The sequence below is a fragment of the Lolium perenne genome, chromosome 2 (assembly GCF_019359855.2).
Source record: "Lolium perenne isolate Kyuss_39 chromosome 2, Kyuss_2.0, whole genome shotgun sequence".
Taxonomy (NCBI): domain Eukaryota; kingdom Viridiplantae; phylum Streptophyta; class Magnoliopsida; order Poales; family Poaceae; genus Lolium; species Lolium perenne.
This window is the reverse complement of record NC_067245.2, coordinates 273,004,397-273,076,485: the sequence shown is the minus strand read 5'-3', so window position 1 is coordinate 273,076,485 and position 72,089 is coordinate 273,004,397. Positions and strand designations below refer to the sequence as shown.

Here is a 72,089-nt window from a genome sequence, read left to right as displayed (position 1 = left end):
GGATCGCGCCATCCATACCATGGCCATCGAAGGCGGAAGGCACGTGCAAATTTCTCGAGGTGGAGAAGTCCCCAAATCACCAGGTCATTTAGGCCTACAAACCATCTCCCAATTGATTTTGCGTTTTCCTCCTAGAAGAAAGCGCGCTCAATTTTATTCATACTTTCAAAGCACCTCGGTGGTATGGTTAGGGGAGTGCGGTGGAAGATCGCTTGCGAGGTGAGTACGGACTTGATAAGGGCTCCCCGGCCAGCCACGTTGATATTCTTTCCATCCAAGGTGACAAGCTTTTGGACATTTTATCCTTGAGTCGTTGAAAGTCCACCCTCTTGAGTTACCAAACCGAGAGCGCTCTGCCAAGACACCTCGTCAAGATTTGTATCATTACATCTAATGGGCACCACCAAGCTATGCACCCGGTGTGGCCGACAGACAGGGCGAATAAATCCCCGCCAAATCGAAGATGGTTGGCCCGGCGAAGGCATGCATTTTGTCGGCGACCACCCTCGATGAATCGGCGGTCGTCGCCGAGTAGAATCCGCTGTGCAGATCCATCGTTCCTTAGCCCGCCGCCGAGCTCGCCGCCCTCGTGGCGCGTAGTTTCGAACACACCGGGGACGGCTGCTTGAGAGCCGCCACGAGGTCGGCCTCGCCGCTAGGGCCCATCGTCAGCTGGATAGGGAGATGGCAACAGGGCGGAGGGGGAAGACGTGGCGCGGCAGCCATGGAGAAACAGTGGTGAGAGAGTTGTGGGAGAGTATCATTTGGGCGGTCAGGGGAATTAAGACGTCCTATCTCCCGCACTTCACAACGCGTGCACACCTACAGGCATGTGGCGCTCATCAGGGCATTTCCCGAAAAGAGCCACCGACTCTAGCGTGCCTATCGGGCCATCTTTAAGTTAGTTTTTTTCGAAATAAAGTACAATCAAAGACGCTCATACATACGCGCACACACTCGCCCCTATGAACGCACACACGCACACCCTACCCCTATGAGCACCTCCAAGAGACTGCGTTGAAGAACTGATCCGGCGGGCTTTGAGATTGACGAAGTCACCACAGGCGCCTCGCTGTCGACGGGAAGGTCGTCTCCCACTGAAGAATATTCCGCCTTTATGAGACACCAAAGTGTAAAATCTAGGATTTGAAATCTGGTGGTCTGGGGGTGCCACTGCCCTCCTAACCATCCAATCACAGGTTGGTTCTCATCTTTAAGTTACTTAAACTTCGTACGGTGCAGTATTTTGGTACAACGTGGACTATCAAACAACTATTTTTCGGGCCAACACGAGCATGAAATAGGCTCGGGAGCCACCAATCACATTCAGAGCATCTCTAGCCGCGTCCCCCAAAGCGGCCCCCAAAGGTATTTGGGGTGCACCGGACAAAATTTTGTTTCCAGCCCCGCGCCCTAAAGTATCCTTCCGTCCGGCGCGGCCCAATATGGCACGCCGGACACAACGAAATGCGAGGCGGGGAGTGGCAGGAGCGACGCGTCAGCGGCACATTCAAGTTTAACCTAGTCTACCTCGCGATGGAAGTTATTAGCGCGCAGCGACGATGCAGTTTCCGCAGAGGCGCAACGAAGCTTATCGTCGCGCCTAGCTCTCCATGCCGGCGTTAATAAGCGCCACCGCTCCCCCGCCTCCCTCCGGCCTATTAAAAGGGATGCTCTCGCATCGTCCCTCACACACAAACCCAAGCGCCTCTCTCCCCAACCCTAGACGCCACCATCTCAAGAGTCGACGCCATGGTTGGTAGAGGCAGAGGCCGAGGCCGAGGTCGCGGCCGTGGTCGTGGTCGCGGTAGAGCTGCACTGTCGTCGTTGCCTGCGACGTTGTAGTCTTCATCGCTGTACCTGCAGAAAGAGCACCAAGTGTTGTTCGAGTTCGTCGTCGTCCTCAACGGCGACCCACTCGGCATCCTGAGGCTACCGGATAAGTACTCCGAGTTCGTCGCCGGCAACGAGCCGACAACGCTGCATCTGCGGGAGGCTGGTGATAACGCGTGAAGCACACGTCCGTTGGGAACCCCAAGAGGAAGGTGTGATGCGTACAGCAGCAAGTTTTCCCTCAGTAAGAAACCAAGGTTATCGAACCAGTAGGAGATGAATGCCACGTGAAGGTTGTTGGTGGAGGAGTGTAGTGCGGCGCAACACCAGAGATTCTGGCGCCAACGTGGAACCTGCACAACACAATCACAATACTTTGCCCCAACTTAACAGTGAGGTTGTCAATCTCACCGGCTTGCTGAAAACAAAGGATTAAACGTATGGTGTGGAGAATGATGTTTGCTTGTAGAAAACAACAGAGAACAGAGATTGCAGTTGATTGTATTTCGGATGTAAAAGAATGGACCGGGGTTCACAGTTCACTAGTGGTGTCTCTCCAATAAGAAATAGCATGTTGGGTGAACAAATTACAGTTGGGCAATTGACAAATAGAGAGGGCATAAAAATGCACATACATATTATGATGACTACTATGAGATTTAATCAGGGCATTACGACAAAGTACATAGACCGCTATTCAGCATGCATCTATGCCTAAAAAGTCCACCTTCGGGTTAGCATCCGCACCCCTTCCAGTATTAAGTTGCAAACAACAGACAATTGCATTAAGTATGGTGTGTAATGTAATCAACACAAATATCTTTAGACAAAGCATTGATGTTTTATCCCTAGTGGCAACAGCACATCCATAACCTTAGAACTTTCTGTCACTGTCCCAGATTCAATGGAGGCATGAGCCCACTATCGAGCATAAATACTCCCTCTTGGAGTCACAAATATCAACTTGGCCAGAGCCTCTACTAGCAACGGAGAGCATGCAAGAACATAAACAACACATATATGATAGATTGATAATCAACTTGACATAGTATTCAATATTCATCGGATCCCAACAAACACAACATGTAGCATTACAAATAGATGATCTTGATCATGATAGGCAGCTCACAAGATCTAACATGATAGCACAATGAGGAGAAGACAACCATCTAGCTACTGCTATGGACCCATAGTCCAAGGATGAACTACTCACGCATCAGTCCGGAGGCGGGCATGGTGATGTAGAGCCCTCCGGTGATGATCCCCTCTCCGGCAGGGTGCCGGAGGCGATCTCCTGAATCCCCCGAGATGGGATTGGCGGCGGCGGCGTCTCTGGAACTTTTTCCGTATCGTGGCTCTCGGTAATAGGGTTTTCGCGACGGAGAGTTTAAGTAGGCGGAAGGGCAGAGTCGGAGGAGGCACGGGGGCCCCACACCATAGGCCGGCGCGGGCCCCATGCTGGCCGCGCCGCCCTATGGTTAGGGCGCCTCGTGGCCCCACTTCGTATCCTCTTCGGTCTTCTGGAAGCTCCGTGGAAAAATAAGACCCTGGGCGTTCGTTTCGTCCAATTCCGAGAATATTTCCTGTGTAGGATTTCTGAAAGCAAAAACAGCACAACACAGGAACTGGCGCTTCGGCATCTCGTTAATAGGTTAGTGCCGGAAAATGCATATAAATGATGTAAAGTGTGTATAAAACATGTGAGTATTGTCATAAAACTAGAATGGAACATAAGAAATTATAGATACGTTGAGACGTATTAGCTGGCTGCGACTGTTGCCGGTGGCTGGTGGACGTGCTCTTCGACAGGCGCGACAAGATGTACCTCCACACCGGCTGGGAGAAAATCGCGCGCTACCACGACCTTCAAGCCGGCTGCGTGCTCACATTCTCCTACCTAGGCGACGCGGATATGAGCGTCAAGGTGTTTCACGACCCATCCTGCCGCTGGCACTATCACGACGACGACAATGAGGATGATTGAACACGCTGAGTATTCTTTCTTCGCAGCGAAAATAGGCACGAGGTTTCTGGATGTTTTTCCTCGAAAGAACCAACAGGGCTATCATTACCAGCTGGATTTTCCAGTTTGGGTGACTAAGAGTGCGTGAGAGTGTTCTTTCTTGGCAGCGAACACACGAAATCTGCAATACCAACACTAGTTAGGTTTCCTAATTTTGCAATAGTTTAACTATGTATTAGTTTGTGAAAATTCTAAACTATGTTTTAGTTTGTGTAAAACCATGTTCCCAATTATGTATTAGTTTGTGCAATGTTCCTCTCTCTATTGAAATGAAAATGCAAAAAAAAAGTATTTCAATGTTAAAATAAGGTTGGAGGCGGCGTTAAGGAGACACGGCTGGTAAGCGACGTCCTCCAAACGCGGCACGAATAAAAAAAACGTCCTCTAAATACGATCAAGCGTCGTTTGGAGGACGCTTTAAGGAACGCGGCTGAAAATGCTCTCAGGGAGCTGCTCGTCTGCCCGGTCCCGGAGCACAGATGATGGGCAGAAACTCGAAACTGCCTGCCCAGGTCAGATCCGAGAGAGGGGCGCGCGTGACTGGACCACAAGACTCCGGCAGATCCAAAGTTTCGGGCCTTCGCCCCGCCGTACCGCGGTTGTCTCCCGCTGCCGCTACAGCGCCGGACCATTTCCACGCCGGACCAAACTCGCCGTGCCTTTCCCTGCACACCATATCCACCACGGAATCTAGAACAAGTGTATTTTTCGCCATCTTTTCCTTTCGGCAAAAACAGCGGGAATCTAGACGGATAAAGAAATAGCGGCTTGCCAAATCCGGGAGCATCGCGGTGAATCTAGAGTGTCGCGGTCTCCTCATCTGATGCCGCAGTCGACAGCAAAGAACTTGGTGAAGGAAGCAATGGCCAATGTACGTGTACCTGGCTAATGCATCGCTGCTTAAAGATCATGGCGATATAACAATCCATCTAACCCTAGTTAGCTGCACATGGGGAGCTAGCTAGCTTCTGCATTATACCATCCCTGCCATTGCCAACTTGCATTAGGCGGCCAGCAATACAATAACGCAGATCGCGATCGTGTGAGGGACTTGTTAAAGACAGGGCTACACAATTATGCATGAGGGCTAATTAACACAATGATTAGGCCGTGGTCAGAAGGGACACGCTAAAAAAAGGAGCAGGCTTGCACAAAGGCACCAGCAGAGATGAGATGAGTGCTTCTAGGCGTCTTCAAGCCAGTTGTTGCTGCTAGCAGTCATTTCTGAATCTCTTTGGCCGATAGATAGGTTGAGGAATCTTACTGCAGTAGGCGCAAAGATGACATGAGCAGGATGCGACATACACTTGGGAACAAGCAAGCAACACTCACTAACTGGTCAATCTGCTAACTAGTTCACAGAATCTGAGCAGTAGCCGGTTATTGGTTAGTCAAGGATGTCGAGTTTAAGCTAGCAGGTAGCAACTCCCAAACCTTCCAACAATGGGAGGAAGTTGTGTGCAACAGCAGAAATGATAAGCTTAAACCAGAGGCTAATTTGACTTCTAAATTCTAATGCCTCTAGAAGCACTGCCTTATATAATAGCAGGTGAATCATGGTCGAAATGAATCATTTTAGAGCAACTGGTTGATATGAATCTCTCCTGGTCAAGGTGCTTATCCTAACCACTCTTGGTAGTTGACAAGCCTGATGCAGTGATGCATCGCACAATCGCCACCATTTCTGGAAATTATTCGCCAAACCTACTCCCTAATCACGTGAAACCACAACAGACCTGTCTCTTAACAATGCGCTTACTCGTGGTGGTAGATAGGGACACCAGAACGCGAACGGAGACATCATCTGAATCAATTTTTCATTTGTATGGAAATGAGCTGTCTGCGGCTGATGGTTCCAACAGGTCTGCTGCAAACTGGCAAGATCCCATCGGCGTCACAAACACCATCGGATTTCTGCTGCTGGGCTTACCGCCCTCTAGGCAGGATTCTGTGCGCATCTCTGATCTGACGAAGCACCACGCACAGCTTCAGTTCATATCAGCATTTCTTGGTTCAATGGCCGCCGTACGCCACGAGCCTGTCATGCATACGGGGGTGCCGACGTGACTACTGGTTATTCAGTTAGCAGTTGTCACCGGAGACGGTGGCGAAATGTGAGGTCACGGCGTACGTAGACACGCCCTGAACGTCAAACAGCAGTAGCATTTGCACATCGCCGACCTGTGTAACGAGCTGGTTGAGTGCAACGCATATCTGACCCGAACCAGAGCGCAATGGTTCGCCAGAATGTTCAGAGTCAGGCAGAGTAGTGAAGTACTGCGCAACCGCGAGCCTGCGCTGCACGGGCACAATAATTCAACCTCGGGTGGTGGTTACTAAAATTCCTTTTTACTGTTCCGCGCGCGGCGCTACATCATCCGAATCTGAATCTTCAGCTAGCGTGGCCTTTTCACCACTGCCTCCTCGAGACTACCTCTGCGGCCAACTGAAATTCAGTGAGCGGCAGGTAGTCAAGAGAAGAGTTAAAAATGGTCAGAGCACGAGTGTCCCAGACGGGAGCTGACTAATTTGACTGTTTCAATGGTGCGAGTAAGGCTCAAGCAACCTTCATTTGACTCTCGTAGTTCCATAACCATGCCCCGTTCCAACGATGGATAGAAACAGTGCACAGTAACACAAGTGCGCGTTTAAAAATACAGACCTATCTGACAGAAGTTGCAATTGTAAGCAGTGTTGTCATCATGTCATGGTGGTCTGGCTGTTCATGCTTAGTTAAACCATTTCTTAATGTAATCCAAGTAGGAAACTGTATGCAGGCACCTCGCTGAAGAGCAGAGGTGAAGTTTCTCCAGAGCGAAATGCATGCACTTGTCAGCAGCGTTGTCAAGCTGTTTGTGCTTTACTTAGATCGTTTGTTAATGTAATCCTAGTGGCAGATACCTTGCTGAATAGCACAGGTGAAGTTTTTCCCCCACGGCCAAATGCATGCAATTGACCACTTAGAGCATCTCCAGTTGTGTCCCCCAAACCGTCCCCCAAAACGCGTCGGATCGAGCGTTTGGGAGACGTGTTTTGTTCATGCCATGTTTGGCGGACGTCGCTTCCCAATCGCGTCCTCCAAAAAAAATTCGGAAATTTTAAACTTGTGCGAGATTTGATTAAATACATCCAAACTTGGCATATATTACATAGATTCGAACTAGATTCGACTAAATTTAAACTAAACCTAATCTAGTAGTACTTGCGACGGCCGGAGGTGTTGTAGTACTGATGGAAGTTGTACATGTCGTCGGTGATGACCTCCTGCTTGACGCGCTCGTCCTTCACCAGGCAGCTTGGCCCTGCCTCGCCGTCGTTGGTGAGGTCCACGAGCGGCTTGCCGGAGTCGCGGATGTACATGGCTATCGCCATCTCGACGTCGCCCCTCCAGGCGTCCTTGTCGTTGAGCGACGCCAAGAACGCCGCTCGCAGCCCTAGGCATTCCTCGGGGTCGTCGCTGCTGGCGATGAGGCGGTGCTGCCGCTCGTACTCCGCGAGCAGCGCCTCCTGCGACGCTTCCTCCGGCTCCTCCTGCACCTCCGGCTTCGGGATGAGGAGAGCGCTGCAGCGCCTCTCTTGCTGCCGCTACCGCTGCCGCCGCGCCTCGGATTGACGGGCGTCGCCGGCTCCTCCTTCACGCGATTGGGGATGGTGTAGGGCGCCGAGCGGTACGACAAGGACGGCGTCGATCGGGCCGGTCCTGAGGAAGAATAGTTCGAGGAGGAGGAGTATGTGGTCCTCCTCGAATGCCAACTCGCAGCGGGAGATGGTGGCGGTGAGGGAGGTGCATCCAACCTTGGAGCACCGTTGCGGATGCCGCGGATGACGTTGTTGAGGGTGTGCCCCGGAAAGCCCCAGAACAGGGCGCGCCCGTCCCTGTTCCAGCTGTTCGGCCCGCCGATGAGGCCGGTGGTGCTGCGCATCTCCACGTCGTACTTGGCCTTGAAGTATGTGGCCCACCAGTCGTCGTTGTTCTTCGCCGCCCAGGTTGGATCCGCCCGCTCCTGGGCGGTGAGTTCAGCCCGCCGGGCCCTGATGGCGTCCTTCCAGCGCTCCGTGCCCGGCGTCGGCTGCGGGATACAAATGTCGTTCATTGCCATTTTCCAATTGCCGCTGCTTGGCAGGCGCATGTCCGGTGATACGCGTACAGCACGCGTCCGTTGGGAACCCCAAGAGGAAGGTGTGATGCGTACAGCGGCAAGTTTTCCCTCAGTAAGAAACCAAGGTTTATCGAACCAGTAGGAGCCAAGAAGCACGTTGAAGGTTGATGGCGGCGAGATGTAGTGCGGCGCAACACCAGGGATTCCGGCGCCAACGTGGAACCTGCACAACACAACCAAAGTACTTTGCCCCCAACGAAATAGTGAGGTTGTCAATCTCACCGGCTTGCTGTAACAAAGGATTAGATGTATAGTGTGGATGATGATTGTTTGCAGAAAACAGTAGAACAAGTATTGCAGTGGATTGTATTCAATGTAAAGGAATGGACCGGGGTCCACAGTTCACTAGTGGTGTCTCTCCCATAAGATAAATAGCATGTTGGGTGAACAAATTACAGTTGGGCAATTGACAAATAGAGAGGGCATGACCATGCACATACATGATATGATGAGTATTGTGAGATTTAATTGGGCATTACGACAAAGTACATAGACCGCTATCCAGCATGCATCTATGCCTAAAAAGTCCACCTTCAGGTTATCATCCGAACCCCTTCCAGTATTAAGTTGCAAACAACAGACAATTGCATTAAGTATGGTGCGTAATGTAATCAATAACTACATCCTCGAACATAGCATCAATGTTTTATCCCTAGTGGCAATAGCACATCCATAACCTTAGAGGTTTCTCTCACTCCCCCAGATTCACGGAGACATGAACCCATTATCGAGCATAAATACTCCCTCTTGGAGTTACAAGCATCAACTTGGCCAAAGCATCTACTAGTAACGGAGAGCATGCAAGATCATAAACAACACATAGATTGATAATCAACATAACATAGTATTCTCTATCCATCGGATCCCAACAAACACAACATATAGCATTACAGATAGATGATCTTGATCATGTTAGGCAGCTCACAAGATCCGACAATGAAGCATAATGAGGAGAAGACAACCATCTAGCTACTGCTATGGACCCATAGTCCAGGGGTAAACTACTCACTCATCACTCCGGAGGCGACCATGGCGGTGTAGAGTCCTCCGGGAGATGAATCCCCTCTCCGGCAGGGTGCCGGAGGCGATCTCCTGAATCCCCCGAGATGGGATTGGCGGCGGCGGCGTCTCTGGAAGGTTTTCCGTATCGTGGCTCTCGGTACTGGGGGTTTCGCGACGAAGACTATATGTAGGCGGAATGGCAGGTCAGGGGGCCACACGAGGGGCCCAGACGACAGGCCGGCGCGGCCAGGGCTTGGGCCACGCCGCCCTGGTGTCTGGCCACCTCGTGGCCCCACTTTGTCTCCTCTTCGGTCTTCTGGAAGCTTCGTGGTAAAATAGGCCCCTAGGCGTTGATTTCGTCCAATTCCGAGAATATTTCCTTACTAGGATTTCTAAAACAAAAAACAGCAGAAAACAACAACTGGCTCTTCGGCATCTCGTTAATAGGTTAGTGCCGGAAAATGCATAAATATGACATAAAGTATGCATAAAACATGTAGATATCATCAATAATGTGGCATGGAACATAAGAAATTATCGATACGTCGGAGACGTATCATCCGGCGGGGCTGGATATCCCGCGCGGTACAGCGCCCACGCCTCCTTCACGGTTAGACTGCCGCGGCCGAAGTCGTTCGCCGCGGCGATCTTGCGGGACGACGAGGACGACATTGCTTCGAGCGACGAGGAGAAGATCTGGGGGCGGCGAGGAGAAGTTTTGGGAGCGGTGAGAGATTGGGACGAACCGCGTGGCCTCTTAATGTACAGCAGCGGCAGCAGGTGGTTGCACGCAATAACGCCGGCGCGGACGGCCACGCGGCCATGCATGACGAGACGCGTCCCTGCGTCGCCTGGGAAAATTGCCACGCCATTAACGTCGCTTGACCAAAGGTGGGCGACGGGGTTTTAGGCTTCCGAGCCGCTGACGGGTCGGGCCAGCATCACTTCGCCTCGCTTTTCGGTGCGTCCGGCGTCCCCGGTGCGTCCCTGATACGCTCCGACGTATCTATAATTTCTTATGTTCCATGCTAGTTTTATGACAATACCTACATGTTTTATTCACACTTTATAATGTTTTATGCATTTTCTGGGACTAACCTATTAACAAGATGTCACAGTGCCAGTTCCTGTTTTCTGCTGTTTTTTATTTCAGAAAAGTTAGTTTACAAATATTCTCGGAATTGGACGAAACAAAAGCCCATGGCCCTATTTTCCACGGAGTGTTCCAGAAGTCCCGAGAAGAGTCGAGGAAGGTCAGAAGGGGGCCCACACCATAAGGCGGCACGGCAGTGGGGCCCCCCGCGCCGACCTATGGGGAGGGAGCCCCCTGGCTCCCCCGACGCTGCCTCTCCGCCTATTTAATCCTTCGTCCGTGAAAACCCTAGCACCGAGAGCCAAAATACCGAAACAGTTCCAGAGACGCCGCCACCGTCAACCCCAACTCGGGGGGTTCAGAAGATCTCCTCCGGCTCCCTGCCGGAGAGGGGGAATCATCACCGAAGGGCTCTACATCACCATGCCCGCCTCCGGACTGATGTGTGAGTAGTTCATCCTTGGACTATGGATCCATAGCAGTAGCTAGATGGTTGTCTTCTCCTATTATGCCATGATGTTTAGATCTTGTGAGCTGCCTATCATGATCAAGATCATCTATTTGTAATGCTACATGTTGTGTTTGTTGGGATCCGATGAATATGGAATACTATGTCAAGTTGATTATTGATCTATCATATATGTTATTTATGATCTTGCATGCTCTCCGTTGCTAGTAGAGGCTCTGGCCAAGTTGATACTTGTAACTCCAAGAGGGAGTATTTATGCTAGATAGTGGGTTCATGCCTCCATTGAATCTGGGACAGAGACCGAAAGTTCTAAGGTTGTGGATGTGTTGTTGCCACTAGGGATAAAACATCAATGCTTTGTCTAAGGATATTCGTATTGTTTACATTACACACAGTACTTAATGCAATTGTCTGTTGTTTGCAACTTAATACTGGAAGGGGTTCGGATGCTAACCCGAAGGTGGACTTTTTAGGCATAGATGCATGCTGGATGGCGGTCTATGTTCTTTGTCGTAATGCCCTAAGTAAATCTCATAGTAGTCATCATGATATGTATGTGCATTGTTATGCCCTCTCTATTTATCAATTGCCCAACTGTAATTTGTTTACCCAACATGTTATTTATCTTATTGGAGAGACACCACTAGTGAACTGTGGACCCCGGTCTATTCTTTTACATCTGAAATACAACCTACTGCAATCATTGTTCTCTTTTGTTTTCTGCAAGCAAACATTATTTTCCACATCATACGTTTAATCCTTTGTTTTCAGCAAGCCGGTGAGATTGACAACCTCACTGTTAAGTAGGGTTGAAAACGGAAGGGAAACTTTCCGTCCGTTTCCGAAGAAAAAGGAAATGGAGGGCCAAATACGGAAAAGGAATCGACATTTTGAGAAAACAAAACGGAAACGGTAAAATCATAAACGGAAACGGAAAAGAAAACGAGGGAGCCCTTTCCGACGGAAACGGAAACGGCAAAGGAAATTCCGGAAAAAATAAATACGGAAAGTTTCCGGATATATAACCTAAAAAGGCCAGTGCATTTAGCAGGCCTACATTTACACATGAAACCGAGCTTGGCCACGTATCAAGTCCACTAAGTACTCTAACACTAATCACTATGTATAATTGCGACTAAGTACTCTAACCATAATCACTCTGTATAATTGCGTGTGCATGCAGCTGTTAAACTATGTGAGTAACTTTATGTGAATTGCCTCTTGTCGAAGTTAAGTGTTACATCTTGTTTTATTGTCTTTTTCTTTTAAAAAGTGTGTCTTTTGGTCTACAAACCAAGGTATCATGCCGTATTGTGTTTTGGCAAATATTCGTTTTCGTAATGTATCCTCTACGTATCCGTTCCGTATTCATATTCGATGATTTCCGTTTTCATATTCGTTTCCGGGGATTCCGGTTCCATTTTCGATTCCGACAAGATAGAGGGAAACAAAAACGATAAAGCATGTTTCCGTCCGTTTCCGTTTCATTTTCAACCGTACTGTTAAGTTGGGGCAAAGTAGTTTGATTGTGTTATGCAGGTTACACGTTGACACCGGAATCCCTGGTGTTGCGCCGCACTACACTCCTTCACCAACAACCTTGACGTGATCTTCATCTCCTACTGGTTCGATAACCTTGGTTTCTTACTAAGGGAAAACTCGATGCTGTACTCATCATACCTTCCTCTTGGGGTTCCCAACGGACGTGTGCTTTACCGTCACAAGCAGTCCCCTGTGGGGCGGGGACGAGCTCGGGGCGCCGGACATCGTATCGGGCTACGCCGGACAAAAATCGGCTTTGGGGACGCGGCTGGGAACGTTTTTTTGTCCGGCGCGCCCCAAATCTCTTTGGGGGACGCGACTGGAGATGCTCTGAGGGCGCCTTTGGTAGCATCACATCAGTGGAGCAGAAGTTGAGCCGTTTGGTTGGCCGGGAGGTCTTCACGTTGTGGCCGAACTGGTTGTCAAAGCACCTCCGGGCCTGGTTTGGGAGGAACGGCCGATTCAACCGTTTCTAGCGAGCCACCCTCGTCTCACACTCCGTTGATGCAAAAGGGAATCTTTCCCTGCATGAGCGCTGACAAGGACGGAGATGGCGCGAGCTCGGACGTGCACCGGCGAAAAGCGAAAAGGAGGATAGGAAGGATTCCATCACTTCCCGCCGAGCACCCTCCTCTATTTCTACTCCCCACTCTCACCGTCCGATTCGAATCCTCCATTCCCCCATCATTTCGAGGTCCACCTCCGCTCAGCGAGTAGGTAAGCAATGCATAGATCTCCGGCCAGCAACGACTCAGCGTGATCCTCTTCTTCGACGAGTTCTCCTTCACCTCCGGCGATGACTATAAGCAACCACATCTCCAAATTCGTTGGTTAGGTTTAGATCTTCGTAAGGTTTGATCTTTCTAAAGGGGTTGACATGATATGTGCTTGTCCATCGCTGCTCTAGGGTTTGTACTATCCACAGATGTAGTAATTCATCATGATTTCTGGCCTGCCATTTTCCATGTCTTGTTTGATCTAAGTAGATTCACTTTTTGTGCACTACAATTGTTAGTCTTCGAACTCTGTAGTACATATTCGGTTCGGTGGTGCTGTAGGTTATGTTTTGTGTGCTTGTTCTCTGTGATATGCGGTCATTGTGTAGGACTCCTTTTGCGAAGACTTTAGCCAGACATTGGTCTGCGTGGGGGAGTCACAGCCCCTTTATAAGTCCTAGGTGTCGGCGACCGATGTGACAGTCGATGAGGGATCAGTGGCTTCCCTTGTCACCCAGGTGGCGGCAGAGTTGGCAGCAAGGATGGCCACCACAAGGAAGATGAAGGGGAAGAACCATAGTGACACAAAGAAGGCCACGAGGGCTACACAGACTGGGACCATGAAATGGATCCCTTCATGTCCAGCTTCGTCCCGGTGAAGATGTGCGCGTTGATCAAAAGCGGCTTCCGAACTGACAAAGGCCTCAAGGAAGTCCACCTGAATGTCGTGGCCAAGGACCTTGATGACTGCAAGATCACAGATCAATTGTAGCTAGTTTCAAAATAAGAGCATCGAACCACGAGTAGTTATTGGTTAGGGTCTTAATGCCCCTTGCTACTTTCTACTAAAGATTACTTAATAATTGTTTATTAATCTCAAAATGATTAAAGGGGTGTTGTAAATGGTTACAGGAAAAGTAAATAAAGCAGTAAAAAGGATGTAGAAAAAGGTTGAAACTATATAAGACAATGTGTTCTCAGTGATTATTGGATTCTCCTCTAGCATTAGAACTCATGTTAATTAAGATAAAATATGCTTTTAGACATGTTGTGTGTGGGAGAGCTCCATAATAAGATGCACCCAGAAAGCCATCGGTCATCGCATCTCTAGATAATTTCATTTTCCAGTCATATTATATATTATTTATTATTATCACAGCTAATGCCCAGTTGTCGCCTTATCGTCGACATGTCAACATGTCGAATCAACTCTTCGATCTCGACTCAACGAATTTTGAACAAAGGATCCAGACCATCTTTGTGTTCTATCTCTCCACTGGCACATACGCCATGGGCTCAAGTGAGCCACTAGGCACGCCTCCAGTTGCGCTGTCAGCAGGGGATGCTGACACGCAAGAGTCTAACACGGTGATCATGGATGGCCCCTCCAAAGAAGGCCACGAGTTGGCGCCCTTCACCAATATGACTCTCGCTTTGAAGGCTGCCGCCCAGTCCATCCGGGACAATAAGCCCACATACATGCACGTGCACTGCAGTCGTGGATATTGTTGGCCTCACTGAGGAGTCTCTCATGCGGTGCTGATCCACCTCATAAACAACAATTCCTAGGGTACGAGCTTCGTTGGCATTAATCTTCCACACCGTATCCTGTGGCTCGGGACCTATGTTGGCAAGTACTACGACAACATGTAGTAATGCCCTTGGGGTCGTGAGGGTGGGGAGGCCTGCGTTGACGTTGTGATCATGATTTGTTCTTGACTTGATGATGATGATAATGTACATTTTGCTTTAGCTCGGGCTTTAGAACATATATGAGGGTTATCAATGATAAGGTGGTATATACTAACCGCTCATGTGATGTTGAACTTGTGGTGTTAGGATGGCACCCAATTTTGTTGGGGTGGTAGGATTACACCATAGTACTGTAGGATGAAGTTGTGATCCACTTTTGCAATAATCATGCATGCTTATGTTAGTTCATGATGTGTTGTCAACATTGTGTTGCCATGTTATGATTTGTTCAATTCTTCTGATCGGTCAACAACATTATTTCTTCATGTCCTGCCATGCTAGTGGTATGTGGTGTTCGGGGAAGGAATCCATGTATCTACGGCTCATGGAGGATCTGCCAAGAGAAATTCATTGGCTACTCCAACAATATCTACAGAGGGTATGAAACATTGGAGGGGCACAAGCAGAGTGCCAGAGCTTGTTGGATGATCAGGACATGGCTATTCGGGTCATGGAACAACCACTATCATTAGCGACAATGAGCACCGGAAGCAATGGGTCTTCTTGCAATATCTACGGAGGGTATGAAACATTGGAGGGGCACAAGCAGAGTGCCAGAGCTTGTTGGATGATCAGTACATGGCTATTCGGGTCATGGAACAACCACTATCATTAGCGACAATGAGCACCGGAACCAATGGGTCTTCTTGCAATGCCTTTAGCCCAAGCTGCTCTTGAGATACGTGAGAGTAGGGAGAAAGAATCTTGTGCTTCTAAAACCAATATAATCAAATGTAACATGTAATGCATGATAATTTCACCCTATTTGAATGATGGTAAAAGTACGAAAACATGATGTGTGCAACCAAATAGATATACGGTGTATGAGTAGAGCCAAGAAAGATTTGCGCGCAGCCAACCAAACAAACTAGGCTTTGTTGCCCAACTGATGCACACAATCATTTCGCGGGCAACCAAACGGATCGCCAATTCTAACCCATTGCTCGTTCCTAAGAGCATATCTAGCCGCGTCTCCCAAAGCGTCCCCCCAACGACGCTCGGTCAAGTGTTTCGGGGACGCGTTTTCTTCGTGCCGCGTTTATGGGACGCTCCCCAGCCACATCCCCCAAACAGAAATTTAGATTTTGTAAATTTAATTGAAAACAGATGAATTCATTTGAACTTATATATTACATGAATTTGAACAAAATTCAATGAAATTTAAACCTAAACCCTAGTCTAGTAGTACTTGCGGCGCCCAGAAGAGTCGTAGTATTGGTGGAAGTTGTACATGCCGTCGTGGACGACGTCCTGCTTCCCGCTTTCGTCGGGCTCATCCTTCACCGCACCACTGGGCCGAACTTCGTCATCGTTGGTGAGGTCGACGAGCGCCCCCCCCCCCCCCCCCCCCGCGTCATGGATGTACATGGCGATGGCCGCGTCGATGTTGCCCCTCCAGGCGTCCTTGTCGTTCATGGACGCTAGGAACGTGGTGTGCAATCCTGGGTCGTCCTCGGGGTCGTCGCTGCTGGTGATGAGGCGCTGCCGCTGCTCTTACTCCACCAGCTGCGCAGCCTTCACGGCTTCCTCGCCGTCCTGCTCCTCCTTCACCTCCGGTTTCGGAACGAGGAGGGCGCCGCCGGAACGCCTCTACTGCTGCCGCCCTGGCTCGCGGATGGTGATGTTGCTACTGCCGCACCTCCGAAGCACGGGCGGCGTCGTGTACTCGGGCTCCTCCTTCACCTTGCCATTCGGCATGGTGTACGACATGGTGCGGTGCGAGCAAGGTGTCGACCGCGACGGCCCCGAGGAAGAAGAGTTTGATGAGGACGAGTACGACCTCCTCGGCTGCCAACGCGCCGTAGCCTAAGGAGATGGCGGTGGGGAAGGTGGCATCTTCATCCATGCGGCGCCATTATGGATGTCGTCGACGACATTCAGGAGGGTGCGCCCGGGAATGCCCCAGAATTGGACGCGCCCCTCCTTGTTCCACGTGTTCCTCCGGCCAACGAGGCCGTCCGTGGTGTTCCTGTCGACGTCGTGCTGCGCCTGGAAGATATCCGCCCACCAGACGTCGTTGCCGGTGGCGGATCGGGTGGGATCGGCCCGCTCCTCGGCGTTGAGGCGCGTGTGCTGGGTTCTGATTGCGTCCCTCCATCGATCGCTGCTGGGTGTCGGTGGCAGCGGGACACCAATCCCGTTGACGGCCAGGCGTCGCTGCTTGGTAGCCGCATGTCCGATAGGACGGGGTACCACACGTGGTACAACGCCCACGCCTCTGACACCATGACGTTGTGATACGCCGTAAATGTATCTATAATTTTTGATGCTCCATGCTTGTTTTACACCAATTTCACTATGTTTTATTTACACTTCGTTGCACTTTTATACATTTTCCGGCACTAACCTATTGAAAAGATGCCACAGTACCAGTTCCCTGTCTTCTGCTGTTTTTGGTTTCAGAGAAGTTGTACAGGAAATATTATCGGAATTGGATGAAACAAAAGCCAAGTTCAATATTTTACCGTAATGAAACCAGAGACCGAAGGGGGGTCGAAGAGGGGCAGCAGGGCGCCCAGGCCACCCCTAGGCGCGGCCCAGGCCCTCGTTGCGCCTAGGGCAGGTGAGGTGGCCCCTGGCTTCCACCGACCTTGCCCTTCCACCTATTTATTCACGATCTCGGGAAAACCCTAGATACCCGAGACTCCATCCACAAAAAGTTCCACCGTGACCGCCATTGCAGAACCCATATCGGGAGGGTTCTGAAGCTCTTCCCGGCACCCTGCCGGAGGGGGAGATCATCACCGTAAGCTGTTGGAGATATGCCCAAGAGGCAATAATAAAATGGTTATTATAATATATCTTTGTGTTTATGATAATGTTTGCATACCATGCTATAATTGTATTAACCGAAACATTGATACGTGTGTGTTATGTAAACAACAAGGAGTCCCTAGTAAGCCTCTTGTATAACTAGCTTGTTGATTAATGGATGATCATGGTTTCGTGATCATGAACATTGGATGTTATTAATAACAAGGTTATGTCATTAGGTGAATGATATAATGGACACACACCCAAATGAGCGTAGCATAAGATCAAGTCATTATGTTCAATTTGCTATAAGCTTTCGATACATAGTTGCCTAGTCCTTCAACCATGAGATCATGTAAATCACTTACACCGGAAGGGTACTTTGATTACATCAAACGCCATTGCGTAAATGGGTGGTTATAAAGATGGGATTAAGTATTTGGAAAGTGTGAGTTGAGGCATATGGATCAATAGTGGGATTTGTCCATCCTGATGACGGATAGATATACTCTGGGCCCTCTCGGTGGAATGTCATATGATTAGCTTGCAAGCATATGATTGGATCATAAGAGATGACATACCACGGTACGAGTAAAGAGTACTTGTCAGTAACGAGGTTGAACAAGGTATGGAGATACCGATGATCGAACCTCGGACAAGTAAAATATCGCGTGACAAAGGGAATTGGCATCATATGTAAATGGTTCAATCGATCACTAAGTCATCGTTGAATATGTGGGAGCCATTATGGATCTCCAGATCCCGCTATTGGTTATTGCTCGGAGAGGAGTCTCGACCATGTCTGCATAGTTCGCGAACCGTAGGGTGACGCGCTTAAGGTTCGATGTCGCATGAGTAGATTCGGAATATGGTATGGAGACGAAGTTTGTTCGGAGTCTCGGATGGGATCCAGGACATCACGAGGAGGTCCGAAATGGTCTGGAGAATAAGATTCATATAAGGAAAGTTGATTTCTAGGTTTCGGAAAAGTTCGGGATATTTCCGGTGAAAGACCGGGAAGGTTCTAGAAGGTTCCGGGGGTCCCACCAGTGGGCCCACGACCCTAGGAGGCCTAGCACGGGCCGAGGGGATGCTCCCTAGCCTAATGGGCCAGGGGCACATGTCCCTCAAGGCCCAGGCCGGCCAACCCTGGGGTTTTCCCCAAAACCCTAGGGGGGATCAACTTGGGGGGGAAGATTTCCCCCTCCCCCCTTTGGCCGCCGGCCCTAGATGGGTTTGGGGCATTGGGGGGCCACCCAAACCGACCTCCCCCCTATATAAAGAGGGGAGGGGGCAGGGGGGCGTTCACCCCTTCAGACCTAGCTCTGGCCGCCCCCCTCTCTCCTCCATAGTGCTGTACCGGCTTGGCGAAGCCATGCAGTTTTTCTCCTCCACCACCACCACCACGCCGTCGTGCTGCTGGGATTCCGTGGAGATCTACCACATCTCCGCTGCCCGCTGGAACGGGGATAGGACGGGCTTCATCGACACCGTACGCACGACCGAGTACGGAAGTGCTGCCGGATTGCAGCACTGGGGATGATCGTCTACACCAACAACGAGATCTAATCTCGTAGGCTTTGGAAATCTTCGAGGGTTAGTCTCATATCAATCTCGTTGCTTCGATCTTGTAGATTAGATCTTGGGTGTTCCATAGATTAGATCTTGGATTTATTCGTCTTGCGGTAAGAAATTTTTTGTTTTCTATGCTACGAACCCCATCAGTGGTATCAGAGCCATGTCTATGCATAGATCTGTTGCACGAGTAGAACACAATGGTTTTGTGGGTGTTGATGCTTTTGTTGCTTTAGTTTGTGTACTTTGCATCTTGCGGGATGGTGGGATGAAGCGGCCCGGGCTAACTTTACATGACCGCGTCTCATGAGACTTGCTCCACGCTTGACATGCAACTTGTATTGCATAAGTGGCTTTGCGGGTGTCTGTCTCTCCCACCATAGTGAAGATCCAATTTACTCTTTCTATTGACAACACTAGTATCACCGTTGTGGTTCATGTTCGTAGGTAGATTGGATCTTACTCGAAAACCCTAAACCACGTAAAATATGCAAACCAATTAGAGGCGTCTAACTTGTTTTTGCAGGGTTTGGTGATGTGATATGGCCATGATGTGATGATGATTATATTTGATGTATGAGATGTTCATTATTGTATTATGGCAACCGGCAGGAGCCTAATGGTTGTCTTTAAATTTGTTAAGACCTGCGTGTCTATTCATCATGTAATAGCTTTATTTCAAGTAGTTGTTATAGTAGCTATAAGTGATGGACAACCATGAAGCGGCGCCATGGACCTTGGTGCAATGCTGGTGATGATGGAGATCATGTTCGTGTGCTTTGGAGATGGAGATCAAAAGCACAAGAAGAAAGACCATATCATATCACATATTATGAATTGCATGTGATGTTAATCCTTTATGCATCTTATCTTGCTTAGATCGCGACGGTAGCATTATAAGATGATCCCTCACATTAATATCAAGATAATAAAGTGTTCTCCCCTCGTATGCACCGTTGCTACAGTTCGTCGTTTTGAAGCATCTCGTGATGATCGGATGTGATAGACTCTACGTTCACATACAACGGGTGTAAGCCATGTTTGCACACGCGGAATACTTGGGTTTGCTTGGCGAGCCTAGCATGTACAGACATGGCCTCGGGACACAGGAAACCGAAAGGTTGAACACGAGTCATATGGATGATATGATCAACATGTTGATGTTCACCATCGAAGCTACATCATCTCACGTGATGATCGGTTTTGGTGTAGTGGATTTGGATCGTGTACCACTTAACAACCATGAGGGATGTTGTATTAAGTGGGAGTTCATTAGTAATTAGATTAAAACATGAACTAATTATCATGAACATATTCTGAATAGTATTTTGAATTAAATTTGTAGAATTGGCATCCGTTATCTACCATGCGCTAGTCTTGTAATTGAGATAGAAATACTGTTAAGTCTGACAAGTAACTTTACGGACTGGTACCGTATTGTTAAAGAATCAAGATATGATTAAGTCCTAATGCAAACTTTTAGTAAACCTCACATTGATGATTCAAAGAGCAATGGTTTCAATTAGTACCAAATCATCTTGTCTCCGTGAAACTTGAAGTTCATATCCGTTTGAAAAGTAAGGAGCTGGAAATTTTGTTTTCAGAAATAAGCAAGGTATGAGATATATGTGATATCTAAGACCTTATTGCAAGATGATAGAATATAATCTAGTGAGACTACATAAACTCATAAGTTTTATGGGAATGTACGAAGGTTGACGACGCTAGGCGTCCCGATCCTCCAACTAGTTGGGCACTAACGATATTCGTATATCCATGAAATGATCGTCCTTAGTATGCACCGTTGCTAAGACTCATCATTTCGAAGCATCACGTGATGATCGGGTGTTATGGATTCTACGTGTGCATACAACGGGTGCAAGCCAGATTTGCACATGCGAATACTGAGGTTAAACTTCACGAGCCTAGCATGTACAGACATGGTCTCGGAAAGTCGTCATGATTTGATGGTTAAAATTGTGAGTGAAATTGTTCATCACATTAAAAGTTACTAATAGTGAAATCTGGAACACTTGTCATGTGATGATCAACTTCAAGGTAAGATCCTCAAGGTTATTGGTGTTTGACCAACTAACCTAGAAGTTATTGAAGGTGAGGTGTTTTCTGAGAATGAGGAAAGCTAAAAGAGAAACTACAAAAGATATTTTGGCAGAAAGAAAGAAAAGACTAGAAAGTCTAGCTCAGGTGTATATAGATGATATACATGTTATGGATGTACTCCTTGTTTGGTCACATAATGAAATTCTTGGGTATTTTTACCAGATTGGTTGGTATGAGATGTCATACAATACAACGCAATACAAGAATATGATGGCCTAAGTGACTGATAAGGAATATGGTAATAATGCACGCCTGGAACATAATAAAGTGTTATTATGTTTGTCGTTGGCATTCTACCTAGCCCTTAGAATTTATAATAAAGAACTTAATAAATTGTTATTTTGCTCTGGTCGAATGAAAACAATGAGTTGTTCAAATTATGACATTGCTCCATGTACGATGGATAAGTTATTATAAATCTTAATGGTGAAACACACATACATAACACTGACGCTAAAATGCCATGAGGCAAATGATTTGAATTCCACTTATTTGTGGAACCGCCGTTTAGGTCATGTTAGAGAGGAACACATGAAGGAACTCCATGCAAATGGATTTTTGGAGTCATATGATTTTTGAATCATTTGGCGCTTGCAAATCTCTTCTAAAAGGAAATGACTTAAATATCGTTCATAGGCCAAGAGTTGAACGGGCAACTAACTTAGTGGAAACATACATGGTGATGTATATGGTTCACTGGGCATAGTTGTGTGCGGGAGATTCTTCTACTTCATGAAAACTTCCAACAATGAATTGAGTATATATATGTGGATATATTCGATAAGGAAGAAGTTTGAAACATTTGAATGGATTCAAATAAATTTCAGCATGAAGTGGAAATCATCGTAATAGAAAAGTCAAATATCTATGATTGGATCATGGCGGAAATATTTGAATTACGGGTTTTGGCGAACATCTAAGAGAGTTATGAAATCGTTCTACAACCTCACGTTTCTTGGAGTATCATAGTGATGATGGAGTATCCGAGAGACGTATCCAAACCTGTTGGGTTAATGATGAGATAATATAAAATGACGCCATTATATTTTTTATGGATTATGCTTTAGAGACTACCGCTTTTACACTGAATAGAGCATCATCATGATCCGTTGAAATGACACCATACGAGTTATGGCATGGGTATGAACCATAATAGTCCTTTCTTAAATTTTGGTATGCATAGCATAAATAAATAAGTTTACAACCAAAATTGGATGAATGTCTTTGTTGGTTATCCCAAGAGAATGGATTGGGAATTCTTCTCACTATGAAGTAAAAGACAAATGTGATTGTTAATATTACTTGCTTATTTCCAAGAAATTGTTTTCTAGCGAAGTATTTGAGTGGGAGGACAATAGAACTTGATAAGGTTTACGAACCTGAGCATAATGATCAGAGTAGCGCAGCATCGGAAATGGATTCCGGGAAGCGGCTACGACGATCATGGCTCCCATGTCTACAAAGTGTTATAGTCATGGAGATCAAGTACTTATTGAACCTTGTAGGTATGGTTTACTTTGTGATCAAATAAATGATTTGTGGACAAAGGATTGATTTTTGAACAATAATAAACTAACTACATACAAAGAAGTTATGATGGGCCCTGACTCCGTTAAAATGGCCATGCGCCATGAAATCCAAGATAGATGAATGCTTTTTGAAAGTAAATGGATCTATAAAATAGATGGACTTGGATGGAATATCCTTAAAGAAGCTTGACTTATCGAAAAGTTGTTTACGACAAAGTTCAAAGAGTTGACTACGATAAGATTAGATCTTCCGTGGCAATGCTTAAAGTCTATGTGGATTATTCTAGTAATCGCTACATATTTCTTTTATGAGATATGATAGTAGGATGGCAGAAATACATTCCTTGCCAGAAGTGTGTATGAAGGATGTATACTAGATATAACCAAGAGTTTTTTGCTAGTCCGTGGAATACTAGATAGATATACGAACTTCAATTGGATGAAGTGAGTATCGCGGAGTTGGAATCTTCACCGGATGAAATAGTCAAAGAGTTTTTGATTTCATCAGAAACGATGAAGATGCTTGCATTTGCAAGAAATTAAGTGGGAGAGCTGAGACATATTTGTAATACTTTATGTGGATGACATATCATTGATTATAAATAATGTAATTATATAATTGATTAAAAAGGTTTCATTGAGAATTAACTTCAATGAAAGGATATGGACTGAAACATATTTAGTGTCAAGATCTATGAAGATAGATTGAAACACATAATAAGTTTAAGTCAAAGTACATAGAATGAATATTGAAGTAGTTCAATATAGAAATATTAAGAAGGTGTTCTTTTCATGTGAAGGTTTAACAAGACTTGAGTGTATTTGACACTTAATGAGTAAAAACACATGAGTGACTTTCGATCACGAACAATATGTACAAAGTCAGATGTCATGTGCTCTAAAGTGTTACGAGCATATACCAGAATGATTCATGTGATGATTATTGGACAACAGTAAGAATATCCTTGAGTACTTTAGAAGAACCAAGGATATATATAGTTTTGTATGGGGTAATGACAAACAAATCGCTGTAAGGTGTTACACCGATATTAGTTTGGTCACATATGAAAATAAAATTTCAATCTCAATTAGGATAAGTGTTGAGGTAGCACAATGAGCTAGAAGTTGTCTATGCTAGATTTAGATGAGTTCTAAATATTGTGACGGATTCTACAAACGAAGGCAGAGTATGTCATTGTTTTGACAATGACTAAGGATGTTAAGTCGAGGAGTTCTTTTGAGAACTTGGTGTAGTTCCGATAGTGTCAGAACTTTGAAGCTATATTGTGTATGACAATATTAGTGACTTATTTCAGACCGCAGAATTAAGGTTCCACCAGAGGACTAAGCATATACAATTAATGCCGACTCATTTGGAAAATGAGTGATGCGTTGAGACGTAAATGAATTGCAAAATACATACGTTTCTGAGTGTGTCAGAACCGTTGACTAAAACCTCTCCCGTGAGCAAAACATGATAAAGCACCAGAAGGCCAAGGTGTTATATCTTTACAAATGTAAACTAGATTATTGACTCTTGTGCAAGTGGGAGACTGTTGGAGATATGCCCAAGAGGCAATAATAAAATGGTTATTATAATATATCTTTGTGTTTATGATAATGTTTGCATACCATGCTATAATTGTATTAACCGAAACATTGATACATGTGTGTTATGTAAACAACAAGGAGTCCCTAGTAAGCCTCTTGTATAACTAGCTTGTTGATTAATGGATGATCATGGTTTCGTGATCATGAACATTGGATGTTATTAATAACAAGGTTATGTCATTAGGTGAATGATATAATGGACACACACCCAAATGAGCGTAGCATAAGATCAAGTCATTATGTTCAATTTGCTATAAGCTTTCGATACATAGTTGCCTAGTCCTTCAACCATGAGATCATGTAAATCACTTACACCGGAAGGGTACTTTGATTACATCAAACGCCATTGCGTAAATGGGTGGTTATAAAGATGGGATTAAGTATTTGGAAAGTGTGAGTTGAGGCATATGGATCAATAGTGGGATTTGTCCATCCGGATGACGGATAGATATACTCTGGGCCCTCTCGGTGGAATGTCATATGATTAGCTTGCAAGCATATGATTGGATCATAAGAGATGACATACCACGGTACGAGTAAAGAGTACTTGTCAGTAACGAGGTTGAACAAGGTATGGAGATACCGATGATCGAACCTCGGACAAGTAAAATATCGCGTGACAAAGGGAATTGGCATCATATGTAAATGGTTCAATCGATCACTAATTCATCGTTGAATATGTGGGAGCCATTATGGATCTCCAGATCCCGCTATTGGTTATTGCTCGGAGAGGAGTCTCGACCATGTCTGCATAGTTCGCGAACCGTAGGGTGACGCGCTTAAGGTTCGATGTCGCATGAGTAGATTCGGAATATGGTATGGAGACGAAGTTTGTTCGGAGTCTCGGATGGGATCCAGGACATCACGAGGAGGTCCGGAATGGTCTGGAGAATAAGATTCATATAAGGAAAGTTGATTTCTAGGTTTCAGAAAAGTTCGGGATATTTCCGGTGAAAGACCGGGAAGGTTCTAGAAGGTTCCGGGGGTCCCACCAGTGGGCCCACGACCCTAGGAGGCCTAGCACGGGCCGAGGGGATGCTCCCTAGCCTAATGGGCCAGGGGCACATGTCCCTCAAGGCCCAGGCCGGCCAACCCTGGGGTTTTCCCCAAAACCCTAGGGGGGATCAACTTGGGGGGGAAGATTTCCCCCTCCCCCCTTTGGCCGCCGGCCCTAGATGGGTTTGGGGCATTGGGGGGCCACCCAAACCGACCTCCCCCCCTATATAAAGAGGGGAGGGGGCAGGGGGGGCGTTCACCCCTTCAGACCTAGCTCTGGCCGCCCCCCTCTCTCCTCCATAGTGCTGTACCGGCTTGGCGAAGCCCTGCAGTTTTTCTCCTCCACCACCACCACCACGCCGTCGTGCTGCTGGGATTCCGTGGACATCTACCACACCTCCGCTGCCCGCTGGAACGGGGAGAGGACGGGCTTCATCGACACCGTACGCACGACCGAGTACGGAAGTGCTGCCGGATTGCAGCACTGGGGATGATCGTCTACACCAACAACGAGATCTAATCTCGTAGGCTTTGGAAATCTTCGAGGGTTAGTCTCATATCAATCTCGTTGCTTCGATCTTGTAGATTAGATCTTGGGTGTTCCATAGATTAGATCTTGGATTTATTCGTCTTGCGGTAAGAAAATTTTTGTTTTCTATGCTACGAACCCCATCATAAGCTTCTACATCGCCATGCCCGCCTTCGAAGTGATGCGTGAGTAGTTCATACCTGGACTATGGGTCCATAACGGTAGCTAGATGGTTGTCTTCTCCAATTTGTGCATCATGTTTAGATCTTGTGAGCTGTCTATCATGATCAAGATCATCCTTATGTAATGCTACATGTTGTGTTTGCTGGGATCCGATGAATATTGAATACTATGGTTGAGATTGATGTCATATGTTATTTGTAATCTTGCATGCTCTCCGTTGCTAGTAGATGCTTTGGCCAAGTAGATGCTTGTGACTCCAAGAGGGAGTATTTATGCTCACTACTGGGTTCATGCCTCTAGTTTTCCGGAAGAGTGACAATAACTTCGAAGATTGTAGATGTGTCGTTGCTGCTAGGGAGAAAACAATAATGTTTTACCCAAGGGTAATTCTATTGTTTACTTTACACACATTGCTTAATGCGATTATCTATTGCTTGCAACTTAATACTGAAAGGGGTGCCGATGCTAACCGGAAGGTGGATTATTAGTCATAGACGCAGTTGGATTTCGGTTTATGTATTATGTTGTAATGCCAAACGAATCCCATAGAAGTCGTCTTGCTATGTATGAACTTTATTCTGTCAATTGCCCAGCTGTAATTTGTTCACCCAACATGCTATTATCTTTATGGAGACACCACTAGTGAACTGTGGACCCCGGTCCTATTTCCTTTACACTGATACAATCACCCTGTTATGTTTACTTACTGCAAGCTATTTCCTTTACACTGATACAATCATCATGTTTTGTTTACTTACCGCAAGAACTGTTCTCTTTTCATTCACTGCAAACATCTCTTTCCACACCATACGGTTAATCCTTTATCATCAGCAAAACCAGTGAGATTGACAACCTCACTATGAGTTGGGGCAATGTATTGCGATTGTGTTGTGTGCAGGTTCCACGTTGTTGCTGACGCTGGTAGTGCGCCCTGCCAATAGTCAGCCAGCAACACCTTCAGAAGTCACGCATTTCTCCTACTGGTCGATTAAACCTTGGTTTTTTACTGAGGAAAAACTTCTTGTTGTGCTTATCACACCTTCCTCTTGGGGTTTCTCAACCGCTTCCACAACCGCCACCAAGATTATCTGACGCCATCCCTGGAGCACCATCAGGTTGCCACGTCCGAAGCCATTCGCGGCGAGGATGGCTTGTGGGAGGACGACATTGGACGCAGCGGGAGGACGGAAGGACGCGCGGCGAGAGGATGGAAGGAGGTGCGACGAGATTGGATTGTGGAACGCGGCGAGAGGAAGGAGGGGGCGCTCTTTATTGCACATCGGCAGCAGGCGAGGCGGCAGTTGGGCGTTGGCCGCAATAAACGCCGGTGTCGATTGCCACTCGGCCATGCACGACGAGACGCTTCACTGCCTCGCCTGGGAAAGCTGGCGCCATTAACGTCGCTTGACCAGAGGTAGGCGACGAAGTTTTAGACTTCTGTGTCGCTGACTGATACGTCCAAAACGTATCTACTTTCCCGAACACTTTTGCTATTGTTTTGCCTCTAATTTGTGTATTTTGGATACAACTAACACGGACTAACGCTGTTTTCAGCAGAACTGTTCTGGTGTCTCGTTTTTGTGCAGAAATCCAACTTTCGGGAAAATCCTCGGAATTTATGCAGAAGGCCCTATTTTCCCTGAATGCGACGGAGCCAGAAGGACAATTAAGGTGGAGGCCCGAGGGCCCCACACCATAAGGCGGCGCGGCCTAGGGGGGGCCCGCGCGGCCCTATGGTGTGGCCCCCTCGGCCGGCCTCCGACGCCCTCCTTCGGACTACTTATCGGCCTCGACCTAAAAACGCACGGAGAGAAGTCGAAGTCGCCAGAAACCCTCCAGAACGCCGCCACATCGCGAAACTCCGTCTCGGGAGCCAGAAGTCTCCGTTCTGGCACTCCGCCGGGACGGGGAATTGGAGGAGATCATCGCCATCATCACCGCCAACGGCTCTACATCAACCAGCCATGTTTCCCCCATCCATGTGTGAGTAATTCCCCCGCTGTAGGCCGAAGGGGATGGTAGGGATTGGATGAGATTGGTCATGTAATAGCATAAGATTGTTAGGGCATAGTGCCTAGTGTCCGTAATTGGTACTTTGATGATATTGTTGCAACTTGCTATGCTTAATGCTTGTCACTAGGGCCCGAGTGCCATGATCTCAGATCTGAACATGTTATTGTTTCATCATGATATTCATTGTTTTATGATCTTACCTGCAAGTTGTATACACATGTCGCTGTCCGGAACCAATGGCCCCGAAGTGACAGAAATCGGGACAACCGGAGGGGATGGCAGTGATGTGAGGATCACATGTGTTCACGGAGTGTTAATGCTTTGCTCCGGTACTCTATTAAAAGGAGTACCTTAATATCCAGTAGTTTCCCTTGAGGCCATTTGCCACCGGCTGGTAGGACAAAAGATGTTGTGCAAGTTTCTCATTGCGAGCACGTACGACTATAATTGGAACACATGCCTATTGATTGCTTTGTACTTGGACACCGTATTATTATTATCTGCAAATGCCCTGCTATGATTGTTACATGAGTTTCTCTCATCCATGCAACGCCCGTCATCCGTCCCCGTGCCTACAGTATTTTAATCCTGCTGTTTACTATAATCACTACTGCTGTCTTTGTTACTCTGCTGCTGTTATTTCACTACTACTACTGCTATAAAACTGTTACTACTGATAAACTCTTGCGAGCAAGTCTGTTTCCAGGTGCAGCTGAATTGACAACTCCGCTGTTAAGGCTTCCAAGTGTTCTTTGTCTCCCCTTGTGTCGAATCAATAAATTGGGTTATACTACCCGCGAAGACTGCTGCGATCCCCTATACTTGTGGGTCATCACTGACGCGTTGGGCCCGCCACTTCCCGTCTCACTTTTCGTTGATCCGGCGTGTTCAAAGCGTCCCATGTAGACCGGGGATATGCTTGGAGCGTCGGACACCGTATTGGTCCGCACCGAACGGAAATAACCTTTATAACGCGCGGCTGAAAACGAAAAAATATCTGGGGACTACTTTAGGGGACATGGCTAGAGATGGTGTAAGAGCATCTCCAGTCGCGTCCCCCAAAGCGTCCCCCAAAGGGATTTGGGGCGCGCCGGACAGAAAATGCGTTCCAGCCGCGTCCCCCAAAGCCCATTTTTGTCCGGCGCGCCCCGAGCCCGTCCCCGTCCCACAGGGGACGCACCGGGGACGCCGGACACAACGAAAAGCGAGACGGGGAGTGGCGGGGCCGACCCGTCAGCGGCACAGGGAAAATTCGTCTCACACTCCCGCCAAATCCCGCCGCTCCCGCCAAATCGCGCCTATACCGCCGCGCATTTCAGGCCTCCCAAAACATATCCCGCCGCCGATTCATTTCTCCTATCCCGCCGATTTGTTTCTCCCTCCCGCCGTCCACCCGCCGGCGCTACCCTCTCCACATGGCGCCGCCGACAGCCCCCAAAAAGATGGCGAAGAAAGCGGCCAAGAAGCCGCCGGGCAATGGGACGAAAGGGGCGACAGCGCCGTTCGCGAGGCCGCGGAAGGCGCCGACTTTGAAGAAGAAGCCTGAAGGATTGACCGACGATCAATGGCAGCAAGATTGCCTGCGCCGGAAGCTATCGACGGCGGAGCGGAAAGGACGGAGGGCGGCGGAGCTGGAGAAGAAGGCTCTGGCGGCGCGCCAGCACCAGCACATACTGGCCGGGTGTATCGCCGCCACCAACGCGAGCCCATATAGTACGAACGTGCCGGTGTACGTTTCGGGAGTCTTCTCTCCGTCGTCATCCGCCTTCTACAACGACGGCCCCTCCGGCACTCCCGGGTGCGTGACGCCTAACTTGTCGCCGCACTACCAGGATGCGCTGCCGCACGGCGGCTTCAACCCCAACAACCTCTACTCCCCGGCGTACGTGCAGCGCGAGCCAGGACCCGGTCCGGACGGCGGCCCTTTCACCGGCCGCAGGGGTCCGCTCGAATACGACGGCGTCGGTGCTGAGGAGGATGACGGGGTTGAGGAGGAGGACGACGAGGAAGAGGACGGGGTGGAGGACGACGAGGAGGACGACGATGAGGACGAAGAGGGCGGCGAGGAAGAGGACGACGAGGGTGCCGGTGACGATGATCTCGTGGAGGTAGACGCGGACGGCGTGAGGACGAAGAAGAAGAAGAAGAAGACGGCGTCGGGCACACGAGGCCCGAAGTGGACGCCTCTGGAAGATCTTTGTCTGTGCGAGTCGTGGGCGACGGTGAGCCATGACTCCATCATCGGTGCCAACCTCTGCGTCGGCGACGGAGCAGACGCACCATGCACAGCAACAGGCAGATCGCGACGAGGTCATCGTGCTCGACGGGCCTGCGTCGACTCAGGATACGACGCCGTCGCCCAACCCCTTCCCCTTCTTCTAATTTGCATGCACCACCGGTCTGTAATATGATCGCGCGCCCAGTACATTGATCGATCGCCGCTACTCTGATCGCGACGAATCGGTGGGAACGATCTCTTTTGAGTGCATCTATTTGAATTTCTGATTGGGGGCGGCGTTTGGGGAACGCGGCTGGGGAGCGACATCCCCCAAAGGCGGCACGAACAAAACACGTCCCCCAAACGCTCGATCCGGCGCGGTTTGGGGGACGGTTTTGGGGAGGCGACTGGAGATGCTCTAATGCCGCTCACAGTCCGCCGTGCCGAGGAGAGAAGGGTTACGGTAGGAGTGACCTAGATTCCTCAGCATCTTGTTACCGGGACCAGTGAGGCAGTGACACATAAGTAATAGTAGTATAATTGACATACCTACAACTTGTATTGGCTCGCCATATGTCAATCATCCAGATGAGTAACCTAATGTTTGACAACCAGGCTCAACTAATCACGTTGAGGTTCTGAAGCTGTTTAGATGCGCTAATCAGGCGCCCTGTCTCGAACTAAGTGCAGCATATGAGTATTCAGTTGCATGCTAAATGGTTTAGTGAGTTGAATCTGAAGAAATCCAGACGAATAGCAACAGCCAACAGAGACACATGCGCCAGAAGAGCCCTTCCAAGATCTCTAGTAGTAGTAGAAAACAAAACAACGATGTGAGCGGCAGGAGCATAATGCCTACTACTTCACTGCAACATATTCACAAACATAGCAGGGAGCATAGCAGAGGAAATCAAGCATTTTGGGAGCAGGCAGACACGAGAAAAGATCAGATGCGCATTCGCCCGCAGGTCCGACCTCAACAGATTCAGGACCAGTATATTTATGGGACGTACAGGTAACATGGCAAATCAATCAAGAAGATGAACCACCTAAGGTCCCATTAGATGGACAATCATAACCTTTTGAGCAGCTACACAAGGTCCACACTCCACACCGAACAGCTTAACCAGGATCACAAGCAAACTGCATCAAAATCTTGACAAAAGCATATAGATGTGAAGAACTGGACACTGCATTTTGAATGAATGAACGAATTTCTCATATATACTCCCATCAAGCTCCCACACATTCAGTGGGATGAAAATTTACACTCAGCTTAGGCTAACGAATTCCCGTGGCATACCAATAGGGCAATTGAAAGAAGGGACAAGGAATAAATCTGATCTAGACTGAAAGATTTCTACAAAAAAAAAAGGTTGTACAAGCTACAGGACCTGCCACGAACAACAACCGCTGATGAAGAGATCTCAGAGGACCACCGGGTTGATTATGTACAACACTGGTCCATGCACAATTCAGCAGGAGCACCAAGCATGTGATGTCTTGTACCAAGAAACCACACACACTGGACCAGCATAGCTGGGTGCACGGGTGCTTTTCTTGATGCCCATGTGAAGCGCTAATGCTGCTGCCGTTTACTTTCACCAATTGTTCTCCAAGAACCAAGTCACTGATGCACCGGCAGGCCATAATTCTGGAACGACCTAATTCTGCCGTCCCATCCTGCGGTTACGATCACTCGACCCCAGGAGTTTGATGTGCTCTGTGAACAGTTCCTCAGGAGCTTGTACTGCGACTCGTCCAAATTTGCACCGATCGAGCAAGATGGCAGCATTTCCTCTGGCCAAGTTGCTGCCGGCCCTTTGCAAGAGGGCTCGGTGAACAGCTCCTGGTTCAGACTGAAAATACCAGGAGCAGAGGATCTTGGCGTACTGCTGTTAGTGGAAGAACAGTCTCCACTGCAACTTGAAGTATACTTGAATTGCATTTGAGAGGCCAATGAAACATGGCTTCTTGGTTTTATGCCAATCCAGGGTATCGCGACGGCTGCATCGTTGGATTGGAAGCGCTCTGATGAATATGTGGTTTTTGCTTGTCGCCATACAGATTCATCTTGGTTCTCACGGTTCCAAACATAAACATTGGAGTCTTCACTAGCAGACACTATATGCTGCCCATCAGGAGTGAATGATGCAGACATCTGGCACGAACCACTTCGAAGTCCTGATGGTTTAGAAATACTATGAGTTTGGAGTCCATTGGAAGTAGTAATGAATTTTAAGGAGACAAAACTACAAGGGTAATTGTTGGATAGAGCAAAAGGAATAAAGCAAGTATCTGAGACATACCACTGTAATTTTGAATCACATTGGTTCCATCCAGTATCCTGATCTTTGAGTCGGCAGATGTTACCATAAGTTTACTTGGGTTGATTGGACAGAACTGCAATGAAATTAAAATGGAAGAGCAATAGTAAGAAGCATTCCTGAGAAAAAAGAACTAACAAAGCTATACATTGTAACAACAGTCATCCTTTTCTTGTAGATGTTTACCTGAAAACTTGTGATTCTCTTGAGAGATGATTTCTTGCCGTTGAGTGCAATCTGAGTTTCCAACCTCAGGAGGTTATTATCTGATGCATCATAAAACCGGCAATTTCCAGTAATGGTTCCAACAACTGCACCCTGAAAGAAACAAAAGAAAGAGAAGGAGATCAATCTCGCGAACTATTGATGTAACAAATTAGTAAAAATAACTACAGCGGTGAACCAAAATCATACCTTTCCATCAGGTCGGTAACAGACCGCCGTAACTATGTCCCTAACATCCACCCAGTCCGCGACGCTGCCTCTAGTGATGTCCCATACACGGACTTTGCCGTCAATGGATCCAGTGATGAAGCAATTGTCGTTGGTCGGATCAAATTGGACACAAGTCACTGCAGAACAAGGGAAGCAAACTGTCAGCTTCAGCCCATAAGTAAAGACATAAGCTTTGAAGCAGAGAATATATGAAACTATGAGCTTACCAAAGTTGCTATGCGGAAAAACGCTGATGCAGTTTGCAGATCCAATTTCCCACAGGCGGACGGTCTTGTCTGTTGATGCAGACAGTAGATGCTGCAAGGTATCAAATTTTAATGATCATGAACAAAAAAGGTACAAGAGAAACAAAGAACAGTCACATTGGGTTGAGAAAAAGAATGCATTTGTTCAACTGACCTTGTTGTTTGACCAGGAAAGATCCAACACATCACCAGAGTGGCCAAAGAACTCGTGCAGCGGCTCCTCCGATATGTGGAAAACCGATGCCGGAATCACAATGCAAGCAGAGTCTCCAGTTTTCTTCATGCTCTTGACCTTGCATAACTTCTCGGTGTCAGCACTCACCGGCGCCAGCCCATGCTTGCGCCGCGATTTGAGGTAGACGCAAGAGGGATCATCCGTAGGAATCTTACAGTCATCAGACTGCGAAACACCCCAAACCCTGACAACTCCATCTTCGCCGCCGGTCGCGAGGAACTGCCCGTCGGGGCTGAACTTCATCGTCAGGATGGCACCGTCGTGTGCCTTGATCACTTGGCCTTGGTACACGGCAGACAATTCCTTGGACCGCTTCCGGTAGGAGCGGACCTTAATCCTCTCATACCTCCCACCCCGACTCTGCTCGCTGTCGGAGGAGCTGGTGCTGGGCTCATCCCCTGTAAGATCCACCACACAGGCTGCCACGCCGAGCCTCTCAAGCCACCCGCTCCTCCTCCTCTCGACCGTCCTCGGAGCACCAGAAGCCTTACCGTTCCGGCTCATGAGCCTCCTGATGAAGGAGAAGGAGCTGGAGCTCCGGCTGACCTTGCTGCCGTCGTCCTTGCTGGACCCGCTGACGGAATTGTCGTCCGACGCGCCGTCGCCGTAGCTGGTGGTCTCCTCCGTGGACCAGCTGGACATGGAGCAGTCGTTCTCCTCGGACTGCGACGAGAACCTCCCGGTGTCCGGCACAGCCTCCTCGTCGTCGTCGACTTCGCTGGCGGGGCAGACAGGATCTGCGTGCTTGGGGCTTGGGCTGGGGCTGCACTCGAGGCCCATGCTTCTGAGGAACCGCTCCTTCCGCTCTTGCACGCTGTCGAGGGCGTTGGATGACGACCACGGCAATGCCGGCGCTGGCGCTGGGTTGGATGCCGGCGACGCCAGCAACTCTTGGTGTGTGTCGAAGAAGGCTTCGTCTTCCAACTCCATCCTGCTACTGCTGGAGCTTCGCACTAATTGGCAGGACGCCATGGATGGTTCTTGTTGTTGGGACGCTGCTGCAGGAGGAGGCATATACAGTTGCAGATGAGAAACAGTGGGCAAGCAAACATATTCCGGACAGGCGCTTATATAACAGTAGATAAAGGGAGAGCGAGGGGGGAAGCAGAGCACGGGGGGTGGCGCTGCCTCGGCGTCAACCGGCCGGGGACGAGAACACAAAGCGCGGGTGGAGGGGAGGGGAAGATGAAAATTATTAAGTGGCGCGAGTAATCAGAGTAGGAAAGCAATAAACAAGAGCCCAATTAGAGCACCCCAAATCCCAAGTATTGAATTGCGCCCCGTATCTGGGATATTTTATAATATACCACACTTTACTTTGATTCTCTATTATTTACCATGTGACCACCACATGTAAGTGACAATGACAGGTGGTGGTCATGTGGTAAATAATAAAGAATCAAAGTAAAGTGTGGTATATCAACTTGTGACGCCCCAAAACCGGTACCATGAGGATCCCAGCGAATCCGCCGAAATCCGCACGATATCGATTTTAGGAGACGCACCACCAAGCGCCTCGTACACGCCGAAGCATGCACGCGATGCGGGTGGAATCAATCACGAGAGGTAACATTACAACATGATTACAATAGAGCCCACAAGATACAGATATATTACAGCAACGACTCCAACGAGTCAAGATACAAATAGATACATACAAAGATCCAAATCATACAGAAGACCAAATACATCCGAGTACGGACAAGATACAAATTTGGACTAAGAGTCCTGAAGATAAACGATGGCGTCCACAACCCCGCCTGTGCCAAGCCGGAAGGGTAACCTTGCTAGCGTCGTCTTCATCGAACATATCTTCATACCTGCCCGGTTATATCCCGTAGAAGCAGCAATAAGTACGGGTTCGTACTTAACAAGACTTCAAGACGTATAAGCATTCGTCAACCAGTCGTCCTTTGTACTTGAGGCACGCAGGGGACTTAGAGGACGCAAGAGGAACGTCATAGGCAATATGGTAGGGTTAAGCGGCAGCGCGCAAGCACTAAAAACCTATAGAGACATTCTACAACTGTCGTCTATCAGAGAAGGTGAGAGAGCGTAACTAACAGTTCTATACTCTGCAAACATAACACAGCCGATGCGTTCCCCCTTCGCCAAGAAGTACTTACAAAGGCACTCACACGGTTGTCAAGTTTTAACCATTTATTATTAGAGTTGTGCTAGCTTACTACACAAGTTATTATGATTGAAACAGCAGGTGTAAGTTGTCTATGGTCGAGTCATACAGCTCCAAGTCGTCCATAACCGCGGACACGGCTTATCGATAAGATGTACACCCTGCAGGGGTTGCCCAAATGTACCCACACGCACGATCAACCCACTTGCGACAGGTGGATATCACGACTCGCACTCTCCTTCACGACAACAATGTCCAGGAAGCCACCTAACTAAGTTGAACCCATATCGAAGTCCGGCCGTATCTCCGAAGCGGACCTAGCTGTTTGCGACAGCGTACTAGGTGGTTTAAACACACACTGGGGCGATAAACCACTTCGCAGCGGCTCTGCGACCTATACGTGCATACCAGAAACAAGGGATACAAGGCACCCAGGGGCTTCCCAAAATAAATAAGTAACAGGCTGACATGCACGCAACAACAAATGGTAAAACATTGCAAACTAGTTGTAGCCCTTTGGACAAAGCTGTAGATTCCGGCAGTGGTCGAGGGGAGACCCAGAAACATACCCACGTGTGGTTAGAGCGCTCAGTCTCGGAACAGATAACAAGAACTCGGGGTCCTAAGATATTTAGGAAACACAAGTGAGCCGTCATAAAACGAGCAACTGACCCACCGATGCCTCCGCTTAACAACTATTAAGTAACCATGATACCCTCAACAGATATATCCATAAACCATGTGTCATGATCTCCCAACAGATAACCCGATAAGATAGCAATAACGGTAACGAGATAAAACAGCAGTAGCATGCACTACGACTCGCAAGGCAGACCCGAAACCAAACAATAGCTGTAGGAGGTGGTGGTGGCAATATAGGCTGCTTGAGGTAACAAGTGGAAGGGACACGTGACAAGAACGCAACTCAAGGATAGCACGAGGGAGAAGGTAAAATAAAATAGGTGAGCGACTTCTGCAGGGGCAGGAGTATAAGGGAAATGCTTGCCTGTTAAAGCTTGCCGAGGGACATCCGGAGAACTTGTCGTATCTCACCACACCACTTCGCGGTCCTATCCGGGAAGAAGCAAAGCGCTACAACAAACATCGGATGCAAGTCTTACTGCTACGGATAAAGAAGATCCAGCATGATCAAGATGACATGGCAAATATGATGCGATGCAACTTATCCATATTAATCGGAGTCGGATCCCCGGGCAGACAATTAAGGTTGGAGTTGCATTTCTACCGTCAATGTTAAGTGTTAATTAGCATGGCATGGCAATGGTGAGCTACTTCAATATTAAACGGAGCGGGGAAAACCATAGTCGGTGTCCGAAATACTCCGCATGTTATATTAAGTCGATATGCAAAACTATCACGACGCAACATGATGCAAGATGCAAACAAATATATGGATGGCATATTCATGTTCCTCTCATATTTCTGGTGGTAAAACATATAAAACACTTTCTGTTTTGATTTGCGGTTTAAAAGATATGATTTATATAAGATTCACACAATTCCTGTATTTCAGAAAATAGTAATCGTGCAGAAATTTTGTAACACAAGAGAAGCGGCAGCCACTGACCTGCGAGGCCAGGGGCGACTAGGCGCTGAGCTGACAGGAAGCAAAATGCTGCTGTGTTGGAGCTGCAGAGACAGACAAAGAATAGATTATAAAAAAGAGAACTTGCATGACTTGGGATTTGAACTCGTTGTGTGAGGCGTCTAATGCAGGTGCATACCACTCCGGTAGTACTAATGACTGCTGGTTAGTTTGGGACTCCGGTTGATTTGAAGTTGGCGAGTCCTTGGACCTGACAACACTGCAACGAAGACGACGACGAGATCCGAGGCAGAAGACGCTAGCACGCCAGCATGCAACGCTGCAGACTGAAGAAGAAGGAGCAAGAAGGTTCAGACTTCTGCTTGGGATGGAAATCGAACGGGAGCAGCTGGCAGATTAGACTAAGAAGCAACGAACCAAAGAATTGCTGATGTGCTTGTGGTGAACATGGATACGCAACCAACTCGAGTTGCAGAAAAGCCCGCGCCTTGGACCTGCGCGACGCGGAGGAAGACGTAGATCGGAGAGGCGCGTCGGACGGCGACCTGCTTGCAGAGAAAGCCGACCAAGAGAGCGGCCGGGGTGGATGCTCGAGGACGCGCGGTCACAGCGTTGACCCGGAAGAGAAACAAGGGCGACGGCGTCAGGTTCAGGCTGGAAACAACCAGGAAGACGAGAATACAAGATAAGAACGGAGAGCTCACATGGTGAAACGGAGGCGCAGGGCAGTGAGGTCTGCAGTGTTGAAGAGGTGGTCGTTGAAGGACAGCTGCAGGTCGACGACGTGCTGGAGAGGAAGTGTGCGCTGCTGCCGTTGAGGAGCTTGATGCAGAGGACGCCCAACGGAGATGGCGGACTCCGCGGCGGACGGACGGAACGGCCAGAGGTGGATGGAGGAGAGACGCGGCGAAGCCCGGCGAGGTCGCGGACGAAGATGAGCTGGGAGGCGACGGTCGCAGTACGTGATATGAGCCAGAACGTTGGCGATGGCTTGTCGAGGACGTCCGCGCGAAGGTGAGGTCGTTGGCGATGAGCAGCGCCGGCGTGGAGCAGCAAGGCGGCGGCTTGCAGCAGGACATGGGCGCGGCCAAAAAATTCACGGACGCTCGCATGTAGGGGCAACATGGGGCGCGGAAGGTGGTCATCTTTGCCGGAGTTCTGTGACACGGAGAGGAAGGAGCGACGGGAGCCAGACGTGAGAGAAAAGAAGATTGGCGGCGGGGAGGAAAAGGACTAGGAGGAGCTAGGGTTGCAGGTCTGGGCTAGGTGGAGGATTTATACTGGAGGCGGAAGGAATAGCAGCCGTCCCATCGCCGCACTGTCGACGTGGAGATGCTAGATGTTCTGCCGTACAACGAAGAAGAAGGAGTGTGCAGCGCTGGTATTTGGTGGGCTGCTTCGTCGGTGGAAGTTGGGCTTGATGGTGTTTTAAGCTAGGAAGGAAAAATGGTGGAGAGGCTAGCGAGGAGTTTTGGGCCAAGAGAGTGCCCAGCCATTTGCCAAAGATTTTGCCAATTAGCAAAAATTAAAAAGAAAGAGTTAAGATATGGAGAAAATGATAAAGAAAGTGTTCAAGATAGAAGGCAAAGAGAAAAGAGATGGGAGGAAAGGCTGAAAATAGTTTCAAGAAATTTATTGTTAAATTGAAACAACTTTTCAAATACTCATAAATATTTAGTTTGGAGTTTTCTTAAATAAGAAAAGGTCGAGGGAGGGTTTTATATAGAACCATATGAGAGGGGAAGAAAATAATTTTTATTCAAATAATTTTAGTTTGACAAAACATGTAGATGATATGATGCATGCATGATGATGATGTCGGAACGACGCAGAAAAACAAGCAATAGAGAAAAACTAATATAGGGGTGTTCCCGGGTCGTTACAATCGACACCACTAACAAGGAACCTCGCCCCGAGGTTCCACGTCAACCCAAGAGGGAGTGGGGTGAACTATCGGATCTTCAGGCGACGTGCCAATCTCCTCGACAACACTAACAAGAGTTCTAGCTCCATGTTGAACGGGTGACACCACCAACAAGAAGTCTTTGTTCCGCTGTCGATGATGAACTTTCATCGGGACCTCCGAAGATCGGACCTATTAGGTGAGGGGCAAAGATCGTCCAACCCACGTGGAATCCTAAGACTCAGAGAACTCGGATAAGAGAGAAGACTCAAAACTCGCATAGGTAAGAGGAGAAAGAATAGAGATAAGAAGAAAAGTCAGATCTAATAATCAGAACTATCCAACGAATTTTAGAAAATAGTTTGGACGGTCTAAACTTAACGACTGTTGGCAAGGTTATCCTAAAGGCTGGACTAGTGGGGTACCGTCAACCTGATGCTCTGATACCAACTTGTGACGCCCTAGAACCGGTACCATGAGGATCCCAGCGAATCCGCCGAAATCCGCACGATATCGATTTTAGGAGACGCACCACCAAGCGCCTCGTACACGCCGAAGCATGCACGCGATGCGGGTGGAATCAATCACGAGAGGTAACATTACAACATGATTACAATAGAGCCCACAAGATACAGATATATTACAGCAACGACTCCAACGAGTCAAGATACAAATAGATACATACAAAGATCCAAATCATACAGAAGACCAAATACATCCGAGTACGGACAAGATACAAATTTGGACTAAGAGTCCTGAAGATAAACGATGGCGTCCACAACCCGCCCGTGCCAAGCGGAAGGGTAACCTTGCTAGCGTCGTCTTCATCGAACATATCTTCATACCTGCCCGGTTATATCCCGTAGAAAGAATAAGTACGGGTTCGTACTTAACAAGACTTCAAGACGTATAAGCATTCGTCAACCGGTCGTCCTTTGTACTTGAGGCACGGGGGACTTAGAGGACGCAAGAGGAACGTCATAGGCAATATGGTAGGGTGAAGCGGCAGCGCGCACGCACTAACCACCTAGCGAGACATTCTACAACCGTCTATCGTAGAAGGTGAGAGAGCGTAACTAACGGTTCTATACTCGCAAACATAACACACGATGCGTTCCCTTCGCCAAGAAGTACTTACAAAGGCACTCACACGGTTGTCAAGTTTTAACCATTTATTATTAGAGTTGTGCTAGCTTACTACACAAGTTATTATGATTGAAACGAGTGTAAGTTGTCTATGGTCGAGTCATACAGCTCCAAGTCGTCCATAACCGCGGACACGGCTTATCGATAAGATGTACACCCTGCAGGGGTTGCCCAAATGTACCCACACGCACGATCAACCCACTTGCGACAGGTGGATATCACGACTCGCACTCTCCTTCACGACAACAATGTCCAGGAAGCCACCTAACTAAGTTGAACCCATATCGAAGTCCGCCGTATCTCGAAGCGGACCTAGCTTTTGCGACGGCGTACTAGGTGGTTTAAACACACATCAGGGCGATAAACCACTTCGCAGCGGCTCTGCGACCTATACGTGCATACCGTAAACAAGGGATACAAGGCACCCGGGGGCTTCCCAAAATAAATAAGTAACAGGTCGACATGCACGCAACAACAAATGGTAAAACATTGCAAACTAGTTGTGGCCACCGGACAAAGCTGTAGATTAGGCGGTGGTCGAGGGGAGACCCAGAAACATACCCACGTGTGGTTAGAGCGCTCAGTCTCGGAACAGATAACAAGAACTCGGGGTCCTAAGATATTTAGGAAACACAAGTGAGCCGTCATAAAACGAGCAACTGACCCACCGATGCCTCCGCTTAACAACTATTAAGTAACCATGATACCCTCAACGTATATATCCATAAACCATGTGTCATGATCTCCCAACGTATAACCCGATAAGATAGCTAGAACTGTAACGAGATAAAACAAGAAGAGCATGCACTACGACTCGCAAGGCAGACCCGAAACCAAACAATAGCTGTAGGAGGTGGTGGTGGCAATATAGGCTGCTTGAGGTAACAAGTGGAAGGGACACGTGACAAGAACGCAACTCAAGGATAGCACGAGGGAGAAGGTAAAATAAAATAGGTGAGCGACTTCTGCGGGCGGGAGTATAAGGAAATGCTTGCCTGTTAAAGCTTGCCGAGGGACATCCGGAGAACTTGTCGTATCTCACCACACCACTTCGCGGTCCTATCCGGGAAGAAGCAAAGCGCTACAACAAACATCGGATGCAAGTCTTACTGCTACGGATAAAGAAGATCCAGCATGATCAAGATGACATGGCAAATATGATGCGATGCAACTTATCCATATTAATCGGAGTCGGATCCCCGGGCAGACAATTAAGGTTGGAGTTGCATTTCTACCGTCAATGTTAAGTGTTAATTAGCATGGCATGGCAATGGTGAGCTACTTCAATATTAAACGGAGCGGGGAAAACCATAGTCGGTGTCCGAAATACTCCGCATGTTATATTAAGTCGATATGCAAAACTATCACGACGCAACATGATGCAAGATGCAAACAAATATATGGATGGCATATTCATGTTCCTCTCATATTTCTGGTGGTAAAACATATAAAACACTTTCTGTTTTGATTTGCGGTTTAAAAGATATGATTTATATAAGATTCACACAATTCCTGTATTTCAGAAAATAGTAATCGTGCAGAAATTTTGTAACACAAGAGAAGCGGCAGCCACTGACCTGCGAGGCCAGGGGCGACTAGGCGCTGAGCTGACAGGAAGCAAAATGCTGCTGTGTTGGAGCTGCAGAGACAGACAAAGAATAGATTATAAAAAAGAGAACTTGCATGACTTGGGATTTGAACTCGTTGTGTGAGGCGTCTAATGCAGGTGCATACCACTCCGGTAGTACTAATGACTGCTGGTTAGTTTGGGACTCCGGTTGATTTGAAGTTGGCGAGTCCTTGGACCTGACAACACTGCAACGAAGACGACGACGAGATCCGAGGCAGAAGACGCTAGCACGCCAGCATGCAACGCTGCAGACTGAAGAAGAAGGAGCAAGAAGGTTCAGACTTCTGCTTGGGATGGAAATCGAACGGGAGCAGCTGGCAGATTAGACTAAGAAGCAACGAACCAAAGAATTGCTGATGTGCTTGTGGTGAACATGGATACGCAACCAACTCGAGTTGCAGAAAAGCCCGCGCCTTGGACCTGCGCGACGCGGAGGAAGACGTAGATCGGAGAGGCGCGTCGGACGGCGACCTGCTTGCAGAGAAAGCCGACCAAGAGAGCGGCCGGGGTGGATGCTCGAGGACGCGCGGTCACAGCGTTGACCCGGAAGAGAAACAAGGGCGACGGCGTCAGGTTCAGGCTGGAAACAACCAGGAAGACGAGAATACAAGATAAGAACGGAGAGCTCACATGGTGAAACGGAGGCGCAGGGCAGTGAGGTCTGCAGTGTTGAAGAGGTGGTCGTTGAAGGACAAACAGCTGCAGGTCGACGACGTGCTGGAGAGGAAGTGTGCGCTGCTGCCGTTGAGGAGCTTGATGCAGAGGACGCCCAACGGAGATGGCGGACTCCGCGGCGGACGGACGGAACGGCCAGAGGTGGATGGAGGAGAGACGCGGCGAAGCCCGGCGAGGTCGCGGACGAAGATGAGCTGGGAGGCGACGGTCGCAGTACGTGATATGAGCCAGAACGTTGGCGATGGCTTGTCGAGGACGTCCGCGCGAAGGTGAGGTCGTTGGCGATGAGCAGCGCCGGCGTGGAGCAGCAAGGCGGCGGCTTGCAGCAGGACATGGGCGCGGCCAAAAAATTCACGGACGCTCGCATGTAGGGGCAACATGGGGCGCGGAAGGTGGTCATCTTTGCCGGAGTTCTGTGACACGGAGAGGAAGGAGCGACGGGAGCCAGACGTGAGAGAAAAGAAGATTGGCGGCGGGGAGGAAAAGGACTAGGAGGAGCTAGGGTTGCAGGTCTGGGCTAGGTGGAGGATTTATACTGGAGGCGGAAGGAATAGCAGCCGTCCCATCGCCGCACTGTCGACGTGGAGATGCTAGATGTTCTGCCGTACAACGAAGAAGAAGGAGTGTGCAGCGCTGGTATTTGGTGGGCTGCTTCGTCGGTGGAAGTTGGGCTTGATGGTGTTTTAAGCTAGGAAGGAAAAATGGTGGAGAGGCTAGCGAGGAGTTTTGGGCCAAGAGAGTGTGACCATTTGCCAAAGATTTTGCCAATTAGCAAAAATTAAAAAGAAAGAGTTAAGATATGGAGAAAATGATAAAGAAAGTGTTCAAGATAGAAGGCAAAGAGAAAAGAGATGGGAGGAAAGGCTGAAAATAGTTTCAAGAAATTTATTGTTAAATTGAAACAACTTTTCAAATACTCATAAATATTTAGTTTGGAGTTTTCTTAAATAAGAAAAGGTCGAGGGAGGGTTTTATATAGAACCATATGAGAGGGGAAGAAAATAATTTTTATTCAAATAATTTTAGTTTGACAAAACATGTAGATGATATGATGCATGCATGATGATGATGTCGGAACGACGCAGAAAAACAAGCAATAGAGAAAAACTAATATAGGGGTGTTCTCGTCTCTTCTCGCCGCGCAACGTTTCCTTCTTCCCCTGGCCACCGCTCCGCCTTTTAACAATGGGGCGCGGCCGCGCGGCTGCCTGGTTCCGCTGAGGCCAGATGCATTGCTCGGCCGGGGGCCGATTTGGGCGCGGGAGGTGCGGGATTTGATTAGAGATACGGGGGGGAATTGTTTTTACGGGCGACACATATCTCGAAAGGATTTGGCGACGGGGAATAGAAAATTATCTGACCGGGGAGGAGGGGAAGCTCACCTGGACGGAAGGGAGAAACTGGCGCTCGCGCGCGCGCGTGCTGGGGGAATTGGAACCCAAGGAAGGTGCTATCGTCGTCCTCGTCGTCAGAGGCGGTGAAGCGCGCGCTGTTCTTGGGTGGTCGCCGGCGGGGAGAGCATGGCGCGAATGGGGAATGGTGGTGGCGGAGATGAGGGATTGGAATCGAGGACGGGAAGGCGGAAAGATTGAAGAGGGAAAGGAAGGTGGAGGAATCGGAGATGGGAGGGATTTATTGGGACGTGGATGAGTCGCTGGGGTCCCCATCGCCATCACCATCGCCAGATTTGGAACCAGCACCCACGAAATGCTTTTTAAATTATTACTTATTCTTCTGATTAACCCCAGGAATGATGAGAAACAAAGAAAGAAAATGTATTTTAAGAGTATTTTTCCATTATTGCATTATATATTATGGAGCGGCATCGTATTCAGGAACACGAATTAGCATCAATTTACATGTCGGGAATTTGCTTTTCTCTGCTGACTTAGTGGTAGTATTATTATCTTTCGGTGATGCCCCTGTCTTCCTATCTATCTATCTTGTGTCTCGACGCTTCTGGCACAGTGCCACTTTTTTTCAAAGTTTTTTTTCTTTGATTGGCGCAGTCGACTGGTCCACTTCTTCTTTCTCTTTTCCATTTCTTCCTTTTTCTCCTGATTTGTTCATCTTCCAATAAAAGTGTACCGTATTCTGCCGTTTAAAGGGACGAGGGTGGTACTGTGTACGTATTCTGATCATGTACAGGCTGTGTGCGTGAGCGATAGTAAATGATCTACCACTCCTAGGCCTGGGTCTCTACGCTCTAGGCACCACTGCGAGCGGTTCCGGCGCATCACACCGATTTGCTTGTGTAATCCTTACCTGACGCAGATCTCTTCCTTGCTCCAATTCGTCTGCGGGTGGTAGTACCAGTACATGCATCCATCTCACTTGTCAGCACTCAGTTCAGGGCTTGCATTCTTTTTCACTTGAAAGTGAGTCGTCACCGGTAATTCTGGGCTGGAATTGTTTCAAAGTGGGTGCAAGAGCAGCTCTATCAGATCCTGTAAAACTTATTTACAGACCCGCGCCGTTTGCGGAATTTGTTTCGCAGAGCCTAAACGTGACCGAAAAGCATGCGACACATTTCATCATTTTGCTTAATCCAAAATGGATATGATAGAGACATAGGCTAATATTTATGATTGTTTTAAACATCATCAACACGGTAACCATCCAATTTACAATATTTTAAAGTCAAATTTCAACAATAGTTCAAATCAAATAATTCAACAAACAATGAATGGTTCCGAGGGCAAATAGTTGTTCATCTCACACATAAATAAATAGGAAATGTATTCACTAAAGGAGGGAGATCAATTTTTTCCATGTAGCTGCCAATGGTGCTCGACGAGATCAAGATTGAGTTAGGCATGCGTGGCTGAATCTTCAATTTGTCGATACGTCTCAAAAAAAAATGATTGTATGCGATTGGGGTTCCTTTGTGGTTTCTCTTGCCTGCCAACATTGTTATAGAAGAACTCCAGGTTTAACCATTTTTCATCATTGATGATAATATTATGAAGGACCACATAACATGTCATGATGTTGTTGGCGATTTTTTTGGATCCTAAAAACTAGTTGGGCCACCAATAATGGCAAACCAAACTTGCAAAACACCAAAAGTTTTTTCAATGTCATTTTGGCATGTTTCTTGTGCCTTGGAACATTGAGCATTTTGTTTGTTTTCTGGGGCTTGGATGGTCTTAACAAATGTTGTCCAAGATGAATAAATGTCCTCGACAGGCCATTGTGTAGTCATGTCCATAATGTCAAATCCACAAATTCTTCGATGCCACGGCTCAAGCATAATAGTAGGATCATGAGTTTTACCGTAGTTAAACCCATGCCAAGCCCTCGAAATTTATCCACCTCCAATTCATACAATCAATAATTCGTAACATTACCGGCCAACCTCTATTTTCATTCATCTTCATCAATCTTTGCGTATATTCTTGAGTTGGAGCTTGAAGATACACAGGAACATAGACTCGGATCATCACCTTGGCAAACATTCCAATCGACTCACTGGTTGTATCTTCGCCAATGAAAAGATACTTTCATCGCTGAAGAATACGCAACAAGCCCGTGAGATTTAACCTACTAACGGCGCGGTATGGGGCTCCCAGCGCCAACGGCACGGCTATGAATGTTGGCGGAAGGCTGTGGGCAGTGGAAGACGGGAGCGTACGAGCTTTGGCGGGGTAGGGAAATTTCAGTGCGCCAACTACTTCCCTATGGATAGAGGTTACACTCGGTTTTCTCGCGGCACGTGTATGTGGAGGTCGGGCGCGGTGTTTTCAATCTCCTTGAAAAAAAATCCCCGAGCTGTGCCCGTTACTGATCTGCGTTGATTTTGCGACGAAAACCAAAAGCAGATGGATTATTTACGGTTTTGGCGCGTTTACGATATATGTGCTAGATTTGCTTTAACATATTTCTAATTTTGAGCAAATCTGAAGACGGAAATTTGCTTGCAGCGCCGGTGCTATACCAAGGCAACGTCAATTGCTGCTGGCTGGCTGGCTGGCTAGGACGGACTGGATCGTAAAAAGATGATGTTCCCCTTCCGCTCTCTTTTTGGTCCCCTTGGGTGTACGCTGTGATTTCTTATACCAAGTCACACGAAAACAGCCAGACACCTCGGCTGCGTTTCTTCTATGTTGGTCTGGGTGTCAGCTTGGGTTGGCCGCCTCTAAGGGCATGAGCAATGGAGGCAGCTGTCCAACTAGGTTTGGATAAAACTTTTGACATATGCATGCCATGTTATGGTCCTATTAATATGTCTTTCTTCAAAAGCTGATTTGGTTTTTCTCTTTCTCTCTCACATTTTTCACTTTATGGCTGAAGAGGTTGCCTCCTGATGAAGAGGTTGCCTCCTCATCCGAACCTACTTTGGACCACCCAAACCTAGTTAAAGGTGTGAGGCAACACCCCTAGAGCTATGCATTGGACATGCCCTAATTACCTTCTCATCTCTCCTCTGCAGCATGCCACGACTATCTTTACGCAACACTAGTCAGCATTGACGTGTCATCCGAATTGTGCAACTAGGTACTTCTCGAGGTGTTCTTGAGAGAAAGAAAAAGAAAACTCCAGCTGACTAAACAGCTGATGACAAAGAAGTACTCCATTTCGTGTGAGAGAAAAACATTGCAAGGCGAGTTATTTGTCGCAAGAAACCAAACGGCCAGCTACGTGGATTTGCTTACGTGCGTGCGTTGGTGATCATCATATAAGGAAGAAGAGAACGGCGAGTAGTACAAGTGATACGTGGATATGCACGGGCAGCTAGGCGGGCAGGTTCTTGTAGACGTATCCATCTCCAGCTAACCCAACAACCTCATTGCTTAAAGTTGTTCTGTGGCTGGGCAGAGATGGCAACTGGCAAAAACTCGATCGGGCTAGGCGGCAACAACCGCCCGCCGATTTGTGCATGTGTGTCGACGCGTCTAGCTACTCATAGCTCCTAGCTTACGTGTTTGTTTATGTTTAAGATCTGGGGGCACCGATCTTTGCACCAGAGTAAGCGTGGCGTGTTTCCTATTCTCACGGAACTTATTTCAGACCTAACTGAAAAAATCCAAAGTTCTCTGGATAACCTAATATTCTGGTGTGGCATCCATTGCTAGACGATGTCTATCGTCTAGGAACCCTTTGTATTGATGTCTGTCTTTTTTACTTTCTGGGCGATGTTAATACTGATTGCTCAATCGAAAAGTGCCTTTAGCTCTTGGGCGTTTAATAAAAACGAAAATCATACATATTTATTTCAAAAAAATCTAAAAATAAATCTGGACATAATAAATGACGCAACCCACAAACGTGTAAAATTTTCATGTGAAATTATTTATATGATAGGCTAAAAAAAAGATAAATATGTTGAAATTTGGCGATTTGAAATAGGCATACCAGATCCACACCTTTGTCATTTTTGTGTAGCCCATAATATTATTGTATTTGAAATTAAAATGTTGTATGTTTATGGGATAATTCATTGGCTACACCATTATTTTTTTCTTATTTTTCGAGAATTATGGGAGGGAACGAAGGGTACCGAGTCGCCCACGGTCATATATCTTATATCTCCACCTCCAGAGAGCAAGGTTGTCGGCCGCCCTACGGAGCATCGTGCCGGCTGTGGTAGTCTTGGCATTGAAGACGAGGTCATTTCATCGCTAGGCCGGCGTGCCAGACGTGGGCCTCCGTCCCATGGGGACGTAGCAAGTCCCAGAGGGAGAAGTCGCCTGCCGAGATGGGGGTCCCCAGCCAGCGCCACACCTCGGCAGCAGTGGAGCAGTCGAAGAAGAGGTGCCTCCCTGTCTCCTGCAGGGGCATGTCGCGCAGACAGCGGAGGGCGTGCAACTCTTGGAGAAGAGGTTGGCTCGCGTACTGAGCCTGTCGATATCGATGAGGTACGAGAAGATCCGCACCTTGGCAGGCAGCCTAAGCCCCCAGGACGACGTGCAAGCGGACACATCTAGGGCATGGGTGGGGGAGAGCATGTTCTATGCCTCCTTGGTGCTGAACGGGGAGGGGGGGTCAAAGGAGAGTCGATCAAGCGTAGATCTTGTCCGCTGGCAAGGGCGGCGGAGCCCACAATGCCCCGGACATCCTGAAGCTCGCGCTCGGCTGCGCCAGTGAGGTGGGGATGGAGTGCAAGGTCCGTCGAGACGACCACGACCACCGAAGCGTTCGACCGGGTAACATGTGAGAAGAGCGCAGGCTACCGCTCGGCGAGTGGCTTGCCGGGCAGCCACTTGTCGAGCCAGAAGGCGGTGGAGGTGCCACTCACAACCGTGGCACGCATGATGGAGCGGTACAACGGGAGGCATTCCCGCACAATTTTGTCGAGGAAGGATGGTGAAGAAGTCGAGTCGCCGAGGTCCTGCCTAGAGTGCTACCTAAACCAGTCTTTCCAAGGTAGAGTGTTAGTTTGGTGGAGTTTATGGATAAAGTTGAGGAGAAGACACCTGTTCTGCCGGTGGAGATCCTTAACACCGAAGCCACCTTCCTGTTTAGACAACAAAATTTTATCCCAAGAAATTAGACAGCGAGCACCCGAGCAAGAGTCCTTGCCCGTCCATAAGAAAGCATGATGCCTTTTATCTATACTTTCGAGCACACCCTGTGGAAGCAATACGAGCACATATAGTAGGATGCAAGGTTATTTAGAACAGACGTTCGTCAGCGTGGGGAACATGCATGGGGATGAAGGAGGATTTATGGAAGTTAATGGCAAGCCCCGTTGCGGCACCGAAATCCTCCTGAACCTCCTTAAGGAGGAGGCCGCCCTGGAGTCAGCTTTACAGATAATAAGTGTGTCATCATCGTATTGTAGGATAGGGCACGAAGTGGTGGGGGAGAGGGGGTGACAGAGCTTGCCGTCGAGGAAGGCTTTGCGGAAAAAAGCGTTGAAGGACATCCGCAACAATGATAAAGAGGTATGGGGAAAGGGGTCGCCCTGTCGAAGACCGTTACGGCACCTAATCCAGTCACCAGGCACCCCATTGAGAAGCGCCGCTGTGTGGCCGGTGGTAAGGATGCGCGCCATCCAGTCGCACCATCGATCGTCAAAACCCCTTACTCCAAGGATGAAGAGAAGGCTTTCCTAGTTGACATAGTCGAAAGCTTTCTTGAAGTCGATTTTAAACACCAACGTAAGGGATTTTCTAAGGTGGCAGCACCTGATGATTGATGTCTACGGGTGCTTCTATGCTTGTACACAGTGTTGGGCCTCCAAGAGCAGAGGTTTGTAGAACAGCAGCAAGTTTCCCTTAAGTGGATCACCCAAGGTCTATCGAACTCAGGGAGGAAGAGGTCAAAGATATCCCTCTCATGCAACCCTGCAACCACAAAGCAAGAAGTCTCTTGTGTCCCCAACACACCTAATAGGTGCACTAGTTCGGCGAAGAGATAGTGAAATACAAGTGGTATGAATGAATATGAGCAGTAGTACGGCGCGTAAAAGTGCTTGTCAAGCGTGCGGATTGATGGTAGTAATATTGCAGGCCGTATAAATGCAAAAAACAAGTAAACAAGCAATGATAGCGATATTTAGGAACAAGGCCTAGGGATCATACTTTCACTAGTGGACACTCTCAACATTGATCACATAACAGAATAAATAGATAGATGCTAGACTCTACACCCTCTTGTTGGATGATGAACACCACTAACTGTGTAGGATTACACGAACCCTCAATGCCGGAGTTAACAAGCTCCACAATATTCAATGTTCATATTTAAATAACCTTAGAGTGCATGACAGATCAACATAACCAAACCAAGTACTAACATAGCATGCACACTGTCACCTTCACACTACGAAAGGAGGAATAGATCACATCAATACTATCATAGCAATAGTTAACTTCATAATCTACAAGAGATCACAATCATAGCCTACGCCAAGTACTACACGATGCACACACTGTCACCATTACACCGTGCAGGAGGAATAAACTACTTTAATAACATCACTAGAGTAGCACGCAGATATATTGTGATACAAAACACATTGCAATCATAAAGAGATATAAATAAGCACTTCACTATGCCATTCATAACAGTGAATAAGTATTCTGTGAAATATAGCCTAAGAGACCCACACGGTGCACACACTGTCACCTTTACACACGTGGGACAAGGAGTCTCCGGAGATCACATAAGTAAAATCCACTTGACTAGCATAATGACATCTAGATTACAAGCATCATCATATGAATCTCAATCATGTAAGGCAGCTCATGAGATTATTGTATTGAAGTACATAGGAGAGAGATTAACCACATAGCTACCGGTACAGCCCCGAGCCTCGATGGAGAACTACTCCCTCCTCATGGGAGACAGCAGCGTTGATGAAGATGGCGGTGGTGTCGATGGAGAAGCCTTCCGGGGGCACTTCCCCGTCCCGGCGGCGTGCCGGAACAGAGACTCCTGTCCCCCAGATCTTGTCTTCGCGATGGCGGCGGCTCTGGAAGGTTTTCTCTGGTTTCGTCGAACGTCGTAGGGTTTTCGCGACGGAGGCTTTAAGTAGGCAGAAGGGCAAGGTCGGTGGAGTCACGAGGGACCCACACACCAGGGCGGCGCGGGCCCTAGCCTGGCCGCGCCGCCTTAGTGTGGCGCCACCTTGTGGCCCCACTTCGTATCTTCTCCGGTCTTCTGGAAGCTTCGTGTGAAAATAGGACCCTGGGCGTTGATTTCGTCCAATTCCGAGAATATTTCCTTACTAGGATTTCTGAAACCAAAAACAGCAGAAAACAGGAACTGGCACTTCGGCATCTCGTCAATAGGTTAGTGCCGGAAAATGCATAAATATGACATAAAGTAAGCATAAAACATGTAGATATCATCAATAATGTGGCATGGAACATAAGAAATTATCGATACGTCAGAGACGTATCAATGATGTCAACCGCATATACAATGTTTTCGGAGATTCTGTGTCCTGAGAGAAAACCCGTCTGGTCTGCATCCACGAGCGAGTGGATGGCAGCCTGTGATGACGCGTGAAGCACACGTCCGTTGGGAACCCCAAGAGGAAGGTGTGATGCGTACAGCAACAAGTTTTCCCTCAGTAAAAACCAAGGTTATCGAACCAGTAGAAGATGAAGGCCACGTGAAGGTTGTTGGTGAAGGAGTGTAGTGCGGCGCAACACCAGGGATTCCGACGCCAACGTGGAACCTGCACAACACAATCAAAATACTTTGCCCCAACTTAACAGTGAGGTTGTCAATCTCACCGGCTTGCTGTAAACAAAGGATTAAACGTATGGTGTGGAGAATGATGTTTGCTTGCAAAGAACAACAGAGAACAATGATTGCAGTAGATTGTATTTCAGATGTAAAAGAATGGACCAGGGTCCACAGTTCACTAGTGGTGTCTCTCCAATAAGATAAATAGCATGTTGGGTGAACAAATTACAGTTGGGCAATTGACAAATAGAGAGGGCATAACAATGCACATACATATCATGATGACTACTATGAGATTTACTTAGGGCATTACGACAAAGAATATAGACCGCTATCCAGCATGCATCTATGCCTAAAAAGTCCACCTTCGGGTTAGCATCCGCACCCCTTCCATTATTAAGTTGCAAACAACAGACAATTGCATTAAGTACTGTGCGTAATGTAAACAATACAAATATCCTTAGACAAAGCATTGATGTTTTATCCCTAGTGGCAACAGCACATCCACAACCTTAGAACTTTCTGTCACTGTCCTAGATTCAATGGATGCATGAACCCACTATCGAGCATAAATACTCCCTCTTGGAGTCACAAGTATCAACTTGGCCAGAGCATCTACTAGCAACGGAGAGCATGCAAGATCATAAACAACACATATATGATAGATCGATAATCAACTTGACATAGTATTCCATATTCATCGGATCCCAACAAACACAACATGTAGCATTACAAATAGATGATCTTGATCATGATGAAGGAGATATGCCCTAGAGGCAATAATAAAGGGGTTATTATTTATATCTTTATGTTTATGATAAATGTTTATATATCATGCTATAATTGTATTAACCGAAACATTAGTACATGTGTGATATGTAGACAACAAGAAGTCCCTAGTATGCCTCTTAAACTAGCTTGTTGATTAATGGATGATTAGTTTCATAATCATGAACATTGGATGTTATTAATAACAAGGTTATATCATTATATGAATGATGTAATGGACACACCCAATTAAGCGTAGCATAAGATCTCGTCATTAAGTTATTTGCTATAAGCTTTCGATACATAGTTACCTAGTCCTTATGACCATGAGATCATGTAAATCACTTATACCGGAAAGGTACTTTGATTACACCAAACACCACTGCGTAAATGGGTGGCTATAAAGGTGGGATTAAGTATCCGGAAAGTATGAGTTGAGGCATATGGATCAACAGTGGGATTTGTCCATCCCGATGACGGATAGATATACTCTGGGCCCTCTCGGTGGAATGTCGTCTAATGTCTTGCAAGCATATGAATGAGTTCATAAGAGACCACATACCACGGTACGAGTAAAGAGTACTTGTCAGGAGACGAGGTTGAACAAGGTATAGAGTGATACCGAAGATCAAACCTCGGACAAGTAAAATATCGCAAGACAAAGGGAATTGGTAATGTATGTGAATGGTTCATTCGATCACTAAAGTCATCGTTGAATATGTGGGAGCCATTATGGATCTCCAGATCCCGCTATTGGTTATTGGTCGGAGTAAGTACTCAACCATGTCCGCATAGTTCACGAACCGTAGGGTGACACACTTAAAGTTGGATGTTGAAATGGTAGCACTTGAATTATGGAATGGAGTTCGAATATTTGTTCGGAGTCCCGGATGAGATCCCGGACATCACGAGGAGTTCCGGAATGGTCCGGAGAATAAGATTCATATATAGGATGTCATTTTATGTGAAATAAAATGTCACGGAAGGTTCTATGGAAGGTTCTAGAAGGTTCTAGAAAAGTCCGGAAGAAACCACCAAGGAAGGTGGAGTCCACATGGGACTCCACCACCATGGCCGGCCAGCCCTAGATGGGGTGGAGTCCCAAGTGGACTCCCCCATAGGGGGCCGGCCAACGCCCACATGGGAGGTGGGAATCCCACCTTTGGGTGGGAGTCCTAGTTGGGCTAGGTTTCCCCTCCTATGGAAGGTTTTGGTTTCGGGTCTTATTCGAAGACTTGGACACCAACACTTGGGATCCACCTATATAATGAGGGGCCAAGGGAGGGGGCCGGCCACCCCAAGACCACAAGCTGGCCGCCCCCCATAGAGTGGCCGGCCACCCCTCCCAAACCCTAGCCGCCCCCCTCTCCTCCATATTGCCCGCGTAGCTTAGCGAAGCTCCGCCGGACTTCTTCACCGCCACCGACACCACGCCGTCGTGCTGTCGGATTCAAGAGGAGCTACTACTTCCGCTGCCCGCTGGAACGGGGAGGTGGACGTCGTCTTCATCAATAACCGAACGTGTGACCGAGTACGGAGGTGCTGCCCGTTTGTGGCGCCGGAACCGATCGTGATCAAGATCTTCTACGCGCTTTTGCAAGCGGCAAGTGATCGTCTACCGCAGCAACAAGAGCCTCCTCTTTTAGGCTTTGGAATCTCTTCAAGGGTGAGACTCGATACCCCCTCGTTGCTACCATCTTCTAGATTGCATCTTGGCTTGGATTGCGTGTTCGCCGTAGGAAAATTTTTGTTTTCTATGCAACGTTATCCTACAGTGGTATCAGAGCCGTGTCTATGCATAGATGGTTGCACGAGTAGAACACAATGGTTTTGTGGGCGATGATGCTCTTGTTATCTTTAGTTTGAGTACTTTGCATCTTTGTGGCATAGTGGGATGAAGCGGCCCGGACTAACTTTACATGACCACGTTCATGAGACTTGTTCCTCGTTCGACATGCAACTTGTATTGCATAAGAGGCTTTGCGGGTGTCTGTCTCTCCTACTATAGTGAAGATTCAACTTACTCTTCTATTGACAACACTAGTATCACCGTTGTGGTTCATGTTCGTAGGTAGATTAGATCTTACTCGAAAACCCTAAACCACGTAAAATATGCAAACCAAATTAGAGACGTCTAACTTGTTTTTGCAGGGTTTGGTGATGTGATATGGCCATAATGTGATGATGAATATGTATGAGATGATCATTATTGTATTGTGGCAACCGGCAGGAGCCTTATGGTTGTCTTTAAATTTCATGTTGAGTAGTATTTCAAAGTAGTTGTAATAGTTGCTACATGAGGTGAACAACCATGAAAACGGCGCCATGAACCTTGACGCTACGCCGACGATGATGGATATCATGCCCGAAGATGATGGAGATCATGTCCGTGCTTTGGAGATGAAGATCAAAGGCGCAAAGACAAAAGGGCCATATCATATCACATATGAACTGCATGTGATGTTAATCCTTTTATGCATCTTATTTTGCTTAGATCGCGACGGTAGCATTATAAGATGATCCCTCACATTAATATCAAGATAATAAAGTGTTCTCCCCTCGTATGCACCGTTGTAATAGTTCGTCGTTTCGAAGCATCTCGTGATGATCGGATGTGATAGATTCAACGATTCACATACAACGGGTGTAAGCCATGTTGCACACGCGGAATACTTGGGTTTGCTTGACGAGCCTAGCATGTACAGACATGGCCTCGGGACAACGGAAACCGAAAGGTTGAACACGAGTCATATGGATGATATGATCAACATGTTGATGTTCACCATTGAAGCTACATCATCTCACGTGATGATCGGTTTTTGTGTAGTGGATTTGGATCGTGTACCACTTAACAACTATGAGGGATGTTGTATTAAGTGGGAGTTCATTAGTAATTAGATTAAAACATGAACTAATTATCATAAACATAGTATGAGTAGTATTTTGAATTAATTTTGTAGAATTGGCATCCGTTTTCTACTATGCGCTAGTCTTGTTATTGAGATAGAAATACTGTTAAAATCTGACAAGAAACTTTACGGATTGGTACCGTATTGTTAAAGAATCAAGAATTAATTAAGTCCTATTGCAAACTTTTAGTAAACCTCACATTGTTGATTCAAAGAGCTATGGTTTCAATTAGTACCTAAAGTTATCTTGTCTCCGTGAAACTTGAAGTTCAAATCTGTTTGAAAAGTAAGGAGCTGAAAATTTAGTTTTCAGAAATAATCAAGGTATGAGATATATGTGATATCTAAGACCTTATTGCAAGATGATAGAATATAATTTGGTGAGACTACATGAACTCATAAGTTTTATGGGAATGTACGAAGGTTGAAGACGCAAGGCGTCACAATCCTCCAACTATTGGGGCACTAAGAATATTCGCATATCCATGAAGTGACCATCCTTAATATGCACCGTTGCTAAGACTCGTAGTTTCGAAGCATCACGTAATGATCGGGTGTGATAGATTCTACGTGTGCATACAACGGGTGCAAGCTAGATTTGCACATGCAAATACCAAGGTTAAAACTTTACGAGCCTAGCATGTACAGACATGGTCTCAGAAAGTTGTCATGAATTGATGGATAAAATTATGAGTGAAATTGTTCATCATATTACAAAGTTACTAATAGTGAAAACTGGAACACTTGTCATATGATGATCGACTTCAAAGTAAGAACCTCAAGGTGATTGGTATTTGACCAACAAACCTAGAAGTTATTAATGTTGAAGTGTTTTTTCTGAATAATGAGGAAAGCTAAAAGAGAAACTGCAAAAGATATTTTGGCAGAAAGAAAGAAAAGACTAGAAAGTCTAGCTCAGGTGTATATAAATGATATACATGTTATGGTTGTATTCCTAGTTAGGTCACAATATGAAATTCTTGGGTATTAGTACTATATTGGTTGGTATGAAGTGTCATACAAAACAACGCAATACAAGAATACAATGGCCTAAGTGACGACAAGGAATATGATAGGAATGCACGATCGGAACAAAATAAAGTGTTATTATGTTCGTCGTTAGCATTCTATCTAGCCCTTAGAATTTATAATAAAGAACTTAATAATTGTTATTTTGCTCTGGTCAAATGAAAACAATGAGTTGTTCAAATTATGACATTACTCCATATACGATGGATAAGTTATTATAAATCTTAATGGTGAAACACACATACATAAAACTGACGCTAAAATGCCATAAGGCAAATGATTTGAATTCCACTTATTTGTGGAACCGCCATTTAGGTCATGTTAGAAAGGAACGCATGAAGGAACTCCATGCAAATGGATTTTTGGAGTCATTTGATTTTTGAATCATTTGACGCTTGCAAATCTTTTCTAAAGAGAATGATTAAAATACCGTTCATAGGCCAAGAGTTGAACGGGCAACAAACTTAGTGGAAAAATACATAATGATGTATATGGTTCACTGAGCATAGTTGTGTGCGGGAGATTCTTCTACTTCATGAAAACTTTCAACAATGAATTGAGTATATATATGGATATATTCGATAAGGAAGAAGTTTGAAACATTTGAATGGGTTCAAATAAATTTCAACATGAAGTGGAAATCAACGTAATAGAAAAGTCAAATATCTATGATTGGATCATGGTGGAAATATTTGAATTACGAGTTTTAGCGAACATCTAAGAGAGTTATGAAATTATTCTACAACTCACATTTCTTGGAGTATCATAATGATGATATAGTATCCGAGATATGTATCCAAACCTTGTTGGATCAATGATGAGATAAAATATTGATGCCATTATATTTTTGTGGATTATGCTTTAGTGACTACCGCTTTTACACTTTGAATAGAGCATCATCATGATCCGATGAAATGACATCATACAAGTTATGACATGGGTATAAACCCTAATAGTCTTTTCTTTAAATTTTGGTCTAAGAGTTTACAACCAAAATCGGATGAATGTCTTCGTTGGTTATCCCAGAGATTTAATTGGGAATTCTTCCCACAAGACAAAGACAAAAGTGTTTGTCAATGTTCTTATTTCCAAGAAATTGTTTCTAGTGAAGTATTTGAGTGGGAGGACAATATAATTTGATAAGGTTTATGAACCTGAGCATAATGATCGTAGTAGCGCAAAGATCGGAATTGGTTTCGGAAGCGGCCACGACGATCATGGCTCCCATGACTACAAAGTGTTTTAGCCATGGAGATCGAAGTACATATTGAACCTACTGTAGGTATGGTTTACTTTGTGATCAAATAAATGATTTGTGGACAAAGGATTGATTTTGAACAATGATAAACCAACTACAAACAAAGAAGTTATGATGGGCCCTGACTCCGTTAAAATGGCTATACGCCATGAAATCCAAGATAGATGAATACTTTATGAAAGTAAATGGATCTATGAAATTGATAGACTTGGATGAAATATCCTTGAAGAAAGCTTGACTTGTCGAAAAATTGTTTACGACAAAGTTCAAAGAGTTGAATACGATAAGATTAGATCTTCCGTAGCAATGCTTATAGTCTATGTGGATTATTCTAGTAATCACTACATATTTCTTTTATGAGATATGCTAGTAGGATGGCAAAATACACTACTTAACAGAAGTATGTATACAAGATACAACCAAGAGTTTTGCTGGTCCGTGGAATACTAGATAGCTATACAAGCTTCAATTGGATGAAGTAAGTATTACGGAGTTGGAATCTTCACCAGATGAAATAGTCAAAGAGTTTTTGATTTCATCGTAGACGATGAAGAGGCTTGCATTTGCAAGAAATTAAGTGGGAGCGCTAAGACACATTTATAATACTTTATGTAGGTGACATATAGTTGGTTATAGATGATGTAATTATATACTTGATTAAAAGGTTTCATTGAGAATTAACTTCAATGAAAGGATATGGACTAAAACAAATTTAGTGTCAAGATCTATGAAGATAGATTGAAACACATAAATAAGTTTAAGTCAAAGTACATATGATGGATATTGAAGTAGTTCAATATAGAAATATTAAGAAAATGTTCTTGTCATGTGAAGGTTTAACAAGACTTGAGTGTATCTGACACTCAATGAGTAAAAACACATGAGTGATTATAGATCACGAATAATATGTACACAATCAGATATAATGTGCTATAAAGTGTTATGAGCATATACCAGAATGATTCATATGATGATCATTGGACGACAGTAAGAATATCCTTGAGTACTTTAGAAGAACTAAGGATATATATATTTTTGTATAAAGAAATGACAAACAAATCGCTGTAAGGTGTTACACCGATATTGGTTTTGTCATATATAAAATATAATTTCAATCTCAAATTAGACTAAGTGTTGTTTTAAAAGTAGCACAATGAGCTAGAAGTTGTCTATGCTAGATTTAGAAGAGTTCTAAATATTGTGACGGAATCTACAAAAGAAGGCAGAGTATGTCATTGTTTTGACAATGACAAAGGATGTTAAGTCAAGAGGTTCTTTGAGAACTTGGTGTATTTCCGACAGTCGAACTTTGAAGCTATATTGTGTGTGACAATATAAGTGATATATTTCAGGCAATGGAATTAAGGTTCCACCAAGATCAAACATATATAATGCCAACTCATTTGGAAATGAGTGATGCGTTGAGACGCAAATGAATTACAAAATACATACGTTTACGAGCGTGTCGATCCGTTGACTAAAAACCTCTCCCGTGAGCAATACATGATAAAGCACCGGAAGGCCAAGGTGTTATATCTTTACAAATGTAAACTAGATTATTGACTCTAGTGCAAGTGGGAGACTGAAGGAGATATGCCCTAGAGGCAATAATAAAGTGGTTATTATTTATATCTTTATGTTTATGATAAATGTTTATATATCATGCTATAATTGTATTAACCGAAACATTAGTACATGTGTGATATGTAGACAACAAGAAGTCCCTAGTATGCCTCTTAAACTAGCTTGTTGATTAATGGATGATTAGTTTCATAATCATGAACATTGGATGTTATTAATAACAAGGTTATATCATTATATGAATGATGTAATGGACACACCCAATTAAGCGTAGCATAAGATCTCGTCATTAAGTTATTTGCTATAAGCTTTCGATACATAGTTACCTAGTCCTTATGACCATGAGATCATGTAAATCACTTATACCGGAAAGGTACTTTGATTACACCAAACACCACTGCGTAAATGGGTGGCTCTAAAGGTGGGATTAAGTATCCGGAAAGTATGAGTTGAGGCATATGGATCAACAGTGGGATTTGTCCATCCCGATGACGGATAGATATACTCTGGGCCCTCTCGGTGGAATGTCGTCTAATGTCTTGCAAGCATATGAATGAGTTCATAAGAGACCACATACCACGGTACGAGTAAAGAGTACTTGTCAGGAGACGAGGTTGAACAAGGTATAGAGTGATACCGAAGATCAAACCTCGGACAAGTAAAATATCGCAAGACAAAGGGAATTGGTAATGTATGTGAATGGTTCATTCGATCACTAAAGTCATCGTTGAATATGTGGGAGCCATTATGGATCTCCAGATCCCGCTATTGGTTATTGGTCGGAGTAAGTACTCAACCATGTCCGCATAGTTCACGAACCGTAGGGTGACACACTTAAAGTTGGATGTTGAAATGGTAGCACTTGAATTATGGAATGGAGTTCGAATATTTGTTCGGAGTCCCGGATGAGATCCCGGACATCACGAGGAGTTCCGGAATGGTCCGGAGAATAAGATTCATATATAGGATGTCATTTTATGTGAAATAAAATGTCGCGGAAGGTTCTATGGAAGGTTCTAGAAGGTTCTAGAAAAGTCCGGAAGAAACCACCAAGGAAGGTGGAGTCCACATGGGACTCCACCACCATGGCCGGCCAGCCCTAGATGGGGTGGAGTCCCAAGTGGACTCCACCATAGGGGGCCGGCCACCCCCCACATGGGAGGTGGGAATCCCACCTTTGGGTGGGAGTCCTAGTTGGGCTAGGTTTCCCCCTCCTATGGAAGGTTTTGGTTTCGGGTCTTATTCGAAGACTTGGACACCAACACTTGGGATCCACCTATATAATGAGGGGCCAAGGGAGGGGGCCGGCCACCCCAAGACCACAAGCTGGCCGCCCCCCATAGAGTGGCCGGCCACCCCTCCCAAACCCTAGCCGCCCCCCTCTCCTCCATATTGCCCGCGTAGCTTAGCGAAGCTCCGCCGGACTTCTTCACCGCCACCGACACCACGCCGTCGTGCTGTCGGATTCAAGAGGAGCTACTACTTCCGCTGCCCGCTGGAACGGGGAGGTGGACGTCGTCTTCATCAACAACCGAACGTGTGACCGAGTACGGAGGTGCTGCCCGTTCGTGGCGCCGGAACCGATCGTGATCAAGATCTTCTACGCGCTTTTGCAAGCGGCAAGTGATCGTCTACCGCAGCAACAAGAGCCTCCTCTTGTAGGCTTTGGAATCTCTTCAAGGGTGAGACTCGATACCCCCTCGTTGCTACCGTCTTCTAGATTGCATCTTGGCTTGGATTGCGTGTTCGCCGTAGGAAAATTTTTGTTTTCTATGCAACGTTATCCTACACATGATAGGCAGCTCACAAGATCTGAACATGATAGCACAAGAGGAGAAGACAACCATCTAGCTACTGCTATGGACCCATAGTCCAAGGATGAACTACTCACGCATCAGTCCGGAGGCGGGCATGGTGATGTAGAGCCCTCCGGTGATGATTCCCCTCTCCGGCAGGGTGCCGGAGGCGATCTTCAGAACCCCCTGAGGTAGGGTTGACGGCGGCGGCGTCTCTGGAACTTTTCTTGTATCGTGGCTCTCGGTACTAGGGTTTTCGCGACGGAAGGAATTAATAGGCGAAGGGGTAGAGTCGGGGGGGCGCCCGAGGGGCCCACCCCATAGGCCGGCGCGGCCAGGGGCCCCACCGCGCCGCCATGTGGGGTGGCCGCCTCGTGGCCCCTCTTCGTCTCCTCTTCGGTGTTCTGGAAGGCTCCGTGGAAAATAAGACCGTGGGCTTTTGTTTCGTCCAATTCCGAGAATATTTCCTGTGTAGGATTTCTGAAACCAAAAACAGCAGAAAATAGGAACTGGCGCTTCGGCATCTTGTTAATAGGTTAGTACCGGAAAATGCATCAAAATGATGTAAAGTGTATATAAAACATGTGAGTATTGTCATAAAACTAGCATGGAACATAAGAAATTATAGATACGTTTGAGACGTATCAAGCATCCCCAAGCTTAGTTCCTACTCGCCCTCGAGTAGGTAAATGATAACAAGGATAATTTCCGAAGTGACATGCTACTATCATAATCTTGATCAATACTATTGTAAAGCATATGAGATGAATGAAGTGATTCAAAGCAATGGTCTATAGTTTGTTAACAAATAGATGATGACTAAACAACTGAATCGTATAGCAAAGACTTTTCATGAATAGTACTTTCAAGACAAGCATCAACAAGTCTTGCATAAGAGTTAACTCATAAAGCAATAGATTCAAAATAAAAGGCATTGAAACAACACAAAGGATGATTAAGTTTCAGCAATTGCTTTCAACTTGTAACATGTATATCTCATGGATAGTTGTCAACATAAAGTAATATAACAAGTGCAATAAGTAAACATGTAAGAATCAATGCACACAGTTAACACAAGTGTTTGCCTCTAGGATAGAAAGAAGTAGGTAAACTGACTCAACATAAAGTAAAAGAAAGGGAGGTGGCGTTTTGGCTCATGGGAGCAAATGCTCCCATTATACAAAATAATTAAAAAATAATTTTAAAAATGTCAAAAAATTCTGACATAAATTTTTTGGTGTACATCGTGACATTCTTTGTTAGTGCACAAGTTTTCATGGAGAAACAATATTTTATGTGGCATGTACAAAAAAGACAAAAAAATGTCCTGTACGTAGTCGTGTTATAGCATCAAAATTTGTCTTTTTTACAGGAGCCACAAATTTTTTTAGTTTCTTTTGAAAACTTGTGCACGAACATAAAATGTGTAGATGTACATGAAAAATTTTACTTTAGAATTTTGTGACACTTCAAAATGTAGATTCACATAGTGGGAGCAAATGCTCCTATGAGCCAAAGTGAATATCCCAAAAGAAAGACCCTTCACAGAGGGAAGCAGGGATTACTCATGTGCTAGAGCTTTTTATTTTGAAAACATGGAAACAATTTTGTCAACGGTAGTAATAATTCATATGTGTTATGCATAAAACCTCCTATAAGTTGCAAGCCTCATGCATCCAATACTAATAGTGCCCGCACCTTGTCCTAATTAGCTCGGACTTCCATGGATTATCATTGCATTATATATGTTTCAACCAAGTGTCACAAAGGGGTACCTCTATGCCACCTGTACAAAGGTCCAAGGAGATAAATCGCATTTGATTTCTTGATTTTGATAGATCTCAACTTGAGGACATCCATACCGGGACAACATAGAAAACAGATAATGGACTCCTCTTTTATGCTTTAAGCATTCAACAACAGATAATATTCTCATAAGAGATTTGACGATTAATGTCAAAGCTGAAACTTCTACCATGATACATGGCTTTGGTTAGCGGCCCAATGTTCTTCTCTAACAATATGCATACTCAAACCATTTAACTCATGGAAAATCTCCCTTACTTCAGACAAGACGAACATGCATAGCAACTCACATGATATTCAACAAAGGTGTAACAGGTTGATGGCGTCCCCAGAAACATGGTTACCGCTCAACAAGCAACTTATAAGAACTAAGATACATAAGCGACATATTATTTACCACAATAGTTTTTAGGCTACTTTCCCATGAGCTATGTATTGCAAAGACAAGGAATGAATTTTTTAAAGGTAGCACGCAAGCAATTTACTTTGGAATGGCAGAAAAATACCACATAGTAGGTAGTTATGGTGGACACAAATGGCATAAGTTTTGGCTCAAGGTTTTGGATGCACGAGAAGCATTCCCTCTCAGTACAAGGCTTTGGCTAGCAAGGTTGTTTGAAGCAAACACAAGTATGAACCGGTACAACAAAACTTACATAAGAACATATTGCAAGCATTATAATACTCTACACTGTCTTTCTTGTTGCTCAAACACTTTTACCAGAAAATATCTAGACTTTAGAGAGACCAATCATACAATTCAAATTTCAACAAGCTCTACGGTAGTTCTCCACTAATAGATTTAAACTACATGATGCAAGAGCTTAAACATGATCTACTTGAGAGCTCAAAACAATTGCCAAGTATCAAATTATTCAAGACAATATACCAATTACCATATGAAGCATTTTCTGTTTCCAACCAAATAGCAATAAATGAAGCGACTTTCAACTTTTGCCATGAATATTAAAACGAAGAACACAAGTGTTCAAATGAAGCTTTATCTCTCTCCAACACAATGAATTCTAGGATCCGATTTTATTCAAACACAAACAAAAAATAAAAAACACAGACGCTCCAAGTAAAGCACATAAGATGTGACGGAATAAAAATATAGTTTCACTAGAGGTGACCTGATAAGTTGTTGATGAAGAAGGGGATGCCTTGGGCATCCCCAAGTTTAGATGCTTGAGTCTTCTTGAAATATGCAGGGATGAACCACGGGGGCATCCCCAAGCTTAGATTTTTCACTCTTCTTGATCATATCATATCATCCTCCTCTCTTGATCCTTGAAAACTTCCTTCACACCAGACTCAAAACAATCTCATTAGAGGATTAGTGCATAATCAAAAATTCACATGTTCAGCGAGGACACAATCATTCCCAACACTTCTGGACATTACCCAAGACTACTGAAAGTTAATGGAACAAAGAAATCCACTCAACACAGTAAAAGAGGCAATGCGAAATAAAAGGCAGAATCTGTCAAAACAGAACATTCCGTAAAGATGAATTTTTTAAAGGCACTTAACAGGCTCAGATGAAAATGCTCAAATTTAATGAAAGTTGCGTACATATCTGAGGATCACGCGTGATTTTTTTCAGGATTTTACGAGTTTCCTACAAAGAGATCAACTCAAATTCGTGACAACTAAAAATCTGTTTCTGCGCAGGAATCCAAATCTAGTATCAACTTTTCTATCAAAGACTTTACTTGGCACAACAACGAAATAAACATGATAAGGAGAGGTTGCTACAGTAGTAACAACTTCCAAGACACAACAAAACAGTAGCAAAATAAAGACATGGGTTATCTCCCAAGAAGTGTTTTTCTTTAACGCCTTTCAGCTAGGCGCAGAAAGTGCAAATCAAGTAACATCAAGAGAAGAAGCATCAACATCATAATTTGTTCTAATAATAGAATCAAAAGGCATATTCATTCTCTTTCTAGGGAAGTGTTCCATACCTTTCTTAAGAGGGAATTGATATTTAATATTTCCTTCTTTCATATCAATAATAGCACCAACAGTTCGAAGAAAGGGTCTTCCCAAAATAATAGGACAAGATGCATTGCATTCAATATCCAAGACAACAAAATCAACGGGGACATGGTTATTGTTAACCGTAATGTGAACATTGTCAATCCTCCCCAAAGGTTTCTTTATAGAATTATCAGCAAGATTAACATCCAAATAACAATATTTCAATGGTGGCAAGTCAAGCATATCATAGAGTTTCTTAGGCATAACAGAAATACTTGCACCAAGATCACATAAAGCATTACAATCAAAATCATTGACCTTCATTTTAATGATGGGCTCCCAACCATATTCTAACTACCTAGGAATAGAAGCTTCAAGTTTTAATTCCTCTTCTCTAGCTTTAATGAGAGCATTTGTAATATGTTTTGTAAATGCCAAGTTTATAGCACTAGCATTAGGACTTCTAGCAAGTTTTTGGAAGAACTTAATAACTTCAGAGATATGACAATTATCAAAATCAAAACCATTATGATCTAAAGCAATGGGATTATTGTCCCCAATACTCTGAAAAAATTCAGCACTTTTATCACAAACAATTTCAGCAGTTTCAGGCAATTTTGCATGCTTTGTATTAGAAGTAGAAAAATTGCCAACACCAATTATTTTACCATTGATAGTAGGAGGTTTAGCAACATGTGAAGCATCAACATTACTAGTGGTGGTAATAGTCCAAACTTTAGCTACATTATTCTCTTTAGCAAGTTTTTCTTCTCTTTCCCACCTAGCATGCAATTCAGCCATCATTCTAATATTATCATTAATTCGAACTTGGATAGCGTTTGCTGTAGCAAATGACTTAATATCTTTATCTTCATTAGGCATAACTTTCAATTTTAAAAGATCAACATCAGCAGCAAGACTATCAACCTTAGAAGCAAGAACATCAATTTTACCAAGCTTTTCTTCAACAGATTTGTTAAAAGCAGTTTGTGTACTAATAAAAAAATTAAGCATGACTTCAAGACCAGAGGGTGCACTCCTACTATTGTTGTAAGAATTACCATAAGAATTACCATAACCATTACCATTATTAGAAGGATATGGCCTATAGTTGTTACCAAAATTATTCCTATAAGCATTGTTGTTGAAATTATTACTTTTAATGAAGTTCACATCAACATGCTCTTCTTGAGCAACCAATGAAGCTAAAGGAACATTATTAGGATCAACATTAGATCTACCATTAACAAGCATAGACATAATAGCATCAATCTTATCACTCAAGGAGGAGGTTTCTTCAACAGAATTTACCTTCTTACCTTGAGGAGTCCTTTCAGTGTGCCATTCAGAGTAGTTGATCATCATATCATCAAGAAGCTTTGTTGCAGCACCCAAAGTGATGGACATAAAAGTACCTCCAGCAGCTGAATCCAATAGGTTCCTTGAAGAAAAAATTAATCTTTCATAAAAGGTTTGGATGATCATCCAAGTAGTTAGTCCATGGGTAGGGCAATTATTTACCAAAGATTTCATTCTTTCCCATGCTTGGGCAACATGTTTATTATCCAACTGCTTAAAATTCATAATGCTACTTCTCAAAGATATAATTTTAGCAGGAGGATAATATCTTCCAATCAAAGCATCTTTACATTTAGTCCATGAATCAATACTATTCTTAGGCAAAGATAGCAACCAATCTTTAGCTCTTCCTCTTAAGGAGAAAGGAAACAATTTCAGTTTTATAATATCCCCATCTACATCCTTATACTTTTGCATTTCACAAAGTTCAACAAAATTATTAAGATGGGCAGCAGCATCATCAGTACTAACACCAGAAAATTGCTCTCTCATAACAAGATTTAGTAAAGAAGGTTTAATTTCATAAAATTCTGCTGTAGTGGCAGGTGGAGCAATAGGAGTGCATATGAAATCATTATTATTGGTTCTAGTGAAATCACACAACTTAGTGTTCTCAGGAGTATTCATTTTAACAATAATAAAAATAAGTAAAGCAAAACCGAATTAAGTAAAGTAAAACAAGTAACTAATTTTTTTGTGTTTTTGATATAAAGAAAGCAAACAAAACAGAAAATAAAATAAAGCAAGACAATAAAGAAAGTGAAGAGATTGGATGTGAGAGACACCCCTTGCAGCGTGTCTTGATCTCCCCGGCAACGGCGCCAGAAAATATGCTTGATGACGCGTGAAGCACACGTCTGTTGGGAACCCCAAGAGGAAGGTGTGATGCGTACAGCAACAAGTTTTCCCTCAGTAAGAAACCAAGGTTATCGAACCAGTAGGAGATGAAGGCCACGTGAAGGTTGTTGGTGAAGGAGTGTAGTGCGGTGCAACACCAGGGATTCCGGCGCCAACGTGGAACCTGCACAACACAATCAAAATACTTTGCCCCAACTTAACAGTGAGGTTGTCAATCTCACCGGCTTGCTGTAAACAAAGGATTAAACGTATGGTGTGGAGAATGATGTTTGCTTGCAAAGAACAACAGAGAACAATGATTGCAGTAGATTGTATTTCAGATGTAAAAGAATGGACCGGGGTCCACAGTTCACTAGTGGTGTCTCTCCAATAAGATAAATAGCATGTTGGGTGAACAAATTACAGTTGGGCAATTGACAAATAGAGAGGGCAGAACAATGCACATACATATCATGATGACTACTATGAGATTTACTTAGGGCATTACGACAAAGAACATAGACCGCTATCCAGCATGAATCTATGCCTAAAAAGTCCACCTTCGGGTTAGCATCCGCACCCCTTCCAGTATTAAGTTGCAAACAACAGACAATTGCATTAAGTACTGTGCGTAATGTAAACAATACAAATATCCTTAGACAAAGCATTGATGTTTTATCCCTAGTGGCAACAACACATCCACAACCTTAGAACTTCTTACATCGTCCTGCATTCAATGGAGGCATGAACCCACTATCGAGCATAAATACTCCCTCTTGGAGTCACAAGTATCAACTTGGCCAGAGCCTCTACTAGCAACGGAGAGCATGCAAGATCATAAACAACACATATATGATAGATCGATAATCAACTTGACATAGTATTCCATATTCATCGGATCCCAACAAACACAACATGTAGCATTACAAATAGATGATCTTGATCATGATAGGCAGCTCACAAGATCTAAACATGATAGCACAAGAGGAGAAGACAACCATCTAGCTACTGCTATGGACCCATAGTCCAAGGATGAACTACTCACGCATCAGTCCGGAGGCGGGCATGGTGATGTAGAGCCCTCCGGTGATGATTCCCCTCTCCGGCAGGGTGCCGGAGGCGATCTTCAGAACCCCCCGAGGTAGGGTTGACGGCGGCGGCGTCTCTGGAACTTTTCTCGTATCGTGGCTCTCGGTACTAGGGTTTTCGCGACGGAAGGAATAAATAGGTGAAGGGGCAGAGTCGGGGGGCGCCCGAGGGGCCCACCCCATAGGCCGGCGCAGCCAGGGGCCCCACCGCGCCGCCATGTGGGGTGGCCGCCTCGTGGCCCCTCTTCGTCTCCTCTTCGGTGTTCTGGAAGGCTCCGTGGAAAATAAGACCGTAGGCTTTTGTTTCGTTCAATTCCGAGAATATTTCCTGTGTAGGATTTCTGAAACCAAAAACAACAGAAAACAGGAACTGGCGCTTCGGTATCTTGTTAATAGGTTAGTACCGGAAAATGCATCAAAATGATGTAAAGTGTATATAAAACATGTGAGTATTGTCATAAAACTAGCATGGAACATAAGAAATTATAGATACGTTTGAGACGTATCAGCCTGCAGCCGTGTGGTCAGGACCTTGGTAATAGCTTTCATGATGCAGTTTTGCAGGGAGATAGGCCAGAAAAGTGTGGGGGTGTTGGCAGCTTCCATTTTCGGAAGGAGCACCAGGAAGGCACGGTTGATGCGGGTGAGGTCAATGGTGTCGTCATAAAAGGAGTTGAAGACAGAGAACACATCAGAGGACACAGTGTCCCGAAAGCTGTGGAAGAAGGCGGGGTCGAAACCATCCGACCCAGGACTGGACAGCTTGTTCATGTCAACAAAAGCCTACCGGATCTCGTCATGAGTGAAGGGGCGGTGAAGTTAGGAGAAAGCTAAGGAGCATTGGGGTACAGAGATTCCAGACTAAATCGCCAAGTTGTCGGAGCAACCGTACCAAGCAGCCCAGCGAAGAAGCTTTTAAGGATTGTCGCTTTTGCAGCATGGGAGGTAATCAAGGAGCCATCCACAACGAGGGCGGCGATTGAGTTGCGGCGTAGCCAAGAAGTAGCCGAGGCATGAAAAAACATGGTGTTGTCGTCATCCTCAAGGGCATACCGCACTTTTGCTCGAAGTTTCCAATAAAGATCTTTTTCCTTGACAACGAGGTGGAGGGCGTCCATTGTGAGGGAGCGGATGTGGTTTTGAGAGAGGGACAGGGGGCGATCTTCCTCCAACAAATCTAGGAGGTTGATAAGGACACTGCAATCATTTTCCCGGAGGAGGCCCAAGCTTTGCAACGGAACCAACATTGGCGAATGAGTGCAACAATTTGAGATGTGGGGTCATGCCTAGCCATCCGAGACCAAGTGGAACGGATAAGGTTTTTAAAATTCTCGTGGAGGCCCCAAGCAGCATCATACCGAAAGAGGCCACGCTTGGGAATGAGGGTAGAGATGGTAGCTATTAAGGGGACGTAATCGGAGGTGTCGCGAGTGAGCGAGGAAAGGGTGGAGGAGGGGAACATGGAATTCGAGGAATGGTTAATAAGGACGCGGTCTAGCCTGACAAGAGTGGGTGTCTCGCGGCGGTTGGACTAGGTGTAGTTACGGTCAGACAAAGGGAAGTCGAAAAGACAGGTTGTTGATGGCATCGTTAAACATGGTCGCTTCAACAATAGAGAAGTTATCGTTGTTGCGATTAGAGGGGTCACGAATGAGATTAAAATCACCGAGAATGATCCATGGGGTGTCATTGCTAGGCTCATGGTTGTCAAGCGACTCCATGAACAGGACTTTCTCCGCCCGGTCACAAGGAGCGTAAACGTTAGTGAACCGAATAGTCGAACCGTCATTGACTAAGGTAAGATCCAGCGAGAGGAGATGGTGGGATGATGTTTCGTTGGTAAGATTAAACAAGTTGTGATCTCAGGCGGAGAGGAGTCCACCTGAGGCACCAGAAGCATCGACAGCCCGGTGAGATCGAATGTGGGGGGGGGGGAGGGAGGTGGCATCCTTAGAAGGCAACAGAGAGGGAAGTTCCATTTTCTGAATCACCAGAAGATTAGGCCTAGCAATAGCTAAATCCGCAAATATAGAGCAGCATTTGTCATCGTCTCCTAACCCGCGCACATTCCAGGTTTAAGTATAGAAACGGAGGTGGGAACTCATAAGGAACATGAGATGCACCAAGTAGAAAAAAAGGAGCTTGATGTCATCATATTAAGGGTAAACAACTGACAAATTTTCTTAGGCAACAAATAAATGAAAAAAGGGGCGTGGCTCTATCTAAGTAAGCAATTAGCGACCTGGAGCAAGAACAATAGCAGAAGGCGGCGCACATGGGGACTCCGTGCTCTCCTTGCAGGGAGAGCTCCAGAGAGAAGACCGACCACAACGATGCATACACATCATTCGGAACTGAAATTCACCTCATCTGCCCCCTCAATGGCGTCGTGGTCGATGCCGCAGGCAGCAGCAAGCACCCGAAGGCGCGGCAGGGGAATTAGAGCAGGGACGCTGGGGCCATCGAAGCCCGCCGCCGCTGCGCAAGGGCGAGGTGAGCTTCCGGAGAAGTCGAAACACGAAGCTTTCACCGCCTTGGCCTTGGACAATGATGCGTGTAGTTGACACGTCCGTTGGGAACCCCAAGAGGAAGGTGTGATGCGCACAGTAGCAAGTTTCCCTCAGTAAGAAACCAAGGTTTAATCGAACCAGTAGGAGTCAAGAAGCACGTTGAAGGTTGATGGTGGCGGAATGTAGTGCGGCGCAACACCAGGGATTCCGGCGCCAACGTGGAACCTGCACAACACAACCAAAGTACTTTGCCCCAACGTAACAGTGAGGTTGTCAATCTCACCGGCTTGCTGTGAACAAAGGATTAACCGTATTGTGTGGAAGATGATTGTTTGCGAAGAACAGTAAAGAACAAGTATTGCAGTAGATTGTATTTCAGATGTAAAGAATAGACCGGGGTCCACAGTTCACTAGCGGTGTCTCTCCCATAAGATAAATAGCATGTTGGGTGAACGAATTACAGTTGGGCAATTGACAAATAAAGAAGGCATAACAATGCACATACATATATCATGATGAGTACTATGAGATTTAATCAGGGCATTACGACAAAGTACATAGACCGCCATCCAGCATGCATCTATGCCTAAAAAGTCCACTTTCAGGTTATCATCCGAACCCCTTCCGGTATTAAGTTGCAAGCAACAGACAATTGCATTAAGTATGGTGCGTAATGTAATCAACACAAATATCCTTGGACAAAGCATCGATGTTTTATCCCTAGTGGCAACAGCACATCCACAACCTTAGAACTTTCTGTCACTGTCCCAGATTTAATGGAGGCATGAACCCACTATCGAGCATAAATACTCCCTCTTGGAGTCACAAGTATCAACTTGGCCAGAGCCTCTAGCAACGGAGAGCATGCAAGAACATAAACAACTCATATATGATAGATTGATAATCAACTTGACATAGTATTCAATATCCATCGGATCCCAACAAACACAACATGTAGGATTACAAAGAAACGATCTTGATCATGATAGGCAGCTCACAAGATCGAGCATGATAGCACAATTAGGAGAAGACGACCATCTAGCTACTGCTATGGACCCATGGTCCAGGGGTGAACTACTCACACATCAATCCGGAGGCGATCATGGCGATGAAGAGTCCTCCGGGAGATGATTCCCCTCTCCGGCAGGGTGCCGGAGGCGATCTCCTGAATCCCACGAGATGGGATTGGCGGCGGCTGCGTCTCTGGAAGGTTTTCCGTATCGTGGCTCTCGGTACTGGGGGTTTCGCGACGGATGCTTTAAGTAGGCGGAAGGGCAGGTCAGGGGGCGTCACGAGGGGCCCACACGCTAGGGCCGCGCGGCCAGCACCTGGGCCGCGCCGCCCTGTTGTGTGGCCACCTCGTGGCCCCACTTCGTTTCTTCTTCGGACTTCTGGAAGCTTCGTGGAAAAATAGGCCCCTGGGCGTTGATTTCGTCCAATTCCGAGAATATTTCCTTACTAGGATTTCTGAAACCAAAAACAGCAGAAAACAGCAACTGGCTCTTCGGCATCTCGTCAATAGGTTAGTGCCGGAAAATGACGACATATAATGTGTATAAAACATGTGAGTATCATCATAAAAGTAGC

At 46.0% G+C, this 72,089-nt stretch overlaps 1 protein-coding gene across 2 annotated transcripts; it reads right to left on the bottom strand.

The window, feature by feature from the left end:
- Positions 1–31,295: 31,295 nt before the first annotated feature.
- Positions 31,296–44,041, bottom strand: LOC127335894 (WD repeat-containing protein YMR102C). 2 transcript variants are annotated; one of them, XM_051362628.2, is made up of 7 exons: positions 43,820–44,041; positions 33,302–34,377; positions 33,109–33,199; positions 32,861–33,018; positions 32,633–32,764; positions 32,429–32,522; positions 31,296–32,303 (listed from the first exon to the last, which is right to left on the bottom strand). In XM_051362628.2, exons 2-7 carry the CDS (start codon positions 34,352–34,354, stop codon positions 31,747–31,749), a joined length of 2,085 nt encoding a protein of 694 aa, XP_051218588.1. In that variant the 5' UTR covers positions 34,355–34,377; positions 43,820–44,041; the 3' UTR covers positions 31,296–31,746. The 2 variants fall into 2 exon arrangements, with proteins under 2 accessions (XP_051218588.1, XP_051218587.1); XM_051362627.2 differs by having other exon boundaries at positions 33,302–34,380; positions 43,820–44,034.
- Positions 44,042–72,089: the final 28,048 nt, after the last annotated feature.

Bases quoted from the DNA above. Each gene is read 5' to 3' on its own strand.
- LOC127335894 (XM_051362628.2), bottom strand. From the start codon at position 34,354: ATGGCGTCCTGCCAATTAGTGCGAAGCTCCAGCAGTAGCAGGATGGAG. The intron at 32,523-32,632 runs GTAAACATCTAC...ATTTCATTGCAG, and splicing joins AGAGAATCACAAGTTTTCAG to TTCTGTCCAATCAACCCAAG. The intron at 32,304-32,428 runs GTATGTCTCAGA...CTAAACCATCAG, and splicing joins TGTGATTCAAAATTACAGTG to GACTTCGAAGTGGTTCGTGC.